The sequence below is a fragment of the Lactuca sativa genome, chromosome 1, assembly GCF_002870075.4.
Source record: "Lactuca sativa cultivar Salinas chromosome 1, Lsat_Salinas_v11, whole genome shotgun sequence".
NCBI classification, from domain to species: domain Eukaryota; kingdom Viridiplantae; phylum Streptophyta; class Magnoliopsida; order Asterales; family Asteraceae; genus Lactuca; species Lactuca sativa.
In genome coordinates, this window is record NC_056623.2 from 198,345,290 (window position 1) to 198,417,378 (window position 72,089).

Consider the following 72,089-nt stretch of genomic DNA (forward strand, 5'->3'; position numbering starts at 1 on the left):
CTTTGGGTCATGAATAGACTATGGGCTTTCTTGGAATTAGGTCCATGATGAGTTTTTGGGCCAAATTAGGAAGTTAGGCCGTATTGGACCTTGAGATGCCATTTAGGAATTTGGGCTTTTTGAGCAAAAAAGTTGGGCCTTGGTTTTGGATCAAGTATGAAAAGGGTAAAATGGTCTTTTACCCTGGATGTTGGACAAGTAATTTATATTCTTTATTATGGGTCGAGGTCCAATTAGTAGTTGGATATTATTTGATGATGTTAGCGTGGGGATTTTCCGGATCAACAGACCGAGATATTATCTGAGAGATTCAACAGCTTGAGATGAGTTTCCTCACTGTGCTTAATGGGTCGAAGACACCAATGTTGGCCCATGGTTTATTATCTTTAGGATGCTAGTTGTATGTGTGACTCTTACATGTGTTATGTGTTTATATGTATATCGGGCGGGACCCGATGTCGGGTTGGGTCTGATGATTATATTGTATGCTATTTATCTTTGTGATTTTTATACATGTGTTTATATGTTGTATGTATACCGGGCGTGGCCTGATGACTGACAAATCTGTTCCGAGCAGGGCCTAGTGACGAGCGGGGCCCATTATATGTTTGATGTGTATGGTACGTGGTATTTTGGAAAACCCACTAAGCTTTGTGCTTAAGGTTTTCAATTTATGTTTCAGTTACTCGTGGTTCGAAGAGGAAGAGCTCGGGATGACTGCACTGCACACACTACATTGTTCCGCAATTTACATGACTGACGAAATTGGATGTTTATTGACATACTCTGATTTCACTATGGTTTTATGATACTGTTTTGGATAATGGTTTTATTAATATAAATATTAAAAAATTTGGTCTTAATTTTTGGGACGTTACAAATTATTGAGTATATTTCTTAATACTAACTTAAAATCAACTATTAGGTTTGTTGCATTACTAAATCTACATGTTTTGATAGATTATAAAATTTTTACAAATGAAGCCATATAGATTATATGTGAAACTAGATTTGTAAAACAAAAGGTTAGTAATTATCAATAGGACTGCATGCTTTGAAATTCTTTTAGCAAACGGTTCTTGAGTATCTACATGTTTTTATTGTGATTTCTAAATTATATCAACTACATAGTTTGATATTGTTATATGTATATTAGTTTTCCTTCTGGACCTTTCATTATCTAATATCTAATTTTTAGATTATCTATTAAGGTTCATAAGGCTTAATTTGTGTTTTGTTTTACTACTCACTGTATCAAGTTGGATTTTGGAATCAAGTTTGAATAGTAAAGGCCACAATGCCTCAAAATTTTTGGTTCGTTTAAAGCTCCTAAACTAGTTTAACCGCTCCTAATTGCATTGCTTGATTATATTTTTAACTTATAAACTTGGACAATTTAAAGTTTAATAACTATTTTATTGAAATTTGGTTTACTTTAAGTTAAACAATTAGACATCATAAATCTTTCTAAAAAGGTTTTATATATATATATATATATATATATATATATATATATATATATATATATATATATATATATATATATATAATTCCACGAATCCATCACCCAGATACCGTCCCTATATAATTATTTTTTCACTCGGGTCGTCTACCCTTACTAATTTATTTTTTTTTATATTTTTAATATCTATTTATCATTTTTTTTAGATTAAAAAAAACAAAAAACAAAATACGCTTTCTTTTTCTGTCATCGTCATACCAACCATCACCGCCTCCATCTGCGTTCGAAACCACCACCACCACCACCACCCCCCCCCCCCCCCCCCCCCCCCCAATGACAATTGATATGTTCTATTTTTGGTTTGGAACATCTCAAGCTCCCTGATCTCTGATTTCCTTGGTTTGATTTGTTGATTTTAAATTTACAGATGCTCAATCATTGTCACAGTGAATAACAGATCTTAGGGTTATGGTGTTGGAGATCTGGTGAGAGAGGGGAAAGGGATGATAAAGGATGGATAATAGGGGTGGGACAAGAGATGATGGCATCGGTGGTGATGAAGATGTCATCTCCAGTAAGAATCATAGATGAATCAGAAATCAAGTAACCATTGACAAATAATAGAGACGATGTCTCTTCTAGAATGAACAAAGAATGAAACCCATATTCAGATTCAAACGTGTTCCATAAATCGTCTTGAAGTTCTTGTATCATGATGAACCAGAAATCGAGTAAACATGGACCAACAATGGAGACGGTGTCTCTTCCAGATGCACATCGAAGAAGTCGACCATGTCGTCATCTCCTCTTCTCCGATCGGTGGGTTTAGAAGAGAAAGATGGATGATTGTTCACCAGAGAGGTTAACAACAAAAAAAAAAGAAACGATATGCTTTTTGAGTTGTCCGTTCTGAAACGACGATGTTGCTCTGCCTCCAAACCCAGATCAGAAACTCCAATCTGAAACTCATATTTGAAACTCCATTGGCTTGAAGGAGAGTCTTCTCCTGTTCGAGAGAGGGGAAGGAGTTAGAGTGGGACCCATAAGGTTTTATAATAACATAAATAAATATTTAAGAATATAAATAAAATCAAAAAATAAATAAATAAGGGTAAATTTGTCTTTTTAGGTCAATCGAACGAAATTAGGGATGAAAGGTGGAACTTTTAAACATTTTAAGGACGGTCCGAGTTAATTTTTGAAAAAACCTGCGATTTTTTGGTATATAAAATCAAAAAAATATTGTGATCTCTAAGTATTTTTTTATGCATTTTTATGATATTTAGGTTTCTGTTTTTCAAACTCTACTGTTACCACCACCACACACTGCCACTAACCACTTGTACTTGCATCATAACCATCGTTCTCTTCTAAAGTAGGTCTGTAAATAAAATCATACATTAATAACTTAAATACTAAATTCATAGTCTAACAAAACCATTTATTTAACTCAATTTGAATTTAATGCAAAACTATTATTAAAACTAATGTATTCTTAAATACTTATACAACACAAAAAATAAATATATTCAAAAGAAAATTAACAAAAAAATTTATACATAAATCATTCAAATTTTAAATTGTGAATTTAATGTATTAAGCCGTGAATAAAATTTACATTATTTCAAAAACAAACAAAAAAAATTATAAAATAATAACAACTTAATGTCAGTTCATTTACAGCTTAATACAATCAATTCATAATTTAATACACAAAATTCACAGCTTAATGTAGTCAGTTCATAGTCTAAGAAGAAAATTCACAGTTTAAAACACAAAAATCACAGTTTAATATAGTCAATTCATAGACTACAAAGAAAGTTCACGGTTTAATTAGTTAATTCACAGTTTAAAACACAAAAATCACAGTTTAATACACAAAATTCAAAGTTTAATACACAAAGAGTAAGCATCCATAACCATATTTTCAACTTAACACTTTTTATATAGTTAATTCAAAGTTTATACACAAAATTCATAGCTTAACTTAATACAAGTAACTTCATGGCTTCATACACATAACTAGACGAATTCCCGCGCGTTGCGCGACGCAGATTACGAATAGATTGTTAAAATATTGAAAAATATATGTTTAAAATGGTTAGTTATTAACATTAACTTTGACGTAATATTTTTAGACTAAATTATATATATAAAATCTTAACTATTTTGAACAATATTATTCATGACATCAACCCACATTCCTCATTAATAAAATTAAATATAATTATCTATTTAGTATTATTTATATAAAAAAAATATTTTGATTGATTAATTTAAAGTTTTTACTTATGCGATTATTTTTTAATTTCAATAATGATGGTCATTAGAATACAATTTATTTGTAGCTAACGTTACATACGTTTTAATTTGATGTTATTAATTATTGTTTATTAACTTAGACAACTTAGTATTATTATTAATTCAAAGAAGACTTTTACGAAACACTAAATATTATTACTCAAATATGAAACATATACTAAATAATAAAATGATAAGATTGACAATTACATTTCAAAAGAGACTTTCATGGATAATATAAAATATCCATGATTTTTCTAATTTACCAATTATTATTATTATTATTAAGTGAAAGAAAAGTTTTAAAAAGCACTTACTATTATAATTAAAATGTTAAACATATACTAATATATAAAGTGATAAGATAGACAATTTACATTTTAAAATAGACTTACATGGATAATATAACATATCCATGATTTTTAATTAATTATTTTTTTGAAGCAACACAAATATACAAACATATATATATATATATATATATATATATATATATATATATATATATATATATATATATATATATATATATATATATATATATATAATATCTAATTAAATACTATTTATATCACATTCCATAACATATGTGTAACATCCCGAAATATCAAGAGTAGAGTTGAAGGGCTAAAAGAGTAAATTGAAAAAGGGAACTCGGCGAGTCCATGGGTGGACTCGGCGAGTAGCGTCGCGATTTGGTCGCGTGTTAAGTGGCCGACTCGGCGAGTCCAAGGCTGGACTCGGCGAGTAGGCGCTGAGTGGAGAAAACCCTAATTCTCGGGGTTGAGCCATATATAAAGAACATAACATCGATTCCCCCAGCCTCCTTACTCATCCTCAAGTCCAGAAACCCTAACCTTCGTGTGTGAGTGGATCAAGTCGCATTTGGAAGCTTGGAGAAGCAATTTTTGAGGAAATCTTGAGGGTAAGAGGCTTGGAGCAACGGGCTTTGCTTGGATTCGAGTTTCATTGTTGTTGGGGCGTTCTTTTGAGGTTTTAACACGTTTTTTAGCTGTTATTTCTTAGATGCATCATTTTGGGGGTGTTAGAGATCATATCTTTGGATGTATTGGAGTTTAGAGGTTAGATCTGAGGTTGCTACCTCAAATCTGGAATGGAGAAGGGTTGGAATGCATGAAAGTCCCTGTTGATGAGTGATTGAAGGAGCCATCATGTCCCAAACCCTAGCCCTAAAGTGTAAAAGGCCTAGATCTCTTTGGATTCACGTAAAGTTTGCCACTTTACTGTTGGATTAGTGTCTAAGTCCATAACTATTTTGGTATGTACTTGACCCGATGGTGCATGGTCCTTTTGGGTTGCCTTCACCAAAGCAACTTGATTGGAGAAATATATATATAGAGAGAGAATAATATGATTTATTAATATGATATAAGGATAATATATTAAAGGAGAAATCATATTTGTTTAATTAATATTGGTCAATAATTAATTGAGAATTAGTTTTGTGATCAAATGTAATTAATTAAACTTGAGGGGCTGATTTGTAATTATGTGATAGTTACAAAATAAGGTAAGAATTATCTTATGAGTGTGGTGGACGAATTTAAGGTTGGAAAGCCTTAGAATTCGAGTATGATAAGGATTCAAGGATTATCTTATTGGTTGCTTAATGGATAATCAACTAGATAAGGATAATGACTGAAACCCTATCTCTACACCTATATAAACACCCCTAGGGTTATGAATTCGTGTATCCCTTCCCAAGAGGTCCCAAATACGAATTCTAACCTCCCTCCTCTCTCCTTATACCTTCTCCACTTGCTTATGGTGTTTGTAAGCCATTAGAGGAGTGACACTTGTGACTCTTTGCTTTCCAAGGTCAATTCAAGGAGGAATTGGATTGTTATTGCTATATAACAATCAAGGTATGTTCTTAAACCTATTTACATGTGAATTCTGATTTCCATATGCTAGAATTAGGGTTCAAGTCTTGGATTCAAAGTATGTACAATAGAGAAACCTAGATCCAAGCTTTAGGGTTTGTATGAGCACATAGGATGTCTTATGACCAAAACCCATCAGTGGTATCAGAGCCTTGATTGGTTTCTATTGTATTGATGCTTGTTGTAACTGAAAAATTCGATTTTTTTGCATTCTGAAGGCTGGACTCGCCGAGTCCATGGCTGAACTCGCCGAGTCCAAGGTGACTCGACGAGTCCAAGGCTGACTCGACGAGTCAACTCGTCAGAAGGAGGGTACTTCGGGATTTCTTGCTGTTTTTGCTTATGGATAATTACCTTATCATGTTAGATTAATATTAATCCGATTATATGATATATTTGACTATATTTTTAATCTAATTGAAGATATTTATCAATTAATTGGATAATTGTTTCCTTATAAGATAATTGATTAATTATTTTAAGTAAATTGATAAATTATTTTGCAAGAAATCATCAAATATGGATAATTATGTGATTAAATGTTAATTTGAATTATTTGTTATTTGATCCTTGTTGTTGTGAAAAGTTTCATATTTGGCCCTTTAGGTTTTATAGTTTAAATTTGAACCCCAAAAGTTTTGTTGTTTTGAAATTTAAATAGTTGAAACCCTAATGTTTTGAAAAAGGTTTCAAAACTTGCCCTCAAGTTTTGGAATTTAAATTTTGATTAAATAGTTTAATTTTGATGCATATTTAAATTCTAATCCCTAATGTGTTGAAATGTTTCAAAACTTGCCCTCAAGTTTTGGAATTTAAAAGTTGATTAAAAGTTAATTAGGAATGTTAAATTCTAAAACACTAGTTTTGAAAAAGTTCAAATACACCCTTATGGTTTTATTAATTAATTAAGGTGTATAATTAAAAGAGATTTAATAAATCCATTAAAGTTTAGGTTAACCATTTAATAGAATTAAAAGTGTAATTGTTAAAGTTAACCACATAGTATTTTAAAAGTTATAAAATACACCCTATACTATATATAACATTAAAAGTCTAACATTATATATATGTATAACTAAAAGTCAGTCTTACCGTTAGTAGGCCTCATTCACGAAGCTGGTCTATAAGGGGTGTTTAAGGAAATTGCCTATAAAATGGCGATTGAATGGGTATCCACTCTTACCCACTGCACTCTTGACTAGTGGAGGGTCGTTAGCCGAACGGGTAGGATAGGACGAAACCTTCCATTATAAGTATAATGAATTACTAAAGTAACTAAATGTTTTCATAAAATTCCCAATCTTAGTTACTTAGGCAAAAGTGAATTGATGCAATTCCATGAAATTACACTTTGTGCCCTTGCGAAGACGTTAGTGGAGCGTGTGTGGTTAACCGGCACACTAAATGGGTCTAAGCAAAGGTAGCAAAGGGTGACTCAATGTTTGTCATAGTTCGGTGGAGCGTGTGTGGATTACCGGCACATCGAATAGGTGATCGTAACATGTGAGGGCACCATGTAGTTTGCATGGTTATTCACACCCGCTTTGTGATCCTCGGCATCCCAGTCACAAACAAGAGGGGCATATCGAGATATAAACATGCCATTGAAAGTTCAATGTATCTCAAAGGATCTAGGAGTTTTCATAGATTTAAAACTTAAATTTCTTTTTCGTTATTCATGGTGGAAATTAGTGAATCGTCATTCACTTACCTTCAAATTTTCTGCAATTTGGGTTACGGCATCCCTCTCCCGAGTTGTAGAATATTGTGTTGGGTCCTAGCCTTAGTATCTCATTTGGGTGATTTACTAAGGACTCAATCAATCAACTAACTTGATTTCGTTTTCTCCCGTTTTGTAGATGTCAAAGTTCGACAACTATGGTATTCCCAAATCCCGTGGAACAAGCATTCCACATGAAGATGGTATTCCACGATTTAATCGAGGAACAAGAAATCATGCTTCACTTCCTCCTCCTCCTCCAATTATTCTCCCTAACCCACAAGATTGTAAAATTGAAAGGTTCAATATCACTCAAGCCCTTTTGGCAAGTAAACATAAAGAAGGAAAGTCGGTGTGTGCACACGTCCTAGGGATGAAGTCGCGCATTGATAGACATGGGATCCGTTGTTAGTGAAGAGATGGCTGTTGATTGGGTTCTTCAGTCACTTCCCAACTCATATAGTGAGTTCGTAAGAGAGTACTATATGACGAACCACAACGTGACCCTTTATAGATCTCACCTATATGCTTATTGCTGCCGAATCAGCAATGGTTTGGCGCAATAGAAAAGCAAAGTTGATTGGTGAATCTGCCTTCAAGACCTCTATGGATATAGACAATGGCAATGAAAGACATGCAATGATCGAAAAGTTTGATCATAAGAGAAAGGCGATGTCTGAAGTAGTTCCATGTGTTGTTCCAAAAGAGTCAATTTGCTTTTATTGCCAAGAGAAGGGGCATTGGAGACGAAGTTGCCTTAATTACCTAAGAGATCTAAGAGATGGGAGAGTCAAAGGTATGACTGCGCTTTAGGTAAAAATCCACTATCTAACTCCATTAAGTTCCTACTCATTGATTCTTGATACATGATGTAATAAGATTACATTTGAGTGTTTTGTAGGGTCGGTGAAAAGAAAGGAAGCTTGATAAGAGAGCAAGATGAATCTAATCACAAGAGATGGATCTTGATCGCATGGACTTGAAGATTAGATTTTGAGCTTAGAAAGTTATGATAGAGTTGTTAGAAATTCTCTTTTGTACATAGTTTTCAATGGATTTTGCATTGTAAGGACAAATTTTTCCGCTGCTTTTATAAATAAAATAAATTTTGTTTGACGTATTTATTCATTTGTTTATTTTCTTACAATGAAATCGTTATGAAAATCGATGTTTGAATATTTCTACAACGAATGGATATGATTCTTATTTATGGAAATGTCAAGAATTTACCAAATAGGGAGAGTTTCTCATCGCCCAAAGTTTCAATCGGACAGAAATTTGGAATCATGCAACTTGGTTGCATGATGAATGAGAAATTCGTATTTGGAAATTAGATCAATTCGTTGACAAAGTGTCAAGTGAAGGACTAGGAGATCAAGTACACAAAGTAGTGTGTTGATCAAGTTCACCATAAGAATTACAAAGATATTCGTCATGATTTACTAAAGACTTAGTAAATATGATTATACTTACAAGATTAAGTGTAATTCTAAATTGATTAAAGGGTTTAGATCAATAGTAGAACGAATAAGAAGAATCAAGTAGGCAGAAAGATAAAAGTTTTTCCATTCTAAGAAGAAGGGAGAGTACCTTTTATGCTAGGTCTTAATGATTAAGAACCATATCTCAATTGATCCTCTAAGTGAGTCTTAGTACAATTGTATGTCTAAGAAGAGGAATCAAGAATTGAAGAAATGGTTAAATCAATAAGTCAATCATACTTCGTTCCAATAACAAGTCTTAAAGTTAAGATTGTGACATTCATCAAATATGGGAAGTTGTGATGTCTTGAATAAGACAAAGGCCAACTAGTACCAATTTATGAAGTGTTTTTGATAAAAGCTACACTAACTCTTGAATATTTGTTTGTCAAGAAATGTTTTGACAAGAGAATCGTATATGTCAAGGAGTCAGTGGGAGTCTTAATAGTCTTGAAAGGTTTCAAGAACAAATCAAATAAACCTTACCAATCATCACTAGCACACGAGTTGAGGTTGACAACCTATCGTATTGACATTATTTTGATTATGTGCTGTTCCAATTGAGTTAATTATGCATATGAGTTCTATGAGTTCTCATCTTGAATGCATAAAAGGCAAGGCACCTTAATCAATGAAAGGTACATTGATAAGAAAGGGTGAGATGCTTAATTACTTGGAAGACGTGGTGGGCAGCTGTGCTACCATGAGGCAAGAAATCAAGATTAAGAAAGTTCGATCCATATGAGTTTGAATTTGTCGTAAACGTTGGTTTTGACAAATTCACATGGATAGGAACGTTTATACACTATTTAAATCTAAGTGTCATAAGATTTCCTCCTTCATGAAAATGATTGTGAGAAAATGCTTTCACTAAGAAAGATTTTAAGAAGATAGTGATTGTAAAATTGCATTCTCGAATTCAATTATGGTTACGGCATCCCTTTCCATAATTTGAATTGTGAGGTTTGGCAATTAGTCTTAATTGTTTAGACACACATATGGACTATCGAAGGCAAATGTGTATAAGTTCAAGAAACCTTGATAAAAGATTATCAAAGCACTATGTATTAGAAACTCAAGAAATTCAATAGGTATTGTCTTTCTGGAAGTTAAGATGTTTAAGAATACATGTCGAAGCTAGTGGGAGCATAAGTGTTATGTGTTATAATAATCATCAAGATAGTGGGAGCATAAATGTTATGATTATTAAGGAAAGTATTGCAAGGTTAGCAATATTAATTATAGAAAACAAGAGTCATACTTTGCAAAGTCGCAATAGTTGAAGAGTTGTTTTGCAATAATTAAGGGAGAGAATATTATGCTTCATTTCAAATCTAAAGGATTAGGTTGAGAAATGTTAATAAATTTAGTCAAAGGTACATAGTGTGTTCTTAAAATTTCGATTATGATTACGACATCCCTCTTCACAATTCGAATTTTGAGAACATAGCAAATAAAACATTATGCGTCGTGTTTGACCATTCTAAAATTTTCCAAATGTATAGCGCATTTAGAGGGAAAAAGGACAAGAATTGGTTTTGACTAAAACAATTAAACAACTATCAAAGGACAATCCAAAGTTCGACGAGGATTGGTCGCTTGTGAGTAGTTGGAAGTATAGTATTGGAAAATATGGAAATGTTTCCATATTGGATGGACCGTATTGACATCATTACGAATAAATAAGATTCTATTAAGAATGAGTTGTCATATGGAACATATGGAAGTGTGTCCATATTGGGAATTGAATATTGAGAAATCTATGACTAGATTAGAAACTTCTATGCAAAAGGATGATCAAAGAATGTACTTTGAGTGAGAGACATCACGTCTATGGAATTGTCTTGTAACAATCTCCGATAGAGGACTTTGTAATATCATTGGCAATAGTTTTTGTGACTTGGGTGCAGTGACATTACGAAAGGATAAGTTGCATAGAATGTTAGAATCTAGCATATTCTATAAGCAGCAAGAATTTGATATTCTTTCACTTATGAAAAGGATTTGGAGTTGTGAAATGAGAATGATTGGAAATGTGTTCAATGTGATCTATTTCACAAAGTAAGAACCATAGGTAAACATTGTGTGCATGCTAGGAGCATGGGATAAGTGTGTAATTCAAGTAAGAAGTTGATTACCCGAAACGACAAATAATGAGTAATCGATATGGTGATAAATAAAAGGAGTTTTATTTATGCTCAAAGGGTTGAGGCCATATGGGATTAGTATTATTCTTGTGTTTCACATTTGCATGTTTTGACTTCCAGAATAATTGAGTTTATTAAGAATAATCGAATTATTCAAACGGGCCACAGTCGTTCATATGTTGGAAGTAGATATGAATGAAGACTGTCGTGAATTGGTGTGTGGATTGTCTAAAAGAGTATTAGACATAAGCAAATGTTTGCTGCAACGTTCATGAGTGCTTATGAATATGATTTGAGCATTGGATTAGACCCACGCTCACTTGGATCACTCCATGAATTGTATCACGAGTGATTGGTGAGACGATAACATCTTATATTCTTGAAACCGAGATGTGTGAGTTGTATTTTGCGAATCGGTTGCACATTGATAATATGTAAACGCACCAGTAACTTGGTGTTATAAAACGTATTGTTGTGTGTAATTCGGTGCGTGAGTACAAGCGAGCATTGTATCAAAGTTTATCCGTTCCTTTTATTCAAAGTAGGATAAAAGCGATATCTTTGGGCCCCTCGATGGTTTAGTGATGACAAACGTAAATGCTCGGCCGGGCTAGGGCTAATTTGATTTGTTCAATTAGTCAGTCGTCATAAATCGGAAATCGAGATATAGTACAAAGAGAATGATTTGAAATCATATATCATATGATATCTAGAATGGAGGAATATATGATCCCTTATCTAAGGACACGCGTATTTGATATGATCAGAGTTGACAGCAGCTTTGGAAAGCTACGATTGCAGATCGGGATCCGAAGTCATACGCAGAATAGTTGTTAGACTTATCCAAGTGGGAGACTGTTGGATTAGTGTCTAAGTCCATAACTATTTTGGTATGTACTTGACCCGATGGTGCATGGTCCTTTTGGGTTGCCTTCACCAAAGCAACTTGATTGGAGAAATATATATAGAGAGAGAGAATAATATGATTTATTAATATGATATAAGGATAATATATTAAAGGAGAAATCATATTTGTTTAATTAATATTGGTCAATAATTAATTGAGAATTAGTTTTGTGATCAAATGTAATTAATTAAACTTGAGGGGCTGATTTGTAATTATGTGATAGTTACAAAATAAGGTAAGAATTATCTTATGAGTGTGGTGGACGAATTTAAGGTTGGAAAGCCTTAGAATTCGAGTATGATAAGGATTCAAGGATTATCTTATTGGTTGCTTAATGGATAATCAACTAGATAAGGATAATGACTGAAACCCTATCTCTACACCTATATAAACACCCCTAGGGTTATGAATTCGTGTATCCCTTCCCAAGAGGTCCCAAATACGAATTCTAACCTCCCTCCTCTCTCCTTATACCTTCTCCACTTGCTTATGGTGTTTGTAAGCCATTAGAGGAGTGACACTTGTGACTCTTTGCTTTCCAAGGTCAATTCAAGGAGGAATTGGATTGTTATTGCTATATAACAATCAAGGTATGTTCTTAAACCTATTTACATGTGAATTCTGATTTCCATATGCTAGAATTAGGGTTCAAGTCTTGGATTCAAAGTATGTACAATAGAGAAACCTAGATCCAAGCTTTAGGGTTTGTATGAGCACATAGGATGTCTTATGACCAAAACCCATCATTTACGTGATGGATGGGTGGTAGGAGGCTAGATCTATGTTTTGGATCAATTGCATGGCATGGAATGCTTCTGTATGGATTCAGACCGGTGGTACTCGGCGAGTCACATAGGTTGAATCGGCGAGTTGCTTGAAGATAAGCTAGGACTCGGCAAGTTGGAAGAACAACTCAGCGAGTTGGATGAAGATAGCCTGGAACTTGGCGAGTTGGAAGAACAACTCGGCGAGTAGGTTGAAGATAGCCCTAAACTCGGCGAGTCTGTTCTTGGACTCGGCGAGTCTTGTCGAAGAGTCCCAATATTTTCTGGATGAGTCGAGAATCGGTGAGTCAAGGGATGACTCGGTGAGTTGGGTGCGAGCGGACTTAGAGTTGTTGGACTCGGCGAGTCTCGGGTTGACTCGGCGAGTAGAGTCAGTCAGGGGTTGACTTTGACTTTCCTTGACCAAGGGTTAACCAGTTATTCTCTAGGGGCATTTTAGTAATTGTTGGATATTGTTTTGAGTTCAGTGTTTTGGTGGTTGGTGAGTAGAGGAGATCTTATCAGTGGTCGGAGCAGCTTGGATTTATCTGTTTAGTCGGCAGTTGCGAGGTGAGTTATCCTCACTATATCAACAGGGTCTAAGGCACCAAGGCTGGTCCTTTATCGGATTGAGATCCGGGTACTTGTTGTTATGTTATTGTTGTGATATGATTGCATCCTGGTAGTTAAGATGGTACGTGTTAGAGACCTGGTAGAGGTCGGTATCCTGTTATGTGGGGTGATGCTATGCTAGTGACCGGTTAGGTCGGTATCCTGGTTAGGATGATGATATGCTATGTGATATGTTGATCGGTTTTTTGACTGTGAGTTGTTATATGTTTGTATGTTTATGTGCACATGGTTGTTTGTACTGGAGTTGGGTTGAGGCGGGTCCTGCTTTGTGCTGTAGGCCAAGATACCCAGGGCGGACCGGTTGTCCCGAAGGCCCAGCGAGCGGTCCGGATAGGCTGTAGGCCCCAAGAGGGCGGACCAGACGTGCCGAGGCTCGGAGAGTGGACCAGGCCGACTGAAGGTCCGGTGTGGGCGGACCAGTCATACTGTAGACTCAGAGAGTGGACCAGGTGGATTGAAGGCCCAGTGCGGGCGGACCAATCACACTGTAGACTCGATGTATATGGATAGACTCGGAGGGTGGACCAGGTGGACTGTTGGCCGGTGCGGCGGACCAGTCACACAGTAGACCCGAAGTGCATGGTTGTTCTGTGATCGGATATGATATGGCATGTTATGCGTGTATGGTATATGCGGTTGTATTTTGGGGATATCTCACTAAGCTTTCGGGCTTACAGTTGTGGTTTTATGTTTTTCAGGTTCTTCAGGAGACCGTGGCAAGGCGAAGGCGTGATCGTACCGCTCCTCATGTTTTGTCGTGATGTGATTCTGGGAATACTTTAAATAAGTTGTATTGAAAACTTTTTTTGTAATAATTTAATGATATCGGGTTGTTTTTGAAAAGTTTAAATTGGATGAAATTTTTCGGTCGTTACAATATGATTGATAATATGAATCTAATCTAATTAACATTTAAATTTCAAGCACAACAACAATGATTGTCTTAAAAGAATATTTAAACCAAGATATATATATATATATATATATATATATATATATATATATATATATATATATATATATATATATATATATATATATAAGGATTAGTATATAACAATCTTACAAATTAAAAACTTTAACATAATAACATGGCTCGAAAATGGTCAAAAGCCCTCAAACCAACAAAAAAAATCTTTAAGCTTGTTTTCTTTATGAATTTTGTATGTGATTTGTTTTTGTATTTCTACTCAAAGATATTTGCCTTTTATAGTAGACTATACATTAATTGTTTATTAAACATATTATATAAATTATAAAACTTTTGAATAGTTAATCATTATTAAGAGACTTTTGAGTGATATTCATTTAAATAAGGGTTTCAAATGAATATGGTTTGAGTAAAAATATAAGTTGAATAGCCTTGGGAGTTTCAAATGCAGGAGGTCCAAGGAAACATGCTAGCTTTATAAGATACATAGATTAGACGAATTCCTGCGCATTACGCGGCGCAGGTTAAAAATATATTGTTAGAATATAGTTTTCAGACACCTTTTTGTTAATTCGATTCATCAATTTAGGTTCTTTTATTATTATTATATTTAATGTTTTCCTTTTAACTATGTTAAAAAATATATATTGATTTTTTTTAAACATTATTTAATATTTTACTTTACGTTTTAAATTTTACACTAAATTTTTAAGCTTATTTGATATATTAATGTATGTTATTTATTTAACTATATATTGAAGTTAACAAATTAAGTATATCATATTGATAAATCACAAATTCTTCCATTTACGATAATGTTTAAACCTAAAAGCATATTTAAGTTAATAAATTAAGTATATTGTATGAAAATATGAAAAGTTAGGTGTTTCAAATGAATGTGGTGAAAGAAAAAAATATTTCCTTTATAATATAGTATGATATGATGATTATAGTTTTAATTTTTAAGTCATTGTGATATATACAATTATTTAATAATTTTATAAACCGTTTAAATTTGTGTAAATTATATGATAATCTATATATAACAGGCAACAAAATGTATCAACAAAAATATGAACTACAACTTTTAGTAACATAAAAATACAAAAACATCCTTGGTTTGGGGGTGTGACACTAAAACATTTATTATAATATTTATATTAACTTTTCATATTTAAATCACAAATCTCTTCAAACACATTAATGTTTTTGATGAGAAAAACATTACAACCTTATAAAAGAAAGGAAAATAAAAAGTTATTATTGATTACTAATTAATAATTATAAGTTAAAAACTCTTGAGTTGTAACTAATAAATATACATAAATTAGAAAACTCTTGAGTTGTAGTGTGAGTTTCAAATGAATATACTACATGGAAATGTGTATTTATTATTATTATTATTATTATTATTATTATTATTATTACTATATTCGTCTAAATAATTGGTTTTGATGCATCATTTTAATCCCTTCAATTATTAAACATAAAGATATTTAATTATAAGTTTATAACATACATAGGTGCATATATATGTTAAACAAATGACATATAATATATATTTTCGTAAATGTCATATGTAATTCTTGTCGTAGTAATATGGATAAATTAATTTCATATAAAGAACATATCATGATAAGTCATCATAATTTCATATCAAATGTTAAAAATTATGTTATCTTTTAAATATTGTCTTGTAAATATGTTGTGTAGGATAACCCAAGAAAAAAATAATAGAAAATAAACATAATCAAAATAGAAAAACTACAATCAAATAAATAAGAACATTGAGTGGTTGAATATATAAATAAAAATGTTACATAAATATATATTTAAATCAAAAGAAAAAATTAACATTCGTCTACTTTGCTCAAACAAAAAAAATCTATATCTGTTTTTTGAATCTTCTTTCTTTATTAAACATCATTCAACCATAGAAACTTGATGACAGTTTTCGCTAACCTGTAATGAAAATGTTTTTCTTGAAAAAGAAGAATGAGAAAGATATTCCAAGCAAAACATTGATGTTTGGAGAGTCACATTCAAGATTTAGTAATACATACAAATCACATATAAAGCTCAAATGAGAAATTGAATATAAAGAAAGAATAGAAAAGCTTCATTTGTTTTTGTGGAAAGAAAAAATCATATTACAATTACCATCGATGTGACATAACCCATTTCTTCAAATCATCATATTTGGATCGTGAATGCTTCAACTATATGAAAACTTTTGAATCATAATATCTTCAATCAAATGAAGACTTTTTGTAAGAAAAATTTACTAATATAACTACATATATAATGAAGGTGAAAGGGTGTGGGGTTTGAAATTCATGAGGTGTTGAACTTATAGAGTGTGTTAATTTCTTGGAATGGGATTATGTGTGATTAATTACTCTGAAGGTGAAAGGGTGTGGGGGTTTCAAATGCATGAGATGTTGGCAAATTTTTATGGGGGTTTCAAATGCATGATATTCAAGAAAAAATGCTAGCTTTATAAGTATGTATGATTCACAACTTAATCTAGTCAATTTACAGTTCAAACAGAAAATTCACAACTTAATGCAGTCAGTTCGTATCTTAAAAAGATAATTCAAAGCTTAATGCAATCAATTCACAATTTAAAACACAAAAATCACAGCTTAGTACACTAAATTCACATTTTAATACACAAAAAGTAGTATTAAATCCATATTATCAACTTAAAACACTTATTACAATTAATACATAATTTAATATAGAAAATTCACGAACTAGTATAATAAATTCAAACTTTAATTAAAAAAAATTATACATTCACAACTTAATAGCAGTTAAAACTAAGATTAACAAAATTATACGACAAATGAGAGATTAAAACATCAAATTCACACTTTAATAGAAAAAACAAAAAAAAAACTATATCATAGAGATCTACAACAAATGCAAGTAGAAAAACAAGTAGAAAACAAAACTTAAAGGATATTTATCTATAAAAATCGACATACCTGATTTTTTTTTTAAAGATTTATCTTCAAAAATCAGATCTGATGCAAGCCAACATGAAATGCACTAGATACACCTGATCCATACATGAAATGCATCATACACATCAGATTTGATGAAGATCTGGTGTTAGGTAGTAGATATGTCGTTCGAACACATCAGATCTAGTGATATCTGATACAGATCTGATCCAGATCTAGAGAGATCTGATGTAGATCTATTGGCTCACAAGAAATAGGAGAGAAAATGATGGATATAGTAGTAGATCTGGTGGAGTGACAGTGGAGGATGAAGAGGATGATGTCGTCGATGGTGGCGGCTACCGGAAAAAAAATCATAGCTCTAAAGGTGGAGGAGGACGAAGCTAGCGATGTATCTGGTGGTTCGATCTAGTAGATCTCGGGTAGAAATCGCACATCTGGATGACGACGACGGTGCAAACTTGGATTCCAGTGAGGTGGACATCGGCAGCGGTGTGACAACCCGAAATTTTCTATCCTGTACAGTCAAACACTTCATTGAAAGTCAAACTCATTTATGCTATCATTTAGCATAATTTGGAGTCTGTTTGAACGTTCTAAGCCTTATACACTTAAGGGATAAGTGTCGGGGTTTATATGCTGAAGTTATAGCTCAAAGAACCAGCCTTAAACACCTTTACAAGGAGTTCACGGCCATCACATGGGAGTTTACGGCCGTAAACTCCATATGGGCCGTAAACCCCACCCTATATGTTAATATTTTGGCCATTTGTTCCATTCTTTCACTTCCTTGGCTGAAATCCTCTCAAGTACCATCCCAATCTTCATCCCCGATCTTCAAATCTCGTAAGTTCCTTGTCCTAACTAGTTGATATCTTACATGAACTAGTGATTTTACATGATTTCATCCGTGAAATCATTCCATTTGTGTAGATCTTCAAGTTTCACCAAGAACACACACTAGTGTTCTTGGCCAAAACCGACCATTCAAGCTCCTAGATCGTAAGTACTCTTGTTCTAACTCGTTGTACACTAGGTTTAACATATTTAGAGCTTAGAAATCACAAAGAAACACAAGACCAAAGGAGTTTACGGCCAAGACATGTTCTTGGGCTGTAAACCTCTATAAGTGGGGCAAATTGCACCCTAGTCCCTTACCAAGCCTTGGATCTTAGTCTAGAACCATACACCATTGAACTAGGGACTTCAAACATCTATTTAGTACTTCATACCATGAGTTTAAGGCTGTAAACTCATGGGGAAGTGGTCCCCAGAACATAAACTCAAGTTGAGGTCATTTATGGACCTTAAACTCACATAGCCTCTTGTTTAAGCCTTGGAACACTTAACCACTTAAGACATCATAGCTTTAAGCCTCAATTAGAGACCCATTTAAGAGTTTGCGGCCAGGAGTAAACTCCCCTGGGCCGTAAACTCCAATAAGTATGGTCCATTGACCATAAACTCACTTATAATGCCTTGCACTCCTTTGTTGCAACCCAATGGCCTCCTAACACTTTGACCAAAGTGTTTTCCACGCCTTAGAATGTTTATACTTGTCTAATTAGTGTTATAATCACTAATTGTATATATACATATGTCCTTATATGTTATTAGGATCATTGTGTGTGTTTAAGTCTTCACTTGACACCAAGCACTTGTCTGACGCTTCCATACGATCCACTCATTGTAGGTGAGTTCATACCCCTTAATTAACCTTTAAATGTTTATAAATGCTTTATGGGGGGAATACAAGTTGAATCATGCTAGTTATTATATCAATCACATGTGATTAATAACTAGCATACAAATGGATGTACTATAATTTTATTTGTTTTACCAAACATATTACTTCAAATGATTTTCTCAAATGTTTTTACATGTTAAAACTCTTTATCACACTGTCTTATCAAACAAACTACTTTCAAATCGTTTTATAAACTGACATCAAGTCATCATTTCTTAGTTATTAAAATTTTCAAAGGTTTTACCAAAACTTCTTTTATACTTTTATATTGCCAAATGCATGCCTAGATGTGTATAGTTATATAATTAATGTTTAAAGGACTTAGGACGGCTAGCTTGCTTTATTTCCTTTTCCTCGTTGGGATGTGGCCTTAGGGCATCGGTTACTCGTCCGAATGTCGTCTAAATATTAGTTATATATCATCTATACATATATAGACATAAAAGTTCCATCAGTCAGTTCAGTACCTTTGGGTAGCAAAGGCATACTTTCGGTTATACATGTACATTAATAGTAACTATAATAGGTATAGTTAGGAGATACTACTTACTATTCCAAGTAGAAGGAATCACACAAGAGTCAGTTCATTCATGAGTCTATACTAATACATTACATACTATATGAAGAGATACAAAACATAAAATTATGTTTACATAAATACGTTTACATAAATATGTTTACATAGATACGTTTACATAGATACGTTTACATGAACACGTTTACATAAATACGTTTACATAGATACGTTTACATAAATACGTTTACATAGATACGTTTAAATGAATACATTTACATAAATATGTTTACATAGATACGTTTACATAGATACTATTATATAAAATCTATTACATACGTTTCGGGACTTACTATTCCACACCCAAGGCTGTTAGCTACAGTAGAAAAAATGTTCATCGACGGGTGTCTACGGTTGTACTGTTCGGCGAGTTACCACGCCGTGAATATCCTAGTACAAAAGGATACAATTTTAGTAATTATATTATTTTCCTTCTTACCTTTACTTTGTGACACATTCACATGAATGACGAGGTAGAATATATTTGATATAGATAGACTATTTTCCTTATTACCTTTATATTGTGACACATACACATAAACGATGAGGTAGACTATAGTTTTATAATAATAATAGTTATACAGGGGAAAAACCGTCACATTTACAGTGATGCTTACTTTCAAAACAGTCGGGTCTTGGTAGAAGGCTACTTTCAAAACAGTTGGGTCTTGGTAGAAGATTACTTTTTATACTAGTAGGAAATATGGGATTTTCTAGGGTTGTCAAACGCTTACAATTACTTACAAACTTGTTCATTGATACAAACTTTTCTTCAAACATTTACAAGTCTTTCTTTACAGTTTTACAAATCAAAGACACATAAATACTTATGAATTCACCAGCTTTATTACTAATACTCGCTTTCAAAATAATTTGTATTCTCAGGTCACAAATAGACAGGTACGACGACCAGGTTTTGTGAAAACGGAGCAGTCAAGACTCGTCTTTTATTTTGAACATTCATTATGTTGTTTTATACTTTGAAAGAACACACATGTATTTAAAATTATACTATTAATGCAATGGATGATGTTGTTGCTTGTTTACTACTTTACATTTTTGTGATACATTACATGACGTCCTCCGCCCCAGAACGTTTCCGCCGTTCTCGGTTTTGGGGCGTGACAAGCGGCGACGACGGCAGCTAGAGGTTCCTACCACCGGTGGAATGAGGGAGATAATTGGTGGTTGATTTTTTAAAAACTATGAAAGAAAGAATCAGATTTAGCTTTTAGATCTAGTTTGCAACATCTGATCAATTGTTTTTATAACTAGACTCAAATGTGTTGTTATTTACAATAATGTCACTATTTTATTTTAACAAGCTAAAATTAAAAGTTCTTAGAGTTCCTATTCTTTTGTGGTTCGCATTTGAACATTTACCTAGTATAACGCCTTATGGCGTTGCCCATACCGAGTAGATTTATGAAATTGAATACATTATATATATATATATATATATATATATATATATATATATATATATATATATATATATATATATATATATATATAAAGTGTATTCAATTTCATTAATCTACTCGGTATGGGCAACGCCATAAGGCGTTATACTGATTTGGCAGCTCCCATAATAGCGTCATAACACCGGAACACCTCCCATTCTCATGTTATTTGGTGTTATGTTAAGAAATGTTAACATTGCCACGGGAGGGAAGTAACGTGAGAATCACCCAATTAAAAGTCATCATCTCACTCTCTCTCTAACTCTCTTTGTATCTCTTAATATGTTAATAAAATTTACACACCATTTCCTACATAAATCAAATGATGTTAAAGATGACATGACATCAGTAACGAATATAGGCCCTTTAAGTGGGGTGCATGGACCCCACTCGGAGGTGGGCCCCATAATTTTTACTACTAAATAGCCCTCCAAAAATCTAATTTTTACGAAAAATCTCATCTTTGGTGTGCACTTTTACATTAAATACCCTCTTTGAAAAAAAAATTTACTTCAAAACCCAAAAATACGTTAAATTTTCAGAATTTTATATATTTTTGTAATTTTTGGACCCCGGTTAGATTTGGTTCTGAATCCGCCACTGCATGACATACGAGTTGACAAATTTTGGGTATAATAACATGACTTAATATGTTGCCCACACCCACCACCCTAAATTGATAAAATACTTTAGTGGAATATGATAATTTTGATATAAATTAAATTTATCATTTTAAGGACATAACACGACATGAACCAAACGCACCTAAAGTTTGGTTATTAAAAAACATGTTTATAACGTAGTCCTAGTCTTTTGACGTAACTTGTAACTAACGAAATCTTATCTATACTTCTTAGTTCTTTGTTTACTTACATGAAACCCCTATACGCGAGAAAGTTATCAAAACACACCCTTAACATTAGTACGTAGAGATTATATGTAAAAAACAAATATTTCAGTAGACAACACTAACCGAGTGGATAAATTAGTGGACAACTTGTTTGAGTTTAAAAAACTTGTTTTTATATCCTTGTTTCATGCGACCTATAAAATATGATACTAGGTCGACATTAAAATCCATTTTTATGATAAAATATAGAAATATTTTTGATATTTTATTTGGTGAGGATTTTTTTTTGTTCCACTAAAAAGTATATATATATATATATATATATATATATATATATATATATATATATATATATATATATATATATATATATATATATATATATATATATATATATATATATATATATATATTCGAATAAATGAAAGTTTTTTTATCACTTGTCACACTCTCATTCAATTTGACAAATTTTATTTAATGATTATTTTGAATTAATTTTTTTTTCGATATGTCATTTTATAAGTTTTTTTATTTTATTAAATTACATATAATCCTTCCTAATAAATAAATTTTTTTTTTGTCACATGTCATATTCTTATTGATTTGGTCAAATGTCATTTTTTGGTTATTTTCAATTAATTTTTTCCACATGACATTTTGTGTTTTTGTTTTTTCATTTTATTAATTTTCACATAGTATTTAAATGTACTAATTACAACAAATATAATAATAAATACATATCAATTTCATTAATTGACTTCTTTCTAATTTCAAATTTTCTAAATTAAAGTTTCATTAGTTTCCTTTGTTTATTTATCTAAATTATTTGTTTAATTTTACAGAAAAAAAACAATTTAATTTTAATAATTCAATATTTTTCTATTTTTTTATAGATTCAAACTTCTCAAATGTTTAGAATTTCATATTTTTTTTCTTTAAAATGAACCTATATAATACATGGGTCTTACACCTAGTATTTTAATCTAATTGTTGCAATAAATATAGTAATAAATATATACCAATGTCATTAATAAAGTTACATTTTAATTTTAAAATTCTCAAAATTAAAGTTCATTAGTTTTTCTGTTTATTTATTTAAATTTAAAAGAAAAAAAAGTATTTTCATTATAATAATTCATTATTTTTCTTATTTTCTTTTAAATTCAAAGTTCTTAAATATTTAGACCTTTATATATATATATATATATATATATATATATATATATATATATATATATATAAATTAACTCATACAATACATGGGTCTTACAACTAATATATATATATATATATATATATATATATATATATATATATATATATATATATATATATATATACAAGTAACTAAGGAACTAGTTGTGAGCGTCATAAATAGGCCTGACAATCGTGTCGTGTTCGGGTTGGCGTGTCGCGGGTTGACGGGTCAAAATATGTCAACCCAAACACGACCCATTTAAATATACAGGTCACGGGTTGGCGGGTTTGGAACATAAACCCATATATGACCCACCAACCCATTTATTTATACGGGTTCACAAGTTGGCGGGTTCGTGGGTCAGATTTGGGTTCGTGGGTCTAAATTTTAGATATTTAAGTCTTAAACATCCAAATGAAAATTAAAAACATTCGTAGAAACATGTTGCAGACTTAGCCTTATAGGTTACGACTTATGACCTTAGACCATCCACCACGAGTAATAATGTCGAAACAATCAAATGGTCTATGAATAAATGGTATATATTATATAATACTTATTCAATATTAATACTTGATACATAAATACATTTAAAAATATAATAATTTTTTTATTAAGAATATAAACGGGTTGGCGGGTCAACCCATTTATTTTTTGAGAAACCCATATATGACCCGTTTAATAAACGGGTTGGCGGGTTGAAAAACTCAACCCAAACCCATTTATTTCGTGTCGTGTCGCGGGTTGTGTCGAGAATTGCCAGCCATAGTCATAAATTATAAGGATCAACGATCAAGAAAATGGATATACATTTGTACATACCAGAGTATACCAAAAAAGTCATATCTTTACCAAAAAAACTCACCTATTTTTTTAATTTAATTTTTTAAGATCACATTTTTATTGGAAAAAAATAAATAAATATACATTTGTTCACGATTTTTCGTCCTCTTTCCAAAAGATCCATATTGATATATAAAAAACATTTTTTCTCGAAAAAAATCACACTTTGTTTTGTTGTTTTTTTTTTTTTTTTTCTTTTTCACTATTTAAGTTTATTTTTATCTAAAAGAATGAATATCTAATTTTTTTTCACAGCTTAAAACCAAATTTTAAACACTTATTCATAATTTCAAAACTTACAGATCTCGTTGAGACATTTTATCAAACATTTTGTGTACATATTGTTTTCAGATCTGATGGGGTTTACAAACCTGAGATTGACGTATTCCTTAGAGTCTCTTGATATTCCAGATTCGAGCTTATACAGTATAGATCATCGTCGAAGGAAGCATCATGAAGTCAGTATTTTGAGCAGAAAACGATGACTTTGGTGGAGCTCAAGCGAAAGTAGGAGGAGGTGGCAGTGGTGGAACAAATCTCATACATGGAGGTGCTAGTGGTGATGTTTGTGGTGGACTAGAAGCGAGAGGACTGAAAGGAGGTCGTTGTAGTCGAAAAATTACATATCTAGAAAATCTAGTACAATGATGGTCAGAAAATTGCAGATGTGGAATATCTAGCGCAACGACGGCCAGAAAATGGCAGATCTGAAAGAACTGGTGTCGTGACGATCAGAAAATTGTCAATCTGGAGTTTACCGGAAAGTTGTAGATCTAGAGGATACCAAAAAAGTACAGATCGGGATGTCAAGAATGACAGAGGGCGGCGGAAAAAACGACAATGTAGGGCGAGATCTAACATGAAAATACACAAAAACATCAGATCTGGTGAGATATGATGCAGATCTGGTGGTTCACTAGAGAGAAAGAGATAAATAAATGGATTTGGTGGTAGATCTGGCAAAGTGGAGGTGAGAATGATGAAGGTGAAGTCACTGGAAAAGGTAACATCGTTGCAATAGATGTTAAATATAGATCGGAAAAAGAAAAGCAAACTCCAACAATAGGGACGCAACGATATCAGATCTAATCTGAAAGTGCACAAACACACTAGATCTGAAGAGATTTGATACATATTTGATGATATCTTATACAAATCTAACGAGATCTAATACATATCTGGTGGTTCACCAGAGAGAAGAGAGAAAAAGATAGATGAGGTTGTAGATATGGAGAAGTTGAGGCGTAGGATGACAACGGTGAAGTTGTCGGAAAAGGTAACGTCGTCGAAGTTGATGAAGTTGTAGATCAGATCAAGGTAGGAGAACATCGGCGGGAAGAAGGTGTTGACGGTCTTTTGGCAGCGGTACTCTGTTAGCGACGGTGGTGTTAACGATGGTGGGTGGTGGTGGTGTTATTTGGGTTTGTGTATTCTTCAAAAATGGTTAAACAGTTGGAGAGAGTTTGAAACTTTAAAAGATAGATTTGATTCTAAAAATGAACAATATGTGTGTTTATAGTGTTAATGTTGAATTTACAAAAATACCTTTAATGAAATGTTTCTTAAATAGTTATTAACCTTTTGTGGTTTTCATTTGATATTTACCTCTCTCTCTCTCTCTATATATATATATATATATACATATATATATATATATATATATATATATATATATATATATATATATATATATATATATATATGATGCGTGCAATTAGCTACACCTAATTTTATATTTATAACCTAACTACTTAACCAACTAAAATGCACCTAGGTAATGTACCTAGTAAAATTATAGAATAGTTTGGGTAAGTCAGGTATCAATCACAGGGAACGGTTTTAACTAATTAATCTACCTACTATTAAATTAACCTAATTTCTAATAAAGGAAAAGGGGTTTATCTGATTTTTAAAGTTTAGAAGAACTTAATTCTTTAACACAAGTTCAATCAATAAACAAAACACTTTTGTTAGTTCAAATCCACTTTCCATCAATGGTTTATAAATTAGCTATGATAGTTACTGTTGGTTACCAATTAAGATAGTATTAGCAATTCAGTTCTAAATTTACTAACATTAATTAATTCATGTAAGTCTATGTATGGTCACACAATAGTTAACACATAATGAATTATTAAATGGAATCGGATCCATGTAAGATTGATTTGAAAAACACACTTATGGTCATGATATGAGTTCTCTAGCACAACTTAATTCAATAGTTCAATTACTTATCTAAGATTGGTTTGATCTTAGCTCTAATAAACTAGTGGTCACTGAATTATTAGGTATTCTAATTCAAGCATATTCATATTCACTAACTACACAGAACAAGAATTTAAAGCAATCAAATATTAAATCAAACATGCTAGGTTCAATAAATCAAACACAAGTCATAACCAACATGTAAATCAAAGCTAAAGTATTAAAACCATGAGTTCCAGCTTCATCTAGCTAACATAAGCAACTAGATTTAGCTGGAAATGCTAACAAACAAACTAACACAAATCATATTCAAAGACATATTTAAATGTACCAAACTATAAAGCTAATTATGAACTTCTCCTTTTCCCTAGGTATATAAACCAACTTCCAGGCCATTGAACTTTGTAATATTCATCTCCAGCTACTCTCCAAGTTAGCCAAAAGCTCTTTAAAACGTAATACTCAAGGATATATATATATATATATATATATATATATATATATATATATATATATATATATATATGAATTAACCATACTCACGTTGTGAGCAAGCATGTCTCACAACATGAATTCGTAAGTATCCATGTTTGACAAGGATTCCTCTACGCGATACTAATCTTCTGGAATATTCTAACTCACGTTGTGAGTAGTCAACCCTCACGTCGTGAGTTTAGCTTCTTACGTGGGTTTCTTCTTCTTTTATTCTCCAAGCCTCCAAAGTTCTAAGCTTTGTCGTTTTCAGTCCCTTTTCTTCAAGAATGCTTCTATTTGGCTGTAAAGTATAATTTAAACTTATAAGTATCATTATTCAATGCAAATATGTATAAAAATATAAGTAAATATTGCCTAAAAACATGCATAAATATGGCAATATCAAATACCCCACACTTATTCTTTGCTTGCCCTCAAGCTTGTAACACCGTAAATTGTCAAACCAAATTTTCATTTTAAAATCACATAAGTCTCATCAACACATGTCACAAAATAACCAAAATATCAAATTATCAAAACACAAGTTCATAGTGGTTTGAATAAAATCAAGGATCCTCAAAAACACGACTTCATGTCATATGTACAATCAAGCTAGCGCCTTTTCGTGATTCTGAGAAGTACCTGAAACACATAACACATAACACGGTAAGCACAAAGCTTAGTGAGTTCCCCAAAGTACCACACACATCTCATTAGCCTCTCATGGCTATATCTCGAATAAGACCCTCTGGTCAATGTGCCTCAGTGGAACCCTCTGGTTCCACAACTCGGGTGGACGCTTTGGTCCTATCCCAATGATGCAGAGGATAATACACAACATAAATCAAAAAACAGAAAGCATGATATCTCATATCTCAATTTAAACACATAAGATCAACATATAAACACATTATTATAACATCATAAGTCACAAAGACAGGAAGCACGATAACACATATCACATTACAAACAGATACGGCCCTCCGGTTAATATTGTACTGAGACCCTCCGGTCCATAATGTACTAAGACCCTCCGGTCCATAATGTACTAAGACCCTACGGTAAATAGTGTAAATAAGACCCTCCAGTCAATAATACGAATAAGACCCTCCGGTCACACCTAAATTACCACACAGATAAGTATAGTGAGAAGACTCACCTCAACTTGTATGCGAGAAACCCTACACTATCACTGCTGCAGCTCACTGGTTCCTGAACTGAGTCAAAACAACCCAACACTATAATCAGAACCTATACTAGGTTATATCTTAACAATATGCTCTATAGATGGCCCATCAAACAGGCCCACTACTGACCCAACTTATTGAGCCCGCCAAGGCCCAAGACCAAAAAGGTCCACAAAGGTGCACTAATGGCCCACTATGGTACAGTATCTTATAATCATCAAGTCCCAAATTATGGCCCATGTATGGCCCAATTTTCCAAATTAGGCCCAACCCTTCATATGGGCCTTACCCTAAATCCCATCTAGATATTCTTGTCCATATGGTTATTCTTGGATGGCCTAATAATAGCCCAATCTCCAAGTCCAACAAGAAGGCCCATTCTAAAATTAGGGTTTCATTAGGCAGGCACCACCCACTACCACCTTGGGTAGTGGTGGTCAACCGCGGCTCACGGTGATGGCCACTATCTCATGGTGGTGGTTATGATTCTAGCCCCACTATGTCCAAGCATCCAAAAACAAGCTAACCAAAAGCATAAGCACACCGCCACCCAACACGGCGGCAGGAAGCGGTAGCCACCACCTCATGGTGGTGGTTAAGAGTTTCTTTGATAAACTTGTCACTAATTACAATTACATCATCCAATAACTCGAATTAACCCACACACAAAAGGATAAACACACCTACACAATCACCCTTGTGGTGGACGACAGTGGTAGAGGGTGGCAGCCACCACCTAACGGTGGTGGTGATGGATTCTCAACTGAATAAACCCTCAAACATCACTTCACATGCAATAAACACACACACATATGCTCCAGTTTGCTCAACGGACCCAGCTACCCACCTGGTGGCGTATGGCGGCGGTGATGGCATGAGATGGCGGGAAGCAGCGACTAATAGCGGTGTTGATGGTAGCATTCACCATGGCCAGTTGCCATGGTGGTTCTTCGCGACTCTAACTTGATTGAACACTCACACGCAAGCTGTAACGCCCGCAAATATGGGCTAGTCAATTTAGAGACAATAAGCATCAAAAATAAGTTTTGGATGGAAGATTATTTAGAAGGATTTATCTTTTACAAGTGGTAGTATATGTTACAAGGGTTCTGTACATATAAAGAGCGCTGAAATTCGAGTTATAACGAAGAAGTTATGACCCGCCGAAGTTTTACGGTAAAACCGGCACAACACCGGGAGACGTAAATAGTGAATTTTTGATAAAGGAATTTTTAGCCTTAGTAATCTAAACAAAATTTGTAGTATACATTAAACCGAGATCGTCCATAAAAAGAATGCCCAAATCTGACTTCATATAAGGAAGTTATGATTTTTCTAAGATTTGGCATAACAGTGCAAGGCCTGAAACTCGAATTTTAGTTCGAGCGGTTTTTGGCCTACATGACATAAATGTGAGTTGAAGATCTCATTAATTGGAACTCAACGATAAAAAGACAGACGAAAATGGAGTCTGTATATAGAAGTTATGAATTTTACACGGACATTTAACAATATAATCTCCTCCTACTATTAAATTTAAGATGGGTCGAGAATTAGCCGACAGAGTCTAGTTGAAAGTTTTAGATCTTCTTTTTACCTACGCGTGGATATAAAGAACGTCGAAAACAGAGCTCATATATGAAAGTTATGAATTTTTGAAAATCGACTGATTTACACTGTAACGACCCAATTTTACCAAGAATTTTTTTCATTTTTAAGTTAATCAAAATCAGTCTCATAAACCATAGATTTCCAAACATATGTTTTCAAATAACATTCATTACATCATTGTTTTCCCTTTTAAAACATCAAAGGGTCCCAATTACATTAAAAGAGAGAGAGAGAGAGATAGAGTGCGTCCCACATCATCACACCTTGCCCTTGCCCTTGGGCTCAGAAGTACTTAAAACAAATCAACAACCTGTAAGCGAAATGCTTAGTGAGTTTCCCAGAGCATACCACACACATTCACATACACATATACTATTAGCTAATAAAGCTATAACATGTCACAGAAACCATGCAATATAATCTAGCAAGAATGCCATGGGCTACCCCACATGGCCTTTACCTAGGACTACCATGGGATACCCCACATGGTCTTACACCTCATGCCATGGGCTACCCCACATGGTCTTATATATATTGCCACGGGCTCCCCCCCGGGGTCTTCCATACCAACATAATATCACATAACATATCAATTCATAAACGAATAACACACACATAACATGATCACATAATGGGCCGACCTTGGTGCAATAGACCCATAGGTATGGTGAGAAGACTCACCTCCAACTCCTGAATAAAAATAGCTGCTCTCTTAACAGACCGAAACCACTAGTGCTGTACAATAACAATATCAACCCAATATTAGGGTTTGATCATGGCTAAACTGAAAACTCAACCCTAAAGTCCCTCCCCAATGGCCCAAAAGTCTTCCTTGGCTAATGGGCCCCAAAATCCATGCTCAAAATTTATTAATGGGCTACATGGCCCATCAAGGTCCAACTATAATATTTCCAGTCCAAGACTTATCCGTTGATCTATTACTTGAAATATGGTCAGGCCTAAAGATAGATTAAGGCCCAAAAGGCGTATGGGCCCAAAACAAGTCCAAGTCCATTAGAGGTACGTACACCATGCGTACCACCATGGTATGCGCAATGTACCGAGCTTCTGCATATTACGCGTGGCGTTCTCTAAGCTACGCCCAATGCAGGAATAGATTAGGCACTTTTTCTGTTAAGTGCTTATTTCTCGATAGATCCACGTCCCAAAGTCAGATCTGAGCACATATTAACATCCTAGGTCATAAAGTTGGCAACTTTATGACCTTGCATGCTTTGAAGGACCAGAAAACCTCATTTCTCACTCAAGACCTTAAATAAGAGCTCTCAAATCATGCATGGAGTCTTAGCACCCACCAAGCTCGTAACTTTATGCATTTAGCATACATATAAAGCTCAAATATGGAAATCTCACTCCCTGGAGTTGCTTCACATCCAAGAGAAGGTCTAGATTCAAAAAAAGGGGACAAAATGGAAACCCTAGCTAGATCTACATAACAAGAAGAAAAGGTCATGACTTTATACCTCTAGAAGCCTCCCAAGGTGAACTAAGTGCAGAATCTTGAAGCTCCAAGCCACTCCAAGCTTGCTGAGGATCCCCTTCTTCTTGAATGAACTTCACAATGGCCACAAAACCCACTACTTAGGCTCAAACTCTTTCTCACAAAGAATCTCAGGTGATGAGGGACGAAAATGAGGCTTTAGGGGAGAATAAGGTCCATACCAAAGGCTTAGAGATGTTTAAATAGGGGGCACGTCCCCACATTAGGGTTTTGCATCCATACCGCGAACGCCCAACGTAAATCAAGGTACGCCCCGCGTACCCTGATTCACCTGCGACCACATTCATGCAGTACGCTAAGCATACTCTTAGGTACGCCCAATGTACTTAAGGGACCAAATATGCAAACTTAACATTCCTTAGGGTTTTCAAGGCATACTAGAATTTTGGATGTTACAACTCTCCCCCACTTGAGCTAGACTTCGCCCTCGAAGTCCGTGGTTGAAAATAGTTCAGGGTAATGCTCCCGCATCTCCTCCTCCGACTCCCAAGTACATTCGGATCCCCTTTGGTGTTGCCATTGCACCTTTATTAACTTAACTTCCTTGTTCCGGAGTCCCTTCGTCTTCATGTCTAGTATGGCAATCGGTCTCTCGACATAGTTTAGGCCCCCATCCACCTAGATATCATCCAAGGATATAACTGCGGACTCGTTAGCAAGACACTTTTGAAGCTGAGAGACATGGAAGGTGTTGTGAGTCTGACTAAGCTCCTCTGGAAGCTCTAAATGATAGGATACCTTGCCCACTTGGGCTGTGATCCTAAACGGGCCTATGAACCAAGGCCCCAACTTGCCTCTCTTATGAAACCTGATAATCCCCTTCTAGGGTGACACCTTCAGCAAAATGAAATATCCAATCTGGAACTCAAGGTCCGATCATCGTCGATTAGCATAACTCTTATGACGGCTCTGCGCGACTCGCAACCCATCGCGCACTTGCTGGATCAAACCGGTGGTCTTGAGTACCACTTTCGTGCTTCCCATCACCCGATGACCAACCTCGTCCCAACATACTGGGGTTCTGCACCTCCGTCCATATAACATCTCAAAAGGAGCTCTATCGATACTAGCATGATAGCTGTTGTTGTATGAGAACTCTGCCAGTGGAAGGTACGCATCCCAACTTCCTCCAAAATCTAGCACGCAAGCTCGCATCATGTCCTCCAATGTCTAGATCGTCCTCTCACTCTGACTGTCCGTCTGGGGGTGATATGCTGTACTGAACTGTAGCTTTGTAACCAGTTCCTCGTGGAACTTTCCCCAAAACCCGGATGTAAACCAAACATCCCTATCCAAAACCACCGACACTAGCACCCTGTTCCTAGCCACCACTTCTAGAACATAGATGTCTGCCAACTTTTCTGCGGATATACTCTTGGAGATCGGAATGAAGTGGGCACTCTTTGTCAGTCTGTCTACGATGACCTATATGGCATCCACCCCCCTCGTCGTCCTCGGTAGCTTCGTGATGAAGTCCATAGTGATCTCTTTCCACTTCCACATGGGAATGGGTAACGGTTGAACCTTGCCATGAGGTCACTGATGCCCGACCTTGACCTTCCTACAGGTCATGCATCGCTCTACAAACCAAACAATTTCCCGCTTCATGTAGGGCCACCAATAACTAAGTCTAAAGTCCCTGTACATTTTTGTTGCCCTTGGATGTATAGAAAACTTGGATTTATGAGCGTCCTCTAACAGTCTCTGCCTCACTCCCCCTGCCAGTGGTACCCACACCCGGCCACACTGAGTCTAAAGGCCGCGACTATCCTTGACAAATAATGGATACTGACCCTAAATTTTCTCTGTTTTCAGTTCTCCTTCTTCACCCCCTCAACCTGAGCCTCTCTAATCATGTCCAACAGAGGCGAAATCATTGTCATCCTCAAACAAATGTCCCTAATCCGGGACCCCCGCCTCCTTGCGACTCAAAGCATCGGCCACCACGTTGGCCTTCCCTGGATGGTATAGGATCTTGAAATCATAATCCTTAAGTACATCCAACCATCTCCTTTGTCGCATATTAAGGTTCTGCTGATCCATCAAATACTTTAGACTCTTATGAACGGTATAGATAATAAACCGCACCCATACAGATAATGCCTCCAAATCTTGAGGGCGAACACCACTGCCCCAAATTCCAGGTCATGTGTGGGGTGGTTTTCCTTGTGAGGCTTCAACTGCCTCAAGGCATAAGCAATCACATGCCCCCATTGCATCAATACTGCACCCAACCCTACAATCGATGCATCGCAATATACCACTAAATCATCCAACCCCTCAGGCGGTACTAGGACCGGAGCCTCACATAATCTCTGCCTCAGAGTCTCAAAAGCCCTCTGCTGATCCTCATCCCACCGGAAAGTCACATTCTTCTTGTTCAAACAGGTCAATGGCGTCACAATCTTGGAGAAATCCTGGACAAATCTCCGATAGTAACCCGCTAAACCCAAGAAGCTACGAATCTCCGAGGCATTCCTCGGTACCTCCGATCGCATCACAGCCTCCACCTTCGCTGGGTCAACCGAGATACGTTCTTGATTGATGACATGCCCCAAAAATTGCAATTCCTACAGCCAGAAATCACATTTTGAGAACTTTGCATAAAGCTTCTCCACCCTCAAAGTCTCCAACACCTCTCTCAAGTGTTGCTCGTATTGTTCTCTGGTTTTGGAGTAAACCGGGATATCATTAATAAAAACAATCACCGACCAATCCAACATCGGTTTGCATACCCGATTCATGAGATCCATGAATGCTGCCGGGGAATTGGTGAGCCCAAATGGCATCACCACAAACTCATAATGCCCATAACGAGTCCTGAAAGTTGTCTTCAGTATATCCTCATCCCTAATCCTCATCTGATGATACTCGGACCGAAGATCAATCTTGGAGAACCAAGATGCACCTTGAAGATGATCAAATAAATTGTCGATCCTTGGCAAAGGATAGCGGTTCTTCACCGTTAGCTTGTTCAACTCCCTATAATCAATGAACATCCTGTGCGATCTGTCCTTCTTTTTCACAAAAAGAATTGGTGCACCCCACGGGGAACTACTCGGACATATGAACCCTCAGTCTAGCAGCTCCTGAAGCTGCATAGATAACTCCTGTATCTCGGGTGGTGCTAACCGATATGGTGCCCTCGCGACCGGAGCGGCACCCGATACCAAGTCAATACGAAACTCCACTTGCCTCTCCGGAGGCACTCCTTTCAATTCTTTGGGAAATACTCCCCGGAATTCTTGCACAACCGGCACATTGCCCAAGTCTGCTACAGCCTCTACTCTCGTATCCGAAACATAAGCCAGAAATCATGAGCAACCCTATTGTAGAAACCTCCTTGCCCTTACAGCCGAATAGAGGGTCAGTCCCTACGAGGCCCTCTCACCATGAATGACTAGCTCTCCCCCACTTGGGGTACGAACCCGAACCAACTGTTGCTCACAATCGATCATGGACCCATTGGCCCCCAACCAGTCCATCCCAATGATCACCTTCAGTCCTTGCAACAGTATAAGGACTAAATCCACACGAAACCTCTCACCATGCACATTTAGGACGCAGCCCTGAAATACCCTCGCAACACTCACAGTGCGATCATTTTCAATCTCCATCTCGAGCGGGGTGTCTAAAGTCCTCGACGCATGTCATAACTTCTTGTTGAGCGCAAGAGACACGAATGATCAGGTAGCACCCGAATCAAACAAAACATGAGCCGACATACCATTGACCAAAAAGGTCCCAACCACGATGTTCGGTGCTGCCCCGGCCTCCTCGGTAGTCAGCTGAAAAGCGCGGCTCCTCAATTCTCATCGCTGGAGCTTCCGCCTTGACAGGGCGGCCGTTAGTAATCCTTATAGTGGCGGGCACAGGCACTGCCACTGATCCTACTTCCCCTCCCTGCAACCTCAGACAATCGGCCTTTTTATGGCCTGTCTGGTTGCATTGAGAACATATCAAGCCCTTCTTAGGGCAATCCTTACACATGTGGCCCTACTTGCCATAAGAGTAACATCCTGATATCCCGACTATCTGACAAACCCCACTATGAAACTTTCTGCACTTGGCACACCGGCCCCAACCCTGCTGCCCCTACCTAAAGAATCAAAGGTCTTAGGCATCTTAATCTGAGCCCCTGCTGCTTGTACCTGCTTAGTCTTCCGCTTCGTGTGGGACTCCAACTCCATCTCCCCCCCATGGGCCTTCTCCACCATCTCGTTCACGGTTTTGCACCCTGTAAAGCTCTCAAACTCCCGAATATCATCCCTCAACATAGCATGATATCAGTGTTGGATAAGGTGTCTAAGTCCATAACTATTTCTGGTATGTACTTGACCCGACCCGACATGGTCCATATGGGTTGCATGGCACCATGCAATTGGATAGACTAAATGAGAGAAATAACACTTGTGGTTATTAATATATTATAAGTTCTAATATATTAATAATATTATATAAATAGTTTGATCAAGAATTTATTAAGTGATCAAAAGATAACTAATTAAATATATGGGTTGATTATGTAAATCATCCATAACTTATATAGTGGGCTAAGAGGCTCCATGGATAATCAAGTTGGGTTGAACCCATTGGATGCTCCATGGGAGTTACAAACCTATGGGTCATGGAAATGAAGAGTCATGGCACATTAGGGTTTACATGGTGTAACCCTAGATGTGTCAACACACTATATAAGCAATGTGTTTCTCCCCAAAATCGGTTACACAAGCATACTTGAGGGCTAGAGCCGATTTTTAGAGTGTTATACTTTCTCTTCAAGTTTACTCCATAGCATTTGGTGTTGTGTGAAGCATTTGAGGCATCACACTTGGGGTGCTAGGCTCACAAGGTTTAAAGGAACACTTACAACAACAAGGTATGTAGTTCTATCTATTATTCAAGTTAAAATTGTTCCCCATGTATGCTAGATAGGATCATAGCCTTGGGAATCAACTTTGGATGATAATTAGACAAACATAGATCCAAGGTTATTAGGGTTGCATGTACACTTAGGAAGTGTTAGAATGCTCAAAACCCATCAGTGGTATCAGAGCCTAGGCTTGTTTGTTTGTTATTTGTGCTAAATAGTTGAAAAAAGTGGATATTTTTGCAATCTGCCAGTTGAACTCGCCGAGTCCATGGGAGGACTCACCGAGTTCATGTGTATCTTCATCCTACTCGCCGAGTAGGTTCATGCACTCAGCGAGTAGAAGCCACAGAATGTAGTTTTTCGACTTTAGTTGCTGGAAATGGACTAGAAACATTACCCTAAACTGTTTTGGTACTTGAAAACCTGTTTTAGATGGTGTAATGTCTTTGCTAATCCATTTACAACAACAAGTTATCAAAATTACAAAGTTTTAAATGTAATTTTTGATTCATGAAAGTGTTCATATTCATGTTCTTGATCTTATGATGTTTAGATGATCATATGAATTATTTGTAACCTATGTGGTAGATTAATTCATGATTATTATGTGTTTTAATGGAGTCCATAACTTGTCCTCAAGTTATGGAAAACCAAAAGTCACTTTGTTTTAAAACCATTAAAAGAACACATGGGTTATAAAAATGAAGAGTCTTCATTTTTAATACCCTAATAAACTCATAAGTTACAAGAAATGAAAAGTTTTGAAAGTTTACAAAACTTGCCCTCAAGTTTTGGAACAAGTAAAGTCTTGATTAAAACTTTAGTTCCAACCCTTAGAATATCAAAAGTTAAAATTCAACCCTTATACTTATAATATTATAATTTAATAATTATATATATATATATATATATATATATATATATATATATATATATATATATATATATATATATGTATAAGATCAAAGTCGTCTTACCGCTAGTACGCCTCATTCACGAAGCCGATCTATAAGGTGGGTATAAGGTTGTTGCCTATAAAATGGCAACTTAATGGGTGTCCACTCTCACCCACCGCTTGGTTAACTGGTGGAGGGTCGTTAGCCGAACGGGTAAGACAAGGACTTATAAATTCTCATTAAAAGTATAATTATTATTATAAAGTAACTAAATGTTTTATAAATTCCCAATCTTAGTTACTTTAGGAAAAATGTGAATAAGGTGCTAATCCATGAAATTACACTTTTCACCTTGTTTAATTCGTAGGTGGAGCGTGTGTGGTTTACCGGCACACTAACTTGGACTTAACAAGGAAGGTAAAGGGTGACTTAAGTTTTTTTCATGAGGTCGGAAGGAGCGCGTGTGGTTTACCGGCACAAGGATTAAGTGAAAAAACATTAAGGGTACCAAGTAATTTACATGGTTACTTCACACCTTGTTTTGTGATCCTCGGTATCCCAGTCACAAAACATGAAGGGCACACTCGAGATTGAAACATGCCATTGAAAAGTTCAATGAATCTCAAAGAATCTAGGAATTTCTAAAAGCCAAATAAAACCTAATAATTTATATTTCGTTTTCATGGTGGAAATTGGTGAATCGTCATTCACCTACCTTTCAAATATGTTATAACTTGGATTACGACATCCCTCTTCTAGGTTATAATATATTGTGATTGGATCCTAGCCTTAATATTACATTTGGGTATTTTATTAAGGACTATACCTATGTCTAAACTAAACTTTTCCTTCTTTTCAGATGTCTTCCAACAATGCTACTCCTGGCTCAAACCCTACAGGCTCCTTCTCTCTCATGAACCTTTGTGGGAGAGTCATCTTTGATGGATCCAACTTTACTGAATGGATCAGAAACATTAGGATGGTCACTCGTTACGAGAACAAGGAATATGTTCTTGACAAGGAGCTCAAGGTGCCTGAGCCAACTGCGACTCCTCAGGAATTTGCTGAATATGAGGCACATGAAAGAGATGCTACCAAAGTGGCATGCATCATGATGGCCACCATGAAAGCTGAGCTCCAGAAGTCCTATGAGGACTACTATACTTTTGAGATGCACCAGGATTTGATGGACCGCTACCATCAGAGTGCTTGTCAAGAGCGATATGAAATCATCTCCTCTATGATCACAACCCGAATGAAAGATGGCGAACCCATCAAAAGCCACATGCAGAAAATGCAAAGGTATGTGGATCGATTGATGAAGTTGAATGTGAACTTCCCTGAGGAGTTAGCAATAGATATTATTTTGCACTCCTTACCTTCGTGTTATGATCAATTCCGCATGACATACCACATGAATAAGGAGGAAGTTACACTTAGAAAACTTCAGGGACTCCTAAAGACCGCAAAATCAGGTCTTAAAGGTAAGTCGGTTGTGACCACTCCTTCTACTACTCCAAACTCAGCACCTGTCCTGGCAATCGGGAAAAGTAGAGGGAAGAAGAGAAAGAACCCTTCGAAGGGTACCAAGGGTAAGACCCTTGATGGCTCCTCTTCTAGCGGAACCAAGAAAGGTTTCGTTACACCTTCTTCTGATCCCAAAGAGGCTGAATGCTTCTACTGCCACGAAAAGGCGCAGTGGAAGCGTAACTGCCCAAAGTACCAGCAAGACTTGAAGGATGGGAAGGTTAAACCCAACCATGCAGGTATTTACACTATCTCATCTAATAATTCACTCTATTCTAACTCTTGGGTCCTTGATACCGGTTGCGATATTCATATTTGTTCTGAATTGCAGGGACTAAGAAGAAGTGAGAATGTGGAGCTTGGAAAGATAAACTTAATCATGGGGAATAGGAAAGTTTCACCTGTCACCAAGATTGGAGTTTATACTTTGTTGCTTAGTACTGGATTTACTTTAGATTTGAATAAATGTTGTTATTCGCCAGAAATGGCAAGAAATGTTATTTCCCTTCATGCTTTGTATAAACAAGGTTTTACCTTTTCTTTTGATAATGAAACTGGTGGAATAAATGCTTTCTTTAATAATGTGTTTTATTTTAAAGCATTACCTTGTGATGGTGTGTATGAAGCTATGTCTGTTGTAGATAACTTAGGAAATAATGTATTGTGTATTGATTCTACTAATAATAATAACTTGGATAAAGCATCATTATGACATTGTCATCTTGGACATATAAGCAAGAAACGCATAGGCCAACTCCAAAAGGATGGATTCTTGGAGTCATTTGACCTAAATTCAGATGATAGTTGCGAATCATGCTTACTTGGAAAAATGACAAAGTCACCCTTCACAGGTTCTTGTGAGAGGGGTGAAGGTTTGTTGGATCGTATACACACGGATGTGTGTGGACCCTTCAAACATGCCACAAGGGATGCTAATCGTTATTATGTGACTTTTACAGATGAGTATAGTAGATATGAATATGTCTACTTAATCAAACATAAGTCAGAGACTTTTGAAAGGTTTAAAGAGTTTAAACAAGAAGTCGAGAATCAATTGGGCAGGAACATTAAGATGCTTCGATCCGATCGTGGTGGTGAGTATCTTAGCACTGAGTTCCTCGATTATCTAAGGGAATGTGGGATTGTCTCACAATTGACACCTCCCAGGACACCACAGTTGAATGGTGTAGCTGAGAGGCGTAATCGAACCTTGTTGGACATGGTTCATTCCATGATGAGTCGAGTTATGCTACCAATCTCATTTTGGGGGTATGCCTTAGAGTCTGCCACCCATATCCTTAATCTGGTCCCTACAAAGAAGGTTGCCAAAACACCTCACGAGATGTATACTGGAAAAGTTCCTAGTCTAGCCCACATCAAGGTTTGGGGTTGCGAGGCTTTCGTGAGACGCGAGACTCATGACAAGCTCGAACCTCGAAGCGAGAAGTGTATTTTCATCGGCTACCCACATAAATCCTTTGGTTACCTCTTCTACAGACCTAGTGAGAAAGTGGTCTTTGTATCAAGGAGGGCTGTCTTTAGAGAAAGAGAGTTCATAAGCCAAGCAGACAGTGGGAGGCTAATTGACCTTGATGAACTTCAAGAGTCAAGTGGTGAAGGAACCTCAAACCCTAGCAGTCAACTTGAGGAGGAACCTCCTGTTGATCCAATTATACCTCCAGTTGTACCTCTGAGGCGTTCCACAAGGGTTAGGAATGTACCTGAGCATTACTATGGTTTCCATATTACTGCGGAAGGTGAGACACTTATTAGTGATGAGACACTAGTAGGTGTAGATGAACCTAGCAACTATGCGGAAGCCATGGCAGGCCCTGAGTCTGCTAAATGGAAAGAGGCAATGGATAGCGAGATACAATCCACGTATGACAATCAGGTCCGGGACTTGGTTGACAATGTGCCAGGTCGTAAGACAGTTGGATGCAAATGAGTCTTCAATAAGAAGACCGACATGGATGGTAATGTACACTCTTATAAGGCACGACTGGTTGCAAAGGGCTTTTCTAAAACTCCAGGAGTTGATTATGATGAGACCTTTTCACCAGTAGCCAAGTTTAAGTCTATTAGGGTATTGTTAGCCATAGCTGCATTTCATGACTATGAAATATGGCAAATGGATGTTAAAACCACTTTCCTTAATGGAAAGTTGGCTAAGGATGTTTACATGAATCAGCCAGAGGGTTTTGTCAGCACAAAGTACCCTAATAGAGTGTGTAAGCTTGAGAAATCCATCTATGGATTAAAGCAAGCACCTCGCAGATGGAATCTTTGCTTTGATGAGAAGGTCAAAGAGTTTGGCTTCTCTAGGAGTGAAGATGAATCTTGTGTATATGTCAAGGCTAGTGGGAGTGTAGTTAGCTTTTTGGTACTGTATGTGGATGACATACTACTCATAGGAAATGACATTCCAACTCTGCAGGAAGTTAAGTCCTGGCTTCGGAAGTGTTTTGCTATGAAGGACCTAGGAGAAGCTGCCTATATTCTAGGGATAAGGATCTTGAGAAACCGGAGTAAAAGACTAATTGGACTTAGTCAAAGTACCTACTTAGACAAGGTGTAGAAGAGATTCAGCATGCAAGATTCCAAGAAAGGAGAGTTACCCATCCAGAGTAACACTAGACTGAGTAAGACTCAGAGCCTGAGTACTGAGGATGAGATAGCAGAAATGAGTCGGATAGCTTATGCTTCGACAGTAGGCTTGATCGTGTATGCTATGACCTGTACTCGTCCTGATGTAGCCTTTGCTTTAAGCATGGTTAATAGGTATCAGAGGAATCCTGGTAAGGCTCACTGGACAGCGGTAAAGAACATTCTCAAGTACCTGCGGAGGACTAAGGGCTGGGTCCTTACCCTTGGTGGGAGTGATGACTTGAGAGTTGTAGGGTATAGTGATGCTAGCTTCCAGACTGATAGGGATAATTTCCGCTCTCAGTCGGGCTGGGTCCTTACCTTAAATAGAGGAGCAATCTCTTGGAAAAGTTCCAAGCAGGAGACAGTGGCTGATTCAACTTGCGAATCAGAGTATATAGCGGCAAGCGAGGCGGCAAAAGAGGTTATGTGGCTAAAGAACTTCATTGGAGACCTTGGAGTTGTACCAGCTATATCAAGGCCTATAGAGATTTTCTGTGATAGTGAAAGTGCAGTTGCCTTAGCAAAGGAACCAAGGGATCATGGGAGATCTAGACACATTGACAGAAAATATCATTTCATCATACATCGTATAGAAGAAGGACTTCTCGTGGCAAAGAGGGTATCATCGGATGAGAACCCGACATATCCCCTCTCGAAGGGACTGGGTAGGGTTAAGCATCTCCAGCATGCTAGGAGCATAGGGCTGAAGGATGATATTAGTTTTAGTAGTTAGATAATTTTGAAATTTTTAAAATGTAATTGACATTTGATGATGAATAAAAGTTGTGTTTGTTTATGAGTAAAGTGTTGCTATCGCTTGTCAATCGTTTACTATTATTTCTTTTGCATGTTTTGACTTCCAGAATATTTATGTTGTTTTACATATTATTCAAATTATCCACAGTCAGTCATATGTTGGAAGTAGATATGAAATAAGACTGTCATGAGTTGGTTGTAGAGGTCTAAGATGTTGGACATGGCCTCAACACTCATGAGTGCTCATAAGTTCTGAGTATTGGATTCAACCCACGCTCGCTGGTATCACTTCATGGAATTTATCTCGAGTAATCGCGAGACAGTAATATCATATAAGTCTTCAAACCTAGAGATATGACTTGTTAACTATGAGTTAGTTATGTATTGAACGTGCAAAATCGCATTGGTAACTCGATGTTATAAAACGTGCGTTTGTGTGTAATTTAACATGTAGTAGAAAAAGTAATTTAACATGTAGTAGAAAAAGCATACGAGTCGAAGTTTATCTGTTCCTTCTTGGATTAGAAGCTGATATCTGGGCCCCTCGATGATTTTGTTTTGACCTATGTACCGGGCCCGGTCAGAACTAAGTTGATGTGTTCAATTACGTTCTTTGTCAAACAAATCAGAAATCGGGAAACAAATTGCTGGACAATAAACAAGACTATGTTCCATGTGTTTGTCCGGCTGATATCTAGAACGAAGGATTATATGATCCCTTATCTGAAATGGCGTACCATCATCTTCTCAGTTCCGAGAAACCTTGAAAAGAGCTATGATTGCCGATCGGTTCCTGAAGTCATACATGCAGTTATAGTTATTAGACTTATCCAAGTGGGAGACTGTTGGATAAGGTGTCTAAGTCCATAACTATTTCTGGTATGTACTTGACCCGACCCGGCATGGTCCATTTGGGTTGCATGGCACCATGAAATTGGATAGACTAAATGAGAGAAATAACACTTGTGGTTATTAATATATTATAAGTTTGAATATATATTAATAATATTATTTAATTAGTTTGATCAAGAATTAATTAAGTGATCAAAAGATAACTAATTAAATATATGGGTTGATTATGTAAATCATCCATAACTTATATAGTGGGCTAAGAGGCTCCATGGATAATCAAGTTGGGTTGAACCCATTGGATGCTCCATGGGAGTTACAAACCCATGGGTCATGGAAATGAAGAGTCATGACACATTAGGGTTTACATGGTGTAACCCTAGATGTGTCGACACACTATATAAGCAATGTGTTTCTCCCCAAAATCGGTTACACAAGCATACTTGAGGGCTAGAGCCGATTTTTAGAGTGTTATACTTTCTCTTCAAGTTTACTCCATAGCATTTGGTGTTGTGTGAAGCATTTGAGGCATCACACTTGGGGTGCTAGGCTCACAAGGTTTCAAGGAACACTTACAACAACAAGGTATGTAGTTCTATCTATTATTCAAGTTAAAATTGTTCCCCATGTATGCTAGATAGGATCATAGCCTTGGAAATCAACTTTGGATGATAATTAGACAAACATAGATCCAAGGTTATTAGGGTTGCATGTTCACTTAGGAAGTGTTAGAATGCTCAAAACCTATCAATCGGTTCCACCTCATCTCCTCATCCGTAGCATACTGAGGAATCAACAAAGTTCGCCCTCGAAACCTAGCGGTGATCTCCGCCACAGTCTCGGTGGTCTGTTGTAACCCATGGAACTCCCTCACCAACCGTTGCACCTCAATAGGTGTTGCAAACTCCGCATCGAAACGTCGAACAAACTTAGCCCACGAAATCTCAGCCACACCGGCTGCTCCCACTTGGCTAGTAACCTCGCCCCACCTATCCCGGGCCCTTTCCTTCATCATACAGGAAAAAAAATCCAACCTTTTCCTCCTCCAAGCAAGGACTCATGGGTTGGGCATTCTCAATGTCCGCTACCCAGCGTTTGCTCACAATGGGGTCCCTGACCCCGGAGAACTCTGGAGCTCCACATGCCTTGAACTCCAGAAACGAGGGAGCTCGGGTTCCACCTTGACCCGCAACAACATCAGCTCTGAATTCCCTAAGTCTCTCCTCCATGATCTCCATCATACCCTTCTTGACCGTCCCAAAGATCACTAGAGTAGCGTCAATAATGTCTCTCGTAACCTCAATTGCAATCAACTCTCGTAGCCCCTCATCAATACGATCAGTAGTACCGCCTGACCCAACCCTAGATCTAGATCCCGATCCTGATCCCCCTGTTCCCAGCCGTGTCACCACCATGCTGAACTGAAATACCATAAATTAAAATGATCATGATTTATATATATATATATATATATATATATATATATATATATATAGGATCTTCCCACACTGGTCCTCCTCGAGGTTGTCAGGTCTAGCAATGCTTCGGGTACATGTCCTGTGCTTTCAGTAGTACGGGCCCAATACTACCTTCCACACCTACCTGTGCCTTTCCCCACTACTCTACCTGACAACTTCAATTCATCCCACATTTACCAAATACATCAACCTCAGGCTGTTCTAAGGCTTTCTCTACTCATATAAACCAAACTAATCATGACATGTTGCTCTTATGCATTCAAATTATACACAGAAAGGATCAAATAGACTTTCAAATAAGAGATTCTACCCTAAGACTCTATCCAACGAGGAAAAGAAAATAAGGCCAAATCAATCAATCTGAGGCTATAATCTCCTAACCGTATAAAATTTTAATAACATACACTTAGCAGGTTCCATATTATCAACACAGCTCAATATCAATATTGCATGGTTATTCAAATTCGGAAACTACTTACTTGGCTCGGCTGATCATGTGCGTCGCACTCTCATCTTTTGGGCTTCTTTTTAAATTCCTTTTTAGGTTACTTTTGAAAACATTTATCATCTCCTTAGTTTGAGTCCTGACACACCCGAGGGTGTGCCTGGATCCCACAAACCAAGGCTCTGATACCAACTTGTAACGACCCACTTTTACCAAGAAATTTTTTCATTTTTAAGTTAATCAAAACCAGTCTCATAAACCATAGTTTTCCAAACATATGTTTTCAAATAACATTCATTACATTATTGTGTTCCCTTTTAAAACATCAGAGGGTCCCAATTACATTAAAAGAGAGAGATAGAGTGCGCGCCATATCATCACACCATGCCCTTGCCCTTGGGCTCAGAAGTACTTGAAACAAATCAACAAGCTGTAAGCGAAATGCTTATTGAGTTTCCCAGAGCATACCACACACATTCACATACACATATCCTGTTAGCTAATAAAGCTATAACATGTCACAGAAACCATGCAATATAATCCAGCAAGAATGCCATGGGCTACCCCACATGGTCTTTACCTAGGACTACCATGGGCTACCCCACATGGTCTTACACCTCATGCCATGGGCTACCCCACATGGTCTTTCCTAGGAATTCCATGGGCTACCCCACATGGTCTTATATATAATGCCACAGGCTCCCCCGAGGTCTTCCATACCAACATAATATCACATAACATATCAATTCATATATGAATAACACATATATAACATGATCACATAATGGGCCGACCTTGGTTCCGTAGACCCATAGGTATGGTGAGAAGACTCACCTCTAACTTCTGAATAAAAATAGATGCTCTCTTAATAGACTGAAACCACTAGTGTTGTAAAATAACAATATTAACCCAAGATTAGGGTTTGATCATGGCTAAACTGAAAATTCAACCCCAAAGTCCCTCCCCAATGGCCCAAAAGTCTTCCTTGGCTAATGGGCCCCAAAGTCCATGCTCAAAATTTATTAATTGGCCACATGGCCCATCAAGGTCCAACTATAATATTTCCAATCCAAGACTTATCCGTTGATCCATTACTTGAAATATGGTCACTCCCAAAGATAGATTAAGGCCCAAAAGGCGTATGGGCCCAAAACAAGTCCAAGTCCATTAGAGGTACGTACACCATGCGTACCACCATGGTATGCGCAACGTACCAAGCTTTTGCATATTACGCGTGGCTTTCTCTAAGCTACGCCCAATGTAGGAACATATTAAGAACTTTTTCCGTTAAGTGCTTATTTCTCGATAGATCCACGTCCCAAAGTCAGATCTGAGCACATCTTAACATCCTAGGTCATAAAGTTGGCAACTTTATGACCTTGCATGCTTTGAAGGACCACAAAACCTCATTTCTCACTCAAGACCTTAAATAAGAGCTCTCAAATCATGCATGGAGTCTTAGCACTCACCAAGCTCGTAACTTTATGCATTTAGTGTAACACCCAAATTTTCAAGACAAAATTTTTCATTTAAAATAGGTTATCTCTTTAACACTTTTCATAAAAATCCCATTTTGTCTAAGTTACAATACATGACTCTTTTGTTCAAGCAATTAATAAACCAGGATCCTCAAAACAAATGCTTCCTCTGGTGTGTACTATCGAGCTGGTGTCGTCCCGTGATCCTGAGAAACCTGAAACACATAACACAAAACACTGTAAGCACGAAGCTTAGTGAGTTCCCCAAAATACCACTATAACACGTACTAGCCACTCGAGGCTATAACTCTGTGGGCCCTCTGGCCCTAACTCTGTGGACCCAAAGGTCCTAACTCTGATAACTCTGAATCATGCATATCACATATCACAACAAGTATCATAATATAAATAGCATACAAATACACTGACACATAACTCTAACTCTGGGGACCCTCTGGTCCTAGCTCTGTGGACCTTCCGGTCATAACTTTGATATACAAACAACATAAATCACATAGAAATAATGCAGTGCAACACATAACATACATAGCATATAAGATACTTTGTCTCATAACTCTGGTTACCTACTCAAGGTAAAGTATAGTGAGAAGACTCACCTCGGATGTCTCGGATGTTATCCCGCTCGCGTACACACTGATCTAGCCTCTGCTTAAACACATAACATAATCATCTCAATCAACAACAACTCTCTAGGCTAGACTAGACTCTCACATGTCCTCTAAGAAGGCTAAAAGACTATTTTACCCTTCAAACAGTCCACAAGTCCTATTGTTGATCAAACCCTAAAAGTCAACAAAGTCAACTGTCAAACTTTGACCCGACTCGGCGAGTGCACTAAGGCGACTCGGTGAGTCTAAACGTGTCTAATAACTCATTTAGTCCCGCTTGGCACGTCGAGTTCCTCCCCCTTACTCGACGAGTCATACCTGGCATGAATCGCGGGGCCACCCCGAATCAACTCGCCGAGTATCAAGAACAACACGGCGAGTATCAAGAACAACTCGGCGAGTTTCAAGAACAATTTGGCGAGTTCCGCCTTGAACTTCAGTCTCCTAACTCTCTCCGACTCATTGAGTTATTTCCAAACTCGGCAAGTCTACTCACTGAATGATTTACGGGAAACCCTCACCCTACTCGCCGAGTCTGTTCTTCGGACTCGGCGAGTTCATGCCATGCACAAACTCCATAGAACTCCTGAGGTCAGATCTGTTTCATCAATCCATAGATCTGACCTTCCCAAGCATGATAATCACGTAAAGTTCAGACCTTGACACTCATATAACATCCAAATGGTGTGACTTGGTGATTTAGCCCCAAAATAGCATCCTAAGCTCATGGCTTCCAAAATAACCCATAAAGCTCCAAGGGTTAAGGTCCCTGGACCTCTTTGGGTCCAGATCCAAAGCATAACTCAAGAAGGGACCAATTGCTCCAAATAACCATCGTCTAAAAAGGTTAGAAAACCCTAACTCTAAGAATGAAAACCAAATCTGAAGAAGGTCCGAATAAATACCTCAATATGAAGTCTATGAACTCTGAGATCACCAAAATATCACCTCCTTCAGCGTCCTCTTGCCTTGGTCACCTCTTACTTGCAAATACATCAACAAAAGGATCAATAATGGCCTCTCCTTCCTCACAAACGATCTAGATCTCTTAGGGTTTCCTTCTGGGGTTTGGTTGCCGCAAATGACGGCCCTAAGGGCCTTTAAATAGGTCACAAACCCAGGAAATTAGGGTTTCATTAAACAGCGTGGAATCGCCGAGTCCACTCATGGACTCGCTGAGTCCAGCTGTGAACCCGGATAAGAATCCGCGACCATACTCGGCGAGTCTAAGAACCAACTCGCCGAGTCCCTCTCTTCCAACTTACACTTTTACCCCTTCAATTATACTTCTTAATTTTCGGGATGTTACAATTCTCCCCCACTTAAATTAGGCTTCGTCCTCGAAGCCTGCTGCAGCACACAACACCAGATACTATCCCTACAAAGCATCTCCTGGAAACAATCGACGCAGGTTCCTCCAAACACTGTTACCAAACCCCTATAAAGTCTAATTCCTTCTCATAGAGTCACGACAATCGCTTCAAGTCGACCACCGACTTCTTTCTCTAATTGCAACCCTTAGCCAATGCTCACCCGATGATGCTTTCATTATTCCAATTCACAACCATCATTAAACCCTTACCAAACTAGATATCACCCTGAACCACCGGGTCCTGACTCGGTACCGAATGCTATCCCTTTCCTTGATTAGCATAACCTTTATAGAATTTACTTATGGGACTCATCCCGCTTTCAATCCGAATCCAACTCTTTTCTTTTCGTGCTGACAGGATGACCCATCCTTTAGCTCTTGAACAACTCTCCTGAGCTCTCCTCTGCAATCGCATACACATGATGAGCCTGCTCTACATCCTCGGGTTGGAAAACCCAACACACTGACGATACCATAAGACATCCCCAAGATGAATTACCACTATATACATAACCTCCTAATCACAACCATACTTAAATCCAAGGCTCTATCCTTGCATCTCTTCCGAACTCCTCTGGTTCTAAACCACCGGAGATTCTTCTGCAACCAACAGACACCCAACCCGGATGTGCTTCCATACCACTGGCACAGACACAGTGTTCCACCACCATACCCTTAATCATCCATTCTCATTACTGCTTTCACTTCTGTGAACCAACACTCCCTCCCGGAGTTACATACCTTTCTCTTTCCTTGCCCAAGGAAATCTACTTGTCAACCTTGCCACTTCAGACAAGTGCCACGGTGCTCACACCTCGCTCTACACTATCTCGAGTAGAGTAACCGCTACTCCATGTATCGCACATGCTCTGAATCTGATCGAAAAGACTCTCAGGTCCATGCACTACCTTTCCCCCGCAAATGGGGTCCGACACCTCCTCCTATACAACAGCTCAAAGGGTGTCATACCAATGCTCTAATGATGGCTGTTTTATAGAAAACTCAGCCAAGAGTAAATATGTGTCCTAACTCCCTCCGAAATCTATTACACATGCCTGAAGCATGTCCTCGAGCGTCCGAATCGTCCGCTCGCCCTGAAGTGTCATCAGACATCACCATGCTAAACTCTAGCTCATTCCTCATATCCCACTTCAATACTGAGCACCAGGTCAGCTTTTGACTCCACAGCTGAACCTCCAAAGATCACCCATAACATGATCCAAAATATCTCACTAGCTTCCTTCCCGTGACCACTTTCCCGGCCCAGTGACTCAAAAGTCACAAAATTCTCTTTTCCTCTTATGAAAAATACAATCCAACTGAGGATCGACTCAACTCTGACCTCCAGCTCCCCCTTGGTTCAACCACCAAGCTCTAAAAACTCTACACTAAGGCTACTCAAGCCTAAAACTCTTCTGCAACATACACTGATCGGGAAACACTCCAACATTGCACTCTTTTACCGTCTAGTGAGTATTACGGCTCCCCGCAATAACACGACAACCTCTGACTAGTGAGTACTATGGCTCCCCGTAGTACCACGACTCCCTCTCTCTGACTTGTGAATACTACGACTCCCCGTAGCATCACAACACCCTCTGACTAGTGAATACTACGGCTCCCCGTAGCTTCACCCCGTACTCTCATTCTCATCCCAACGCCACACTATGTCCACTCGCTCATGCCCGTAGACTGTCATAGATAGCTATACACACTTGTCCCAAATATGCATCACAGACTCTAGCGGCAACCGCCATAACAAAATACCTACCTCTGCGGAGATCCACTTTCTATAATAATCCCTCTTGATGTCAATACTCGAAGGGCTCCCACTGGAACCGTAGATACGTGATATACCACTAGTTGTCTCAACTCAAAGCTCTAAATAACTCCGAAATCGGGACATCATTCCCGGTCACCACGAAACACCATTACAGACATCATGATGCCCTGCCTCAAACACTGATCTCCTACTCCCAGCACCATACAGATACAACAATTCATTTCCTCTGAACTCCATATATACTTCTCCATTTTACTCAATGCGCAACTTCAGTGTATCCAAACACTCAATTGGAAAACAAAGAAAGCGCTAACGCTTCCGAACACACTGGTATTCTGTGACATCCCCATTTTCACAGCCAGAAAAGACCGATTTTGTTTATGCTTTGTAAAAATCAGAGTACCTCTTTTAATAAAATTTTTGCGGAATTTGTTCCCAGAAAAACACGATAAATACGTTATTAAAACATTTTCGAAGAAACGTATTTTATTCATTTTAAAACGTTTGGGATGTCATCGTTAATACATAAACATAAGCATAAATAGAACTTACATTTATTTACACTAGTGATCTACATCTCTTTAAATCTCTCAGTGTAATGTGACTTCATATCAACACCTGTGATATAAATAAACTGAGTGGGTCATGTTGGGAAACCTGGTGAGTACATAGGGTTTTCAACCCACAATAATATAATTATTATGTTTAATCATCAAACAATTAACCCAATTACCCATCCCCATTATCTTCTTTAATCTTAAGGATCTACCCAAAGAATCAACTATTTCTCGTTCATTCATTCCTAAGGACTTTCCTAAGGAATAGGTACGAACTCCATCATTGTCAATGACACAGCTGTCAAGCACAACTGCTAGTTCTATCACTTAGGCGCATCTGCCAGAATTGGGACATTTCTATGAGGCGCTTCTGCCGGTATTGACCTTTAAACGCTACTATCATGGTCATAAGGCTCCATATTAGGCACAGCTGCCGATACTGTCCTTAGTGTGCAGCTGCTAGGATGTTTACCGTAGATCTAAATCATCTACGGGTTATGGCGCTGCTGCCAGTGCTCATCTATAGGGTTCTAGGTCCACCGCTGCCAATGTATACCTATAGGACACTAGGTCCGTACTACTAATGTTCCTCTATTTCAACTTTTATCCCTCATCATTCATCTACCCATGTTTTACCCAACATATTTTGTAGATATAAAATACTTTATACAACTTACATCATTTAAAACATGTATAAAAATCTTTCATCAGCATAGACAGCAAGTATTCAGACAATATGCACACATAGCACGTAATTTATATTAAAATACTTCATATCTATGTGTAAGATGAATGGGACTATGCACTCACTTGATAAGGTGGTGAGTCGGCACTCGGACAGCACTTCGTTACTCTTAAAACAATTTTCCTTCGATAAAACCTAATACCAATACCACTAGGGTTTAGTCTAACGATAATCGTGACAAATTAATAGTCTAGCTATTATTATTATTATATAAGCGTTAAATAGCACTCAATATAACTCAAAATAATAGCCCAAATACTCATTATAAGTTCCTAATAACGTTACTATATTAAAACATAAGGTATACTAAAGATAGGGTAGGCATAGCTCACTTACAGCGGATTTTCTCGAAAACCGGGCTTTTCTGGAGTAGCATTCCCGAGCCGAAAGGCTCTTTTCTCGGAGCTGTCGGGCGCTCCAGGGCTTCCGCCTCGTGCTAGGGAGTTACCCTAGGCTTTGGGGGGGGGGGGGGGGGGGGGTTAGGGAGGCTTAGAGAGAGAGTTTAGAGAGAGAAAGAAGAAGGTTGAGGGGTGAGGAAGTTGGAATGCCCGAAACCTCTATTTATAGGCTGAATTCCTGATGGACTCGCTGAGTAGGAGGACCTACTCGCCAGGTTGGTGCATGTGGCAGCCTTCTGGTGGTGCCATGTGTCCAATTCTGGTGGTGCCACGTCACCCCCTATCGCGTATCAGCCTTCAAACTTAGAAAAATCATAACTCGCATACGAGCTCCGTTTTCGATGTTCTTTATATCCACGCGTAGGTAAAATTAAAATTTACAACTTTCATTTAGACTCCGTAGGCTAATTCTCGACCGATCACAAATTTAACAGTAGGAGGCTTTTAGACTGTTAAATGACCGCGAAGAATTCGCAACTCCTTCATATGGACTCCTTTTTCGTCTATATTTTTACCGTTGAGTTCCTATTAATGAGATCTTCAACTCTCATTTAGGTCGCGTAAGCCAAAAACCGCTCGAACTAAAATTCGAGTTTCGGGCCGTGCACTGCTAAGCCGAATCTTAGAAAAATCATAACTTCCTCATACGAAGTCAGATTTGGGCGTTCTTTTTTTGTATGCTCTTGTTTTAACATATACTACAAATTTCATTTAGATTTCTAAAGCTAAAAGTTGCTCCATCGTAAATTTACTATTTACGTTTCCCGGTGCCATGCCGGTTGCGCCGTAAAACTTCGACGGGTCATAACTTCTTCATTATAACTCGGATTTCGGCGTTCTTTATATGTACGGAAACTTGAGAGATATTCTAAAACTTGGTTAATATTATTTATTATAAATAATATTTTGTCGAAAATTCGTTTTCGACACTTATTACCTCAAAATTGACAAGCCCGGATCTGCGGGCGTTATAATTATCTCCCCCTTAGGATGATTACGTCCCGAAATCATCAACAAAATAGGATAGTATAATGACTCTATACATTATCTCTTCATCCTAGGTAATAACTGTAACTTCTATGTTGCTTCGAACATGTATCTAACTCTTGGACTCCTTGACTGCAGGCGGTGCTCGGTCTTGCACCTGCTCGATAGACTTTCAATCATGACCTTCGTTTCACATTCTCATTCTTTATCAGAGACTCCTTCTTCTTCTTAACAAACATAGGATAAGTTAATGTGATTACTACAATTGACCGATGTGTCATATTCTAATGACATATCATCGTATGTAGCAACACTTAGAATTAGGTCTCTTAGAGTTAAATTCTAAAACAGACTATGCCTTCCTTCATGTTCTAATGTGATATATTCACACTTTAACATGTAGCATTTTGTAGCTACCAACTTCTTTAACAACGAGCGCGATAATTCTATTGATCACTTTGATTTCAATCGTTTGGTTTAAATCGGACGCTACATCAAACTTGGTTCTCTGAACCACGTAACCTACTCATCGTGGTCAGACTCAATGTGACATGATCACTAGGGTCGGAATAATAATCTTCTTCTTAGTCATTTACTGAAACGATGGTAATGACATTCTTGAATAAAACAGTATCAATTACTAGCTTCTTGGTAACCTTGTGACTTTCCCTGATCCTAGTATGAGTCATGTGCTTCCGGTAGTATAGGCCTCTACTACCATTCACACCTACTCATACTCGTACCAAGTATTGTTTCGCAGTTTCCCAAGTCACCTTGCAGCAAATCACACAATCATTCAACATATTAGATAACAAAACGAAGGTTTTATTTTATTACTTGAAATGATTACATGGGTGTTCAAATTCACCCTAGATTATGCCTCTAATAGGCTACATCATATGACACTATCTATATGGATTCTTCATAACTCGATCTCTATATATCCATCCTTACTCCTGATTCCTTGCATCGTTAGCTGCTTCATCAAGGATCATTTGAAATGCTCTTGCCTTTGGTTTTGGCGGCACATTTGGCTTTGTAGCCCCTTCTCTCTTTGGGCAATCTTGCTTGAAGTGACCTTCCTCATTACATTCGTAACACACCCTTTTGTTGAATTTACACTCGTTGGCATAATGCCCATGCTTCCCACATTTGAAACAAGTCACCTCCTCACCGTATTTTCCAGAGTGTTTCTTTTTGCACTTCTCGCACCATCTTTCTTCACTCCCTCCTCCTCTAAACTTCCTTGTATTGGACTTGCTTCTCTCATCGGGCTTCGCAGACCCCTCAAACTTCCTTTTTTCGCCAACCTCGATCTTGTTGGCGGCTCTTCCCTTGATCATTTCCTCAACCGACTTGGCAGCCAAGATAGCTGCCTCCAAAGTAGGTGCCTGACGCATTGGCACCGCGTACTCCCATGGAAGTCCTTTTGCATACTTGTCAACTTTCGTCAGCTCATCCGGAACATGACATAAGGCGAACTCCATCGTCTCTGTGAAGTTGTTGGTGTATTCATCAACAGACATGCTTCCTTTCTTTAAGGTAAGGAATTGGTTTTCTAGCTCGAGCAGATTTTGGGCTAAGCAGTACCTACGTTTGAATTGCACCAGAAATTTTGCCCATGTCAGTTGCAGGGGCTCATTGGGGCTCAAAGTCTTCCCCAAGATGTTCCACCAACGTACAGCGCCCCCTCGAAACTGACGCACTACAAATGTGGTATGTTGTTTTCCCTTGCAACCGCACGTCATGAAAGCTAATTCTATCTCCGTGATCCAATCCATGACCCCGATCGGATCCTCCTTTCCAGTGAAAGTCGATGGCTTGCAAGTCAGAAAATCCTTGTACTTGCATCCATTCCTCTCGACTTAGTCATCTTGGTTGTTTTGTCGAACTATTGGTGGGTTGACTTGACCAACAGTCCCACTGTAGTTTCTTTCCTCGGTCTGCCCTTCGTTCAACTCGGGCTGTTTGATCTGAATGGTCGCTTCCTCTCGATTTTGCTGGAGCAAACGTCTGGTTTCCTCCATTTGACGATCCAACATCGCCTGGATCATTGCTTGCACTCTGGCCATTGTTATTGGCTCAGCAGTGGCTACCACAATCCGTATTTGCTCAATTACTGGGGGTTGGTTTCGGTTCCCATTTGCATTCACGTTTCCGCTACGGGTTCTTGCCATCTTGATCTATACACCGAATAAGGTGAATATAGACCTTTACTTAGGATTGACGGTTAAATCATCCTTATCACTCCAAAACGTTTATATGCTAGTTCTAATATTGTAGTTAAACGCTTAGAATCCTAAACACATAAGGTTTCCAGATCCGGTCGGCAACAGACCATAGATCAGAACAAATAACAGCATATCAGGCACAAGTATTTAGCACATAAAATCATTTTAGGCACAATTCCTAAAATAATCTAGTGCTCACACCTCACAATCATCGCTTAGCATTCTAAGTTTAAGTCTAGAAATAAATCCATATTCCTAGTTCGCTTAAACTAATGCTCTGATACCAATTGTGATATCCCCATTTTCACGGCCAGAAAAGACCGATTTTGTTTATGCTTTGTAAAAATCAGAGTACTTCTTTTAATAAAAATTTTGCGGAATTTGTTTCCAGAAAAACACGATAAATACGTTATTAAAACATTTTCAAAGAAACGTATTTTATTCATTTTAAAATGTTTGGGATGTCATCGTTAATACAGAAACATAAACATAAACAGAACTTACATTTATTTACACTAGTGATCTACATCTCTTTAAATCTCTCAGTGTAATGTGACTTCATATCAACACCTGTGATATAAATAATCTGAGTGGGTCAGGTTGGGAAACCTGGTGAGTACATAGGGTTTTCAACCCACAATAATATAATTATTATGTTTAATCATCAAAAAATTAACCCAATTACCCATCCCCATTATCTTCTTTAATCTTAAGGATCTACCCTAAGAATCAGCTATTTCTCGTTCATTCATTCCTAAGGATTTTCCTAAGGAATAGATACGAAGTCCATCGTTGTCAATGACACAGCTGTCAAGCATAGCTGCTAGTTCTATCACTTAGGCGCATCTGCCAGAATTGGGACATTTTCTATAAGGCGCTTCTGCCGGTATTGACCTTTAAACGCTACTGTCATGGTTATAAGGCTCCATATTAGGCGCAGCTGCCGATACTGTCCTTAGTGTGCATCTGCTAGGACGTTTACCGTAGATCTAAATCATCTACGGGTTGTGGCGCAGCTGCCAGTGCTCATCTATAGGGTACTAGGTCCACTGCTGCCAATGTATACCTATAGGGCACTAAGTCCGTACTACTAATGTTCCTCTATTTCAGTTTTTATCCCTCATCATTCATCTACCCATGTTTTACTTAACATATTTTGTAGATATAAAATACTTTATACAACTTACATCATTTAAAACATGTATAAAAATATTTCATCAGCATAGACAGCAAGTATTCAGACAATATGCACACATAGCACATAATTTATATTAAAATACTTCATATCTATGTGTAAGATGAAAGGGACTATGCACTCACTTGATAAGGTGGTGAGTCGGCACTCGGATAGCACTTCGTTACTCTTAAAACAACTTTCCTTCGATAAAACCTAATACCAATACCACTAGGGTTTAGTCTAACGATAATTGTGACAAATTGATAGTCTAGCTATTATTATTATTATTATTATTATTATATAAGCATTAAATAACACTCAATATAACTCATAATAATAGCCCAAATACTCATTATAAGTTCCTAATAACGTTACTATATTAAAACATAAGGTATACTAAAGATAGGGTAGGCATAGCTCACTTACAACGGGTTTTCTCGAAAACCGGGCTTCGTTGGAGCAGCGTTCCCGAGCCGAAAGGCTCTTTTTTCGGAGCCGTCGGGTGCTCCGGGGCTTCTGCCTCGTGCTAGGGAGTTACCCTAGGCTTTGGGGGGTTAGGGAGGCTTAGAGAGAGAGAGTTTAGAGAGAGAAAGAAGAGGGTTGAGGGGTCAGGAAGTTGGAATGCCCGACACCTCTATTTATAGGCTGAATTCCTGATGGACTCGCCGAGTAGGAGGACCTACTCGCCGATTTGGTGCATGTGGCAGCCTTCTGGTGGTGCCACGTGTCCAATTCTGGTGGTGCCACGTCACCCCCTATCGCGTGTCAGCCTTCAAACTTAGAAAAATCATAAATCTCGCATACGAGCTCCGTTTTTGACGTTCTTTATATCCACGCATAGGTAAAATCAAAATCTACAACTTTCATTTAGATGCCGTCGGCTAATTCTCGATCGATCTCAAATTTAACAGTAGGAGACGTTTAGACTGTTAAATGACCGCGAAGAATTCGTAACTCCTTCATACGGACTCCGTTTTCATCTATATTTTTACCGTTGAGTTCCTATTAATGAGATCTTCAACTCTCATTTAGGTCGCGTAAGCCAAAAACCGCTCGAACTAAAATTCGAGTTTCGGGTCGTGCACTGCTAAGCTGAATCTTAGAAAAATCATAACTTCCTCATACGAAGTCAGATTTGGGAGTTCTTTTTTTGTATGCTCTTTTTTTAACATATACTACAAATTTCATTTAGATTTCTAAGGCTAAAAGTCGCTCCATCGTAAATTTACTATTTACGCTTCCTGGTGCCGTGCTGGTTTTGCCGTAAAACTTCGACGGGTCATAACTTCTTCATTATAACTCGGATTTCGGCGTTCTTTATATGTTCGGAAACCTTGAGACATATTCTACAACTTGGTTGATATTATTTATTCTAAATAATCTTTTGTCGAAAATTTGTTTTCGACACTTATTACCTCAAAATTGACTAGCCCGGATCTGCGGGCGTTACATGATCCTTCGAAACCCTTTTCCCTTTCTGCTCAAAACCAAGTAAGAAAACACATACCGACCCGAGAAGTGTCTGCTTGACAATCTTCTATCTAGAAGTTCTCAACCGCCCATACCATCATTTCGAGTCTTCCCTTTGAAACGACCCTATCCTCATGAATTCGATCCGCAAATTTCTGTATCCAACCCCTAACCTCTCGCACAAATCTCCGGTTCCCTCAATGAAATACCCGGCTCTCCCCCCACTCAGGGTTCGAACCAACACCCATGGACTATTTCTGCTACCAATATCGCACCTGCCCATGGAAGGTGCTACGCAACACCCAGTAATCTCCTTTAAAGAGATCAAGCAAACTCAAATACTCTGAATCTCAGAAGAAGTCCTTAGGAACTTCTCATCTTGACTGACTCTAGTCATTCAAAGTCTCATACCATGCCAATACCGAACATCTCAACTGTCCAGTAATATCACTGACTCTTAGACTGAAACGATAAATCATCATACTCCTCAACCTCGACTTCTCAACCCAAGATCCAACATCTGAATCATCACAAGAACAGGGACTCCACTCCCACACTCAATATCCATCATAGACAGAAGAGCCGCCGCCCTTATATACCCGTCTGGATTTCCCACTGATACCGCTACCACACACCCTACTATACTCAAATAGGGTGCAATGTGGTCCTTGACCACCTCAGTCCCAACCGACTACATGCTCATGATATATTCTTACCTCGTGGCAGACACGCTGCCTGATACACTGGCGGAAAATCATCATAAATGTCAATCCGCAGGGTTTTACTCCTAAACACCAAAACCGAAATCTCACACCTCTTATGTTTCCCACTAGAAACGGAAATAACACTACTCAGATCACAGAAGGTGACATCTCTTCTATCAGCTGGTTGCTCAACTCAGGCTATAATCCCCTATAACCGCCATCTCTACTCATTTTTTAGTCTTGCGACTCCAATTGGCATCTCATCATAACCCCTCGGGGCTAACTCGATTCCCCTAATGAGGGATGCTTCCCTAAAATCATTCATCATTGCCCTCTAGCCCCATAATCATTCACCTCTGATCTCGGCCTAACCAATCACTACGGGGTAACTGGTAGAACCAATAACACTAACTGTCACGGGTCATGGTACTCGAACCACGTAGCCACCTCTCGATCTGCTATGAATCATGATACCCGAACCATGTTATCTCTTCTCAATCTGATACGAATCATGGAATCACCTCTCAGTCAACTACCAATCATGGAACTCGAACCATGACATTACCCTTCAATCTGCTCCGATGTATGGTACACGAACCATAACATCACTCCTTAATCTGCTACGATGCATGGTACTCGAACCATGACATCACTCCTCAATCTGCTACTTAGAACCTTCAGAATACTCCCTATGTTGAGCATGGGTCCTCTGCTTTCGGTAGTACGGGCCCATACTACCTGCCACATCTACCCATACTTTCCACACGGACCATTCCAGAGCTCCTAAGTAGCCGCTCAACCTTCTCGTTTACTAATTCCGCCATGCGTGCTCGCTCCTCAGTGAAATGCTCTACTCCGCCAGCATACTCATCTAGCTAAGGTTACTCCCTAGGCTCTTCCTCGGTTCTCCCACTTCTCTGCCATCAGCTGCTGAAGAGCTCCTAATGATGTCAGCCATCTACCTCCTGAATATCGTCATATTCACTTGGTAGCTGACTCCCATCATCGAGAGTTCCACAAAGAAGGAAGCAAGCAACATTCGGGCATCGAAGAATACATAGAACTCACTCTGGGATTACTCTGCTTGCTCTGCTCATTCTAAAAAATACCACTGAACTCTGCAATTCTACCCCTCGCAGGTTCTAACTATCCTTTCGATAAGCACCACAATACTCATCTAGGCGTCTCTCCTAGATTACTCCTCTACTCAAATTCCCTAAAAGGATTCCAACTGAATACTCTCACTCATACTCAAAAGCACAACCCATATAACAACAACTCCTAGGCTAAGGCATCAAAAATCAGGCCACTCTAGTCCTAAGATATGAAATACCTAGCCTGTCTCTAGCATGCATCATATCTCATAAAATGTAACATAAATATATCACAACACAAAAGTAAGGGTATTTTGGGAAATCACTGTTCGGGCTCTGGCTGATTGTACACACTGCTCTTTCTCGCTTTCTCTTTGAACTCTTATTCACTTTTAGAAAATCATTTATTTTGAAAACTTTTCTTACTTCCTCAGTTTGAGTCCAGATTTACCCGAAGGTGTATCCGAATCCCTCAAACCAAGGCTCTAATACCAACTTGTAACACCCAAATTTTCAAGACAAAAATTTTCATTTAAAATAGCTTATCTCTTTAACACTTTTCATAAAAATCCCATTTTGTCTAAGTTACAATACATGACTCTTTTGTTCAAGCAATTAATAAACCAGGATCCTCAAAACAAACACTTCCTCTGGTGTGTACAATCGAGTCAGTGCCGTCCCGTGATCCTAAGAAACCTGAAACACATAACACAACACATTGTAAGCACGAAGCTTAGTGAGTTCCCCAAAATACCACTCTAACACGTACTAGCCACTCGAGGCTATAACTCTGTGGGCCCTCTGGCCCTAACTCTGTGGACCCAAAGGTCCTAACTCTGATAACTCTAAATCATGCATATCACATATCACAACAAGTCTCATAATATAAATAGCATACAAATACACTGGCACATAACTCTAACTCTGGGGACCCTCTGGTCCTAGCTTTGTGGACCTTCCGGTCATAACTCTGATATACACACAGCATAAATCACATAGAAATAATGCAATGGAACACATAACATACATAGCATATAAGATACTCTGTCTCATAACTCTGGTTACCTACTCAAGGTAAAGTATAGTGAGAAGACTCACCTCGGATGTCTCGGATGTTATCCCGCTCGCATATACACTGATCTAGCCTCTACCTAAACACATAGCATAATCATCTCAATCAATAACGGCTCTCTAGGCTAGACTAGACTCTCACATGTCCTCTAAGAAGGCTAAAAGACTATTTTATCCTTCAAACAGTCCACAAGTCCCATTGTTGATCAAACCCTAAAAGTCAACAAAGTCAACGGTCAAACTTTGACCCGACTCGACGAGTGCACTAAGGCGACTCGGCGAGTCTAAACGTGTCTACTAACTCATTTAGTCCCGCTTGGCACGTCGAGTTCCTTCTCCTTTACTCGACGAGTCACACCTGACATGAATCGCGGGGCCACCCCGACTCAACTCGCCGAGTATCAAGAACAACTCCGCGAGTATCAAGAACAACTCGGCGAGTTTCAAGAACAACTCGGCGAGTTCTGCTTTGAACTTCAGTCTCCTAACTCTCTCCGACTCACTGAGTTATTTCCAAACTCGACAAGTCTACTCACTGAATGATTTACGGGAAACCCTCACTCTACTCGCTGAGTCTGTTCTTCGGACCCGGCGAGTTCATGCCATGCACAAACTCCATAGACCTCCTGAGGTCAGATCTGTTTCATCAATCCATAGATCTGACCTTCCCAATCATGATAATCATGTAAAGTTTAGACCTTGACACTCATATAACATCCAAATGGCCCAACTTGGTGTTTTATCCCCAAAATAGCATCCTAAGCTCATGGCTTCCAAAATAACCCATAAAGCTCCAAGGGTTAAGGTCCCTGGACCTCTTTGGGTCCAGATCCAAAGCATAACTCGAGAAGGGACCAATTGCTCCAAATAACCATCCTCTAAAAAGGTTAGAAAACCCTAACTCTAAGAATGAAAACCAAATCTGAAGAAGGTCCGAATAAATACCTCAATATGAAGTCTATGAACTCTGAGATCACCAAAATATCACCTCCTTCAGCCTCCTCTTGCCTTGCTCACCTCTTACTTGCAAATACATCAACAAAAAGATCAATAATGGCCTCTCCTTCTTCACAAACGATCTAGATCTCTTAGGGTTTCCCTCTGGGGTTTGATAGCCGCAAATGACGGCCCTTAGGGCCTTTAAATAGGTCAAAAACCCAGGAAATTAGGGTTTCATTAAACAGCATGGACTCGCCGAGTCCACTCATGGAATCGGCGAGTCCAGCTGTGAACCCGGATAAGAATCCATGACCATACTCGGCGAGTCTAAGAACCAACTCGCCGAGTCCCTCTCTTCCAACTTACACTTTTACCCCTTCAACTATACTTCTTAATTTCCAGGATGTTACATTTAGCATGCATACAAAGCCCAGATCATGACATCTCAGTACCTAGAGTTGCTTCACATCCAAGGGAAGGTCTAGATTCAACAAAAGGGGAAAAATGGAAACCCTAGCAAGATCTAAATATCAAGATGGAAAGGTCATGGCTTTATACCTCCAGAAGCCTCCCAAGGTGAACTATGTGTAGAATCTTGAAGCTCCAAGCCACTCCAAGCTTGCTTAGGATCCCCTTCTTCTTGAATGAACTTCACAAAGGCCACAAAACTCACTCCTTAGGCTCAAACTCTTTCTCATAAAGAATATCAGGTGATAAGGGATGGAAATGAGGCTCTAAGGTCGAAAAAGGTATGCGCAACTTACTTAAGGGACCAAATATGCAAACTTGACATTCCTTAGGGTTTCCAAGGCATACCAGAATTTTGGATGTTACATCCACCCTGTGTGTGATGCTACGTGTCAGCACCAGGCTGTGTCTGGTTGTCTCTAGTAGGCTCATGACGTGAGCACCAAGAAACTCACGACGTGAGTGATCCTCTAGCCCCTATAAATAAGAGGTGAAGCCCTCTTCATTCCTCACACATCCCATCACTTCCCTCTCTCTCTAGAGCTTCTCTCTATCCCCGAAACCCCCCGAAAATCCCTAAGGAACCTCCTAGCACGAGGCAGAAGCCCCGGAGTGCCTGACGGCTCTGAGAAGAAGAGCCTTTCGACTTGGGAACGCTGATCCAGTGGCGCCCGGTTTTGAGAAAAACCCACTGTAAGTGAGCTCTGCCTAACCTATCTTTAGTATAGCTTATGATTCAATATTGTAATGTTATTAGGACCTTATAATAAATACTTGGGCTATTATTATGGGTTATATAAGTAATTGTTTAACGCTTATATAATAGTAATAATAGCTAGACTATTAACTAGTCTCGATGAATAATAGACTAAAATCTAGTCGTAATGATACTAGGTTTTTTCCAAGGAAAATTGTGTTAAGAGTAACGAAGTGCTGTCCGAGTGCCGAGTCACCACCTTTTCAAGTGAGTGCATGGTCCCTTTCATCTTACACATAGATGTGAAGTATTTTATATAAATTATGTGCTATGTGTGCATATTATCTGTATACTTGCTATCTATGCTGGATGAACGATTTTATACAAGTTTTATATGATTTAAATTGTATATGTAATTATATCTTCATAATATGTTGGGTAAAACATGGGTAGATGAAATATGAGATGGATGATGAGTTGAGAGATGATATAGACCATGAGGTAAGGGTGAGAGGTGGACGATGTGATAAGCCATGTTCCCAAATGCTGGCCCCGTGATCTAGCAGAGTATGGATGACAACCACAGACTATTCTAGACAGTCGAGTGGAACACTAGCTGTCTCGCAACCTGTGGGTGTTGTGAACGATGTGTTCACCGGTGCACTCTAAAACCCCATTGACATGTATTGCGAGTAGAATCTCGAAGACGATACTATCAATAAATGAGATAACCCTAGCAGCTGTGCTCGAAGGACAATACTAGCAGCTGCGCCTCATATAGAATGTCACAATTCTGGCAGCTATGCCTAAGTGTTAGAACTAGTAGCTGTGCTTGACAGCTCTGTCATTGACAACGATGGACTTCGTATCCATTCCTTAGGATAATCCTTAGGAACGAATGAATGAGAAATAGTTGATTCTTAGGGTAGATCCTTAAGAGTAAAGAAGATAATGAGGATGGGTAATTGGGTTAACTGTTTGATGATTAAACATAATAATTATATTATTGTGGGTTGAAAACCCTATGTACTCACCAGGTTTCCCAACCTGACCCAGTTAGTTTATTTATATCACAGGTGTCGATATGAAATCACATTACACTGAGAGATTAAGGAGATATAAATCACTAGTGATAATGAATGTAAGTTCTGTTTATGCTTACGTTTCTGTATTGACAATGACATCCCGAATGTTTTAAAGTGAATAAAAATACTGTTCTTCGGAAATGCTTATTTATCATGTTTTACTAGGAAAAAATTCCGCAACATTTTTATTAAAAGAGGTACTCTGATTTTTATAATGCATAAACAAAATCGGTCTTTTCTGGCCGTGAAAATGGGGATGTCACTTAAGCGCACCCACGTCGCAAGCCCGGAACCGTGCCACCATTCTCTGGTGATAACAGAAACGTCATGAGCTCATAAACCCACGAGGTGGTAGGCGGCAGAATGAGGAGAAGGAGAAGAATAATGGCGATTAGAATAGCAACAACAACCGTTGAATCAATCCTGTTCGTCGTTGGAGTCGCAGGGATCCCCAGTGGTTGGTTTGTAACCTCTACAATGGTGGCGGAGGCAGCAATACTCGATGATACAACCGCATGGCAGCGATGGCAGCGATGAGACCCAACTTAGCACCCTTTATCGCTCCTCCCCAATGACAGCATCGCCTCAGTGGTTCTCCATGACAATACCCGATGTCCGACGACGACATAGATGGTGGCGGCCGGAGCTATGAGTGGCGGATGGTGCACTTTTAGGGTTAGGGTTAGTATGGTGAGGGTGGCGGGTTATAAACCCCGACCATTTCAAAATCTATTGCATAATTACAAGACCGGTCCCTCCCCATAGAACCCTTTTCAAATGAATCCCATAATTTACCCATTATACCCCTATTCTTATAATTCTCTTCAAAATAATCCCAAATAATTACCAATCAGCCCCTTCTCTATAAATTATTTTAAACTGCAGTCCATATATTACCAACCAGCCCTTTAGCCTTCAAAATCTTTTCAAATTAAGTTCCAATAATTACCATGCAGCCCCTGTCTTCATAAATATTTACAAAGCCAATCCGGGACTTACACTTTTAATCCCCAAACTTCTAAAATTATAGCGGTTAACTCCTCGAAACCAACACCTTGCTAAATCATTAATGATTTTAGGGCTTCTATTCATATCAACCCCCATCTATTTATTTATTTAATAAAAGGGATGTTACAACTCTTCCCCACTTAAATTAGATTTCGTCCTCGAAATCTTTCCTCACTATCCTTACACGCCCGACAACTTGAACGACATGGCCACAAGCCCAAGCATAGCCCCAACCGTTCAATCCAACAGAGCTATCTCAACCAACCACATGTATATGCAACCACCAAGTTCGCTTTACTCCAAGTTATATTACAACCGATCTGTAGTCACACATCATTTCTGACCTCTATCGTCTAACACTCACTAACTCCATGCATGTTGCGGTCCTTCTCAAACCAAATGAACCGACCCTCCCAGGTCTAGAATAGCAGATGCAACCCATAACCACTCAAAATGAAATCCATCAGGAATCTAAATCTCATCTCATCTATCCTTTACACAAATAGGGCCAAACTCAAACTTGAGAGTTTGGTTTGACAGCAAGATGGGAATCACTCATATCCAATCTGATACTCAACTCATGACTCGTGATTCGCAAATCTACGCGTGCATTACTTCTCTGATTCCTTCCGACTTGCGACAACCTCTCCCCAATTCGAGATATAATAGATCCCGACCATCATAGAGACCCTAGTCTCGCCCCTGGTCCGACCACCATGCTCCCAACAACTCTGTTGGTAAGGCTACCCAAGCCTAAGAACTCCACCGTGTCATGCTCTGACTATGGAATACTACAGCTCCCAATAGTCTAACGACACTCTCACACTGACTCGTGAATGCTACGGCTCCCTGCAGGCTTATATCAGTCACTCACTCACCATGGGCTCTCCCCATGGTTTTTCCCTGATATTACAAAGTGATTAATCCCACCTGGATCCTTCCACTCTCTTACCACCCCACAATCTCATCATTAAGCCATCACCATATTGTGCTCATTGAACTCATGCTCCACGATCCATCATGGACATGTGCACCCACCCACTCTTGACGGCAATTGCCACACAACGCGCTTTCTCTCGATACAATTCACATTCTTGAACCATCCCCGCCCAATGACAATTAGTTGATGGGTTCCCATTGGAACAACAGTTATTCGATACTCCACTTGTCATATCGTAAACTCGAGTCTCAAATAATCCAACAGCTTAGGGCATCATACTCGGATACCCTGATACACCATCATAAAATCTCACGCTCGTTTGCCTCAACCTCTGATCTTCCACTCACGACATCATACTTTGATACCACAATACACCATCACAGAATCTCATAATGTCTTGCAACGACCGTTGATCTTCTTCTCGCACAACTCATAACCTCGAAATACTCCACTCACAAATTGAAACACGGAGAAATTGTCAATGACTGAGATCATGTTGACGATCATCTGAAACCTCGTCCTCTTACTGATCAAAACCTATGCAAAGTTACTCATAATGACTCCGAAACTAATTGAAAATATCAATTGATGCTCCTCCCGAAGTATAGATAACAAATTGTACATCGAACTGGAAAATCCCAACAATTAAAACAAGACCTCAACGAACCAACCGCCTCAAACTCAACCATTGCAAACCCAAAGTGTCCTTGATCACATTAAGATCCTTGAACAACGGCTACTCTCAGTGGATACACTCGTTATTTCCTAAACATATACAATATGCATCACCTCGCTCTGCACCTTACCTTGTCCACCAATAAACCCAAGTCTCATATGTCCGTACCGTAGATCCCAATAATAAAATCTTCTAACCGCAACTTGAACATATTGTTGATCCTCCCAATAGGATACCTAGTTCCCCCCACTCAGGTTCAACTATCACCAAATGACATATCAACACTCTACTCCACAAACTGTTTAACCAGATACACCACACTTGACTCTTGGAATGTACTACATAAAAGTTGATGATCTCCCAAAGAAAGACCAAGCAACTCCATATATTCTGAATCTCAGATAAAACCCTCGGTACTTCCTAATGTGACCTTCTCCAGTCACCCAAAACCTCGTCCGTCTGTACATGCCATTATTCCGACGGTCCTAGAATAACACTTCCTCCTTTTTTGGAAATAATGGACGATCACACACTTCATTCTCTGAATCCTCAATCATCACCCTACTATGAGAATCGACTTAGCACGAAAGACTTCACTCTCACAACCGATCCACTGCAGCCACAGAAGCCGACAACTCGATATACTCCTCTCGTTTTCCGGAACAGTTGCTGGTATACAACTTACCAAACTCAAACAAGGCATACTTGAGCCCTCGCTAGTTACAGTACTCAATGATGGCCCTTCCCTACATGAGAATGTAGAGCAATGCTCTCATACAACAAAATACTCTTGGTGCCATTATCGCAAATCCCTGGTGCCCCACAGGGTCTTCTTCTAATCTCTAACATCAGAAACTCACTCACCCATACTTTCAAAATGGGAAAAAGGAATGATGTAATCCTCAAAATAGAACCTTGACAACATAGGCCATCGCCCGACCACTCAACTCAGACTATAATCCTCCATGATTCATCATCTCCATCCCTATTTGAGTCTTGCGACTCCAACTGGCACCTTACCAGTCAAAACCCTCGAGATTTAAACTCAAATTTTCCCACCCAGGGCATACTCCATTTAAGCTCAACCAAAATGGCCCTCTGGCCCCGCAATCCCCCATATCCACTACCAGTCTGAATAATCACAACTGGATAACTAATAAAGGCGAAAACACTTTGCTACGAATCATGGTAACCAAACTATTTTATTTCTCCTCATCCTGGTACTTAGAACCTCCAAAATTCTCCCTATTTCAAGTATGGGTCCTCTGCTTTCAGTACTACGGGCCCATACTACCTGCCACATCTACCCATACTTTCCATATGGAGCGTCCCAGATTTTCTAAGTAACTGCTCAGCCTTCTCGATCACCATTCACATTACACATACTCGCTCTGTAGCGAATACTCACCTCTAAACAGTGTACTCCTCGAACTAGGATTACTCTCTAGGTTCTCACACTTCTCTGCCATCAGCTACTGAAGAACTCCTCGTGATGCCAACAATCTACCTCCTGAATATCATTATATTCACTTAGTAGCTGACTCCCATCATTCGAGAGTTCCACAAAGCACAAAGCAAGCAACATTCAGGCATCAAATAACCATCACATGAAACCACTCTAGTATATCACTCCACTCGATCTTCTCATAACTCCAAAGGCATCACTAAACTCAGGCATTCTTACCTCTCGTGGATCTCTAGCTACTCTCTCAGTAGATTCCTTAAATGCTCATCTAGGTATCTATCCTAGATTACTCCTCTACTCAAGACTCTCTCTAAAAAAAATTTCCAGCTAGGTACTTCTACTCAGCACATACAGAACAAATAGCATATAATATCAATTAATAGCATCCCCTAGGCTCATGCATCATGAATCAGGCAACTCTAGTCCTAATTTTTGAAATACCTAGCTTATCATCTAGCATGCAGCTCTAATATCTCATAAATTTCTCATAATACAAAAAAATAATGGTATTTTGGGAAATCACCGTTTGGGATCTTGCTGATTGTACACACTGCTCCATCTCGTTTTCTCCTTAAAGCTTTTACTTATTTTAGAATAATCATTTCTTTTTAGGAAATTTTTCTCAAACCCTTAGTTTGAGTTCAGACGTACCCGAGAGCACATCTGAATCCCTCAAACCAAGGCTCTGATACCAACTTGTAACACCGTAAATTTTCAAGCCAAATTTTCATTTTAAAATCACATAAATCTCATCAACCATGTCACAAAATAACCAAAATATCAAATTATCAAAACACAAGTTCATAGTGGTTTGAATAAAATCAAGGATCCTCAAAAACAGAACTTCATGTCGTGTGTACAATCAAACCAGCGCCTTTTCGTGATTCTGAGAAGTACCTGAAACACATAACACATACCACACACATCTCATTAGCCTCTCATGGCTATATCTCGAATAAGACCCTCCGGTCAATGTGCCTCAGTGGAACCCTCTGGTTCCACAACTCGGGTGGACCCTCTGGTCCTATCACAATGATGCAGAGGATAATACACACCATAAATCAAAAAACAGAAAGCATGATATCACATATTTCGTTTTAAACACATAAGATCAACATATAAATAGATTACTATAACAACATAAGTCACAAAGACAGTACGCATGATAACACATATCACATTACAAACAGATACGACCCTCCGGTCAATATTATACTGAGACCCTCCGGTCCATAATGTACTAAGACCCTCCGGTCCATAATATACTAAGACCCTGCGGTCAATAGTGTAAGAATGATCCTCCGGTCAATAATACGAATAAGACCCTCCGGTCACACCTAAATTACCACACAGATAAATACAGTGAGAAGACTCACCCTGACTTGTATGCGAGAAACCGTACATTGTCACCGCTGCAACTCACTGGCTCCTGAACTGAGTCAAAACTTGTTGGATTAATGTCTAAGTCCATAACTATATTTGGTAAGACTTGACCCGACCCGGCATGGTCCATTTGGGTTGCATACCATCATGCACTTGAATGAGAGAAATAAGACACTTATGGTTATTAATATATTATAAGTTCTAGTATATTAATAATAAGAATAATAAGATTATTTAATTAGTATTGATCAAGAATTAATCTAGGATTAATTAAGTGATCAAAAGAAGACTAATTAAATATATGGGTTGATTGTGTAAATCATCCATACTTGTATAGTGGGCTAATGCTCCATGGATAATCAAGTTGGGCTAAAACCCATAGGATGGTCCATGGATGCTCCATGGTGTATTTGTACCCATGGATCCAAGGAAATGGAAAGCCATGACAATTAAGAGTTTACCCTAATTGTGTAACTATATAAGCATCTTATTATTGAGGAAAAATCGGCCACTAGTAGTATTCAAGAAAGGGCTAGCCGATTTTGGTGAGTGTAGAATTCTCTCAAGTCATTCTAAGTGTTTTGATGATTGTGATTCCATTTGAGGTGTCACACTTGGGGCACTAAGCACTCAAGCTTCATGAAGACTTTCTACATCAAGAGGTATGTATTCTATCTTGTTACATTATTGTTTTGTATGCTAGATTAGGATAATACCTTGGAAGTTCTTATTTGCATGTATAATAGAGAAAACATAGATCCAAGGTATTTAAGGTTGCATGTACACTTAGGAAGTGTTAGAATGCTCAAAACCCTACAGTGGTATCAGAGCCTAGGCTTGTTTTCTTGTTATACCTACAATAGAAGCTGAAAAAACGAATCTGGTGCTGTCTGGCCATCAGACTCGGCGAGTCCATCAGGAGACTCGACGAGTCCATGCCTAAAAAGTGATGAATTCGATCCAACTCGCCGAGTTTGTTCATGCACTCGACGAGTTGGACCCCCAGACAGCATATTTTCGAGTTTTTTGGCTAGAAATGGACTAGGAACATTACCCTAAGTTGATTTTGAACTTATAAACTTGTTTTTGATGTGGTAATGTTCATGCTAATCCATTTTCAAAGATAATTGTCAATAGATTCATGTTTTGTATTAGTTTAAGGTTTAGACTAATTACATGAAAAAGTTTGATTTGAATTATCTTGTTCTTATGAGTTGCTTAGATTAATAGAAATGTTGAGTGAAATAGTTGTTTTCAATCCATTTTAATCTAAGAGTTGATTCTAAAATGTGTTTGTGTAACTTGTCCTCAAGTTATATGAAAAGTCACATTTAAGTTTCATAAAATTCATAAGAGTTGGCAATGGTTACAAAATGAAGAGTCTTGTGTCATTGAATAACTTCTTATGACTCCATAACTTGTCCTCAAGTTATGAAAGTTCAAGAGTCACTTCATTAAAGAAAAATATGTAACCATAATTAAATCCATAAGTTATAAAATAAAGGAAAAGTTAGTTCTTTTATTAGTTTAAAGTCTTCCATAACTTGTCCTCAAGTTATGGAACTTGAAGAGTTTTTGGATTAAAACTACTTTAAACACATAAGTTATGGAATTAATTAGTTTTGAATAGTTTCAAAACTTGCCCTCAAGTTTTGGAATTTGTAAAGTTTTCTCTAATGAATACTTTAATTCCAAGTTAGCCCTTAGAATTTTAAAAGTTAAAATTCAACCCTTATACTTTATAATATTATAAGTTAATAATATATATATATATATATATATATATGTATAAGAGTAAAGTCAGTCTTACCGCTAGTACGCCTCATTCACGAAGCCGGTCTATAAGGTGGGTATAAGGTTGTTGCCTATAAAATGGCAACTTAATGGGTGTCCACTCTCACCCACCGCTTGCTTGACTGGTGGAGGGTCGTTAGCCGAACGGGTTTGATAGGACTTGAATTCTCCCTTCATTAAAAGTATTAATGAAAAAATACTAAGTAACTAAACTCTTAATAATACCCAATCTTAGTTACTTAGGAAAAATGTGAATAAGGTGCTAATCCATGAAATTACACTTTACACTTTGTCTAAGTCGTTAGTGGAGCGTGTGTGGTTAACCGGCACACTAACTTGGACTTAACAAGGTAGGTAAAGGGTGACTTAATATTTATCATAGTATCGATGGAGCGTGTGTGGTTAACCGGCACATCGATTGAGGGGTAATTTATTAAGGGTACCAAGTGATTTGCATGGTTACTTCACACCTTGTTTTGTGATCCTCGGCATCCCAGTCACAAAACCTGAAGGGCACACTCGAGATTGAAACATGCCTTTGAAAAGTTCAATGAATCTCAAAGATCTAGGAGTTTCAAAACCAATTAAAACCTAATAATACATTTCGTTTATCTTGGTGGAAATTGGTGAATCGTCATTCACCTACCTTCAAATATTTTATAGCTTGGATTACGGCATACCTCTTCTAAGTTATAAAATAGTTTGTTGGGTCCTAGCCTTAATATTTCATATTGGGTGTCATATTAAGGACTTTAAATCAACTATCTTGAATATCTCCCAAAAGATGTCTGGTTTAGACACCTATGATCTTCCCAAATCTCTTGAAACAAGGTTTCCTAATGAAGATGATGTCCCATGGATATCATACTTCTTCACCTCTTCAAATTATTCTCCCTAACCCACAAGTTCTTGAAAAGTTTAAGGTCACTCAGGCCCTATTGGCAAGGCAAGGTCTAGGTGTGGTCACATCTTGGAGATGTAGTCACATATTGACAAGCCGGGAGAGTTGGGTGTCAAAGTCTTGAGAAAGTTGGTGGTTCAATCACTTTCTAAGTCACATAGTGAGTTCCTTTGGGACACCTATGAAACAGACTATGACAAGACCCTTAATGATCTTATCTATTTGCTAAGATCAACTTCCTAAAACTTTATGGACATTGACAATGATGACATTGGATATCCAGTAAAGCATTCTCTTCCCAATGGAAAGGGATCGGCTATAGTCAACTCGGTTGACCAAATGGTAAAGAGAAAAGCTAAGTCTGTGATAGTCCTGTGTACCATTATCAAAGGGTCCATATGTTTGTATTGCCAAAGAAAGGGCATTGGTTGCGAAGCTGCCAAATTTACCTAAGGATGTTAAAGTCAATAAGTTTGACTCTACTTCAGGTAAAATCCACTATCTAACTCTGTTAAGTTTCTATTCTGAGATTCTTGATACATGATGTGACCGGGTCGCATGGTGATGGTTTAAGAATCAAAGGAATGTGAAGAAACTTAAAGGAAGAATATGCTGAATCTGATCGCATAGATGGATTTCTATCGCATAGTTTGAAAAATCGGATTCTTGAG